The following is a 72,089-nucleotide window of genomic DNA, read 5'->3' as shown; positions in this document are numbered from 1 at the left end:
TCATAGGGGGTTGGAAAGAGGACCTGCCAAAGCGGAAGTCCTCAGATGGTTCAGACCTATTATCCTCAAAAAAGAGCCTAAGATTTAACATCCTACAAAAGTCATGTAAATCCTGTACTATGTGGTATTCTTGACTAAAGAAAGAAGGAATAAAGTTCAAACCTTTATTCAACAGTGCAACCTGCTCATCCGTTAATACAGTCTTAGATAAATTCAACACATTCTGAGTGTTACCAGATGGATCTCCTATTTCAGGAAGTTGTCCAAAAGGCCTTGAAGGGAGACCGGAGTGACCACTTTTTCTGTGCTTTCTGCCCCCCCGGTGTCCCTTACCCCTTCTAAAGGGGAACTTTTGTTAGTTCTCTTCCTATTAGGTGAGATCCTCTCACCTGGACCCTCAAAGTCCGTAAGGGAGGATTCATCACCAGATGTACTATATGAGCTATCCCCCTTATTTTTAAGAATTGAACGTGGTCTCTTTTTGGTGCGACTGAGCCCTGTTTTAGCCTGATTGTTATCCGCAAATCTAACCGATCTGCTAAAATCAAAAGGTTTACCCCGTTGATAGTCAGAAAAATCACGATGAAACTTCTTAATTTTGCGTTCCTTTAAAGTTTTTTCATGCTCCATCAGTTCTGAGGACAGTTTTTTAATGTTGTCCTGATATTTCGTAGAAGATTCAAATTTTTGAGCTTCTGAACATATATTTTTAATTTCAAGTATATTAGAATCTACTGTCCTCTCATAATATTGTAACAGTATGTTCACAAATGTCATGGATCCCGTCTGAAGTGCCTCTTGCCAATCATGATTGAGTTTATCATCTGGCTTCCCAACTAGAGGTTGAGTTCGTATTCGTAGACCTCTGGGAGCCATATTTTGGGCCGAATATGCTTTGAATAACTTGAGATGCCAGATGTTTGATCTAAGGGTCTTAAATGCTTTTGTGATTGAGTGGAAGAACATATCACAATCAACCACAGATGTCTGACCCGAACTGACTGGATCATTGCTTGGCAATTGATCAATGCCAAATACTGCTATATTTATTTATTTATTTATTTATTTTACATTTGTTGACCGGGCTAGTCCAACTGGATACATGTCCATTTTCAGTGGAGGCCCGAGGAGAAAAGCTCCATATGACAAAAAACAACACACAGGAGATAAGAATACAAGGTAATACTTTCAAGGTCACATGAACAATAAAAAGGTTATACAGATAGTTTAAGTAGTTGAAACATTCTTGGGTAGTTGGAGTACTCCAACTACAAATGAAGTCCCGTTGAATTATGGATTGGATAGGTAGTAGCTGGCTGTTTGCTGCTAATCAGGATCTTGCCGATCAGCACATAATCCAGAAAGGATGGTGTTTAGATCCATGTTGTGAGCAATGTTAAGGTATACTACTAATATAAACTGGTGGAGCACCAAAATCGCAAAAAAATATAATTTTGGAGTCAAGAATATGATATGATGATTGAGAAACCCAGTAACATCAAAATAGAGTGGACAATCAAACACCAATCCCTAGTAGGACATCAGAGGGGTGGCAGAAAGCACAAAAGGAAATCAGGAAAAAATCAATACCATATAATCCCTAAAATTAGGTAAAAATTCAAACAAAAAATAACAAATGAAAAAATGTAGCAATATTGGTATAATACTATTGGCTTGTATATAAGATAAAGCAAACCAAACTGATTGGATTACTTTTGGTATTCAATAGTAAAGTCAGAATCCAGTGGGTCATCAAAATCAGCACCAATAGGCCAACCTATCAACTACAAGTCATCACCATGATCCAGCATAACAATCAAATACTATAACACCTTGCTATAAGTGTTACTGAACTGAGGAGACATCCAACCATTATATTTGCTGCAGTCCCATACTCTCAAAACCCAAAAGGTTTTATCTAGATGTATATATCAAATGATCAACTATTATGATAGACAAAATACAGTAAACAAATATGAACCTATTAGAGAAATTTTTGAAAACATCTACTAATGTAATTTTTCTCAAATAACATGCTGCTAATATTACAAATGTGTACTTTACACAGTCACTGGGTGCTCTATTAGAGTTTATAATAATATCTGTACCAACTATGTAGCCAGCGGACACACACAACAAGACTAGGTATATCAAAGTTCAATTTTTAATAGTGGTCAGGGGACCGAGCAGTGGTTCATTTCAAAAACAAAGACAAGAACTGGCAATTGGTACTTGCTAACAATTATGACTACTGTATAACTTATTATAATAGTATAACTGGTATTAACATTAATATCTTAGATATCCTACACGAGTGTTGTAGAGTCAAACAATTAGGATTGTACTATTATAAAGTGTCACAACCACTCTGATCCTGCTAGTGATCAAATGTTCAGGGACAACAATGATGTCTTCATTCGATTAGGTAGTCATAATAAGATATATATAAGTTCCATTCACAAGCTGTTTACTGATAGCAGCATAGGATGAAAAAGCTTTTATGTTCACTACAATAGCGCAAACTATTATATATATATCTCCAGTACCTTAAGACTGTTGTACCTAATCACATAGCATATACCACATAACCATAATGCCATTAGGTATATAGTTTGTAATCCAAAAAGATGTGTTGTCATATGTAGTCCCAAGTTATAATAGTTGGTATATAATCCTTCCCTTAACCAAAGACAACAATTGTATTATTAAAAGTCATTAAGGTTCAGAATCTTCCATAAAGCAACTGGTTATATCAGATTGCTTAACATAGTGATCAAGGTATTAATAATGCCCCCACATATGAGAAAATTACAGTAATTATTTTCCCTGCTCAATGTCTCATTCCCAAATCCCAGTCCTACAGGCCATCCGTTATTATGATCCTCCAATCACAAATGCCTGCATATAGTTGTGCCAAAATATTAAACTGTTATAGAGTCTTAATAGGCCCAACATATGTCACAGGCTAGTTAATAATTCACCACCTAGTGCACCCAAATGTAACAAATATATTATGAGCACTTTCCATAAACACAGGCCTATAGGACCGAACACAGTCGCAAGTACAATGTTCGATCAGTACACTTTTAATACACCTCAATATTTCAATATACTCATGTATCAAAATTGCACACAGCATATGTACCAAAGCTTAATTTCCACACCCATTCTATATGCCCTGCATATTTCCAGTGTCCAATTTAAACTACGACTTCTTTTCCCTAAAACAAAAGAACATAGTTGTGCCAAAATATTAAACTGTTATAGGGTCTTAATAGGCCCAGCATATATCCCAGGCTAGTTTAATAATTCACAACCTAGTGCACCCAAAAGTAAATATATTGTGAGCACTTCCCATAAACACAGGCCTGTAGTACCGAACACCGTCGCAAGTGAAATGGTCGACCAATACACATTTAATACACCTCAATATTTCGATATGCTCATGTGTCGAAAATGCATACAGCATATGTACCAAAACTTAATTTCCACACCTTCTTTGTATGTTCTGCTTGTTTCCACTGTCCAATTTAAACTACAACTTCTTTTACCCCTAAGCAAAGATGTTCGTTTGAAAATATAGACAAAATACATCAGCACACTGAAAAAACAGTTGAAATTCAAATAATGGTTTGGTACGTCCCTATATATAACCCATGATCGTATAACCAGCTAACAGACAAGAATAAGGCTTAGGACCCTATATTGTTAGGTGCTTATTGCTCAACCAGATATTAAAGGTGAATAGGCCAAAATTGCACTAAACAAAGTGATATACACAATAGCATCCTTGTTTCATTAGTCCCAGATGATTATACATATAGGAATCCCAAATATCAAAAAAGCCCCCACAAAATTTTCAAATGGACGACACTATCTATATGCAGAATATTCCAATCCCCAATCACCGTGCCATAATCATCCCCAAGATGTTACACACACATGGTACGGCTTCCGAACCCTATATTGTTATTGTACACTAGATACACAACCACATATTAATAGTGTATAGCAAGCAACGTTACCAAGCCATGTATAAATCACAAAATTTACTGTTGTTGATCTACTTTGTGCTCAATGCTTATTATTTGTGTTGCCCACTACTAATCTCTATATACATACATATATACTATGTTTTAATACTATGTTTGATATGGGTGGTGGCTTGTATTGTTGATCCATTTCTTCATTGTACCCCATGTTTATTACAAGTTATGCATAATAATTGACCTATATTGGTATATATATGTGGGCAGACACACTGTAGCTGTCAAATATATGCTCCGTAAGATATAGCATGTTAAAAAAATTTTTTCAATAACCATAATGGTTATTTACTAGCCATGGGGTTGTCAATTCCAAACTGTTATAAACTTTATCTTGTCTTGGACAGATATATAATAGGTGTAATGTTTATGCTGGACATGTGTGAAAGCCCTTATGTTCAGGCTGCCAGTTCCATTACTGTTGATCTACTTTGTGCTCAATACTTATTATTTGTGTTGCCCACTACTAATCTCTATATATATACATTTTTATGTATACATAACCATATTGGTCCAACATATGTTCCTTTATGACATAGTATGTTTGAGTCCTTTGAGCGTCAGTATTTAATATTTTCATCTATGGTTTTTAACCAAGTACTGTTGAATAGCCTGTGATAGAGGCTCTTCCAGTATGGGATTATACAAACCAACTTCAAGTATGAATATATTGTTGTATGAATTTGTTAGAATATACTAATAACTTGTTTAGTTTTATGTAATTAACTTGGTGGTTATTGTTCCTGTTATGGATGAACCTCACTCGTGTATACATACCAATTCTTATTGTATATCTATATGATTTACCATAAGTGCACCAAAACATGTATTACAAATAACTTTCAAACTTATCAGTATTCATGAGCTCAACCTTTTGATTGGCTCTTGATATGTATTTAAAGGATGATGTAAATGAACTTGATTATACTGTTTTACACTGAAGAAGGCTGTTGGCCGAAACTAGTTTGTTCTACTCATCAGTATATAATAAATATATTGAACTCTGTGCTGCCTTGCTGGTCTATTTGGAGCTCTTTACTTGGTTTGGACCGTGCATCCTCTCGGGCATAGGACTTGGTACATTCTGTTTGCTCACTCTGTGCTGGGGGACCGAGCAGTGGAGTCGTTTATCAGCCTGTTCCTGGCTGAAGAATTTTGGTGGTAACATTTTGTGTTTATCTGCCTTTAGCTCACTTGTTTGTTTTTTACAGTGAGCTGGCAGTACTGTTACAAGTCGAGTTCATTTGTTTTGGGCATGAACTGGTATACACGAGCCTGTTTGAAGCAGCAAGCTACGGCTATCGGGTGAAGTAGCGCCATTTTTGTTAAAGTTTTGCTTGACGGTGCATCTGCAATTGACAACAAGTCTGTTGGACTCTCTCTCATTTGAAATTCAGGAGCGTTGACTGGTAGGAGGGTGTTTATTCATCGTACGGCCACATTGATCATTTAACTTTGAATTTTCTCTTTTTGGATGTGTTGACATATGTTTTCTACGTTGTGGGCCAGGCCAACTAACTAAGGATCTACTAACTTTGGATATTTGAAGACACCGAACTGTTGGTTTACTATTTTGACGAAATTGCAACCTTTTTGTGTTGGGGGCAAGTACGCTTTAGCGCATGTGGATCGGAACTTTTTGTGTAAAGATAGCGACGTCCATTCGGAAGATTTTTGGATTTGGGACTTGGTTATGTGTATAACCAGCAGGGACAAATATATTGTGGACTAATTTTGTGATTTATACATGGCTTGGTAACGTTGCTTGCTATACACTATTAATATGTGGTTGTGTATCTAGTGTACAATAACAATATAGGGTTCGGAAGCCGTACCATGTGTGTGTAACATCTTGGGGATGATTATGGCACGGTGATTGGGGATTGGAATATTCTGCATATAGATAGTGTCGTCCATTTGAAAATTTTGTGGGGGCTTTTTTGATATTTGGGATTCCTATATGTATAATCATCTGGGACTAATGAAACAAGGATGCTATTGTGTATATCACTTTGTTTAGTGCAATTTTGGCCTATTCACCTTTAATATCTGGTTGAGCAATAAGCACCTAACAATATAGGGTCCTAAGCCTTATTCTTGTCTGTTAGCTGGTTATACGATCATGGGTTATATATAGGGACGTACCAAACCATTATTTGAATTTCAACTGTTTTTTCAGTGTGCTGATGTATTTTGTCTATATTTTCAAACGAACATCTTTGCTTAGGGGTAAAAGAAGTTGTAGTTTAAATTGGACAGTGGAAACAAGCAGAACATACAAAGAAGGTGTGGAAATTAAGTTTTGGTACATATGCTGTATGCATTTTCGACACATGAGCATATCGAAATATTGAGGTGTATTAAACGTGTACTGGTCGACCATTTCACTTGCGACGGTGTTCGGTACTATAGGCCGGTGTTTATGGGAAGTGCTCACAATATATTTACTTTTGGGTGCGCTAGGTTGTGAATTATTAAACTAGCCTGGGATATATGCTGGGCCTATTAAGACCCTATAACAGTTTAACATTTTGGTACAACTATATCTCCTTTGCTTTGGGGAAAAGAAGTCATAGTTTAAATTGGACACTGGAAATATGCAGGGCATATAGAATCGGTATGGAAATTAAGTTTTGGTACATATGCTGTGTGCATTTTTGATACATGAGTATATTGAAATATTGAGGTGTATTAAAAGTGTACTGATCGAACATTGTACTTGCGACTGTGTTCGGTCCTATAGGCCTGTGTTTATGGAAAGTGCTCATAATATATTTGTTACATTTGGGTGCACTAGGTGGTGAATTATTAACTAGCCTGTGACATATGTTGGGCCTATTAAGACTCTATAACAGTTTAATATTTTGGCACAACTATATGCAGGCATTTGTGATTGGAGGATCATAATAACGGATGGCCTGTAGGACTGGGATTTGGGAATGAGACATTGAGCAGGGAAAATAATTACTGTAATCTTCTCGTATGTGGGGGCACTATTAATACCATGATCACTATGTTAAGGAATCTGATATAACTAGTTGCTTTATGGAAGATTCTGAACCTTAATGACTTTTAATAATATAACTGTTGTCTTTGGTTAAGGGAAGGACTATATACTAACTATTATAGCTTGGGACTGCATATGATAACACATCCTTTTGGATTACAAACTATATACCTAATGGCAATATGGTTATGTGATATATGCTATGTGATTAGGTACAACAGCCTAAAGGTACTGGAGATATATATATAATAGTTTGCGCTACTGTAGTGAATATAAAAGCTTTTTCATCCTATGCTGCTATTAGTAAACAGCTTGTGAATGGAATTTATATATATCAAAATATGACTACTTAATTGAATGAAGACAGTATTGTTGTCCCTGAATATTTGACCATTAGCAGGATCAGAATGGTTGTGACACTTTATAATAGTACAATCCTAATTGTTTGACCCTACAACACTCGTGTAGGATATCTAAGATATTAATGTTAATACCAGTTATACTATTATAATAAGTTATACAGTAGTCATAATTGTTAGCAAGTACCAATTGCCAGTTCTTGTCTTTGTTTTTGAAATGAACCACTGCTCGGTCCCCTGACCACTATTAAAAATTGAACTTTGATATACCTAGTCTTGTTGTGTGTGTCCACTGGCTACATAGTTGGTACAGATATTATTACAAACTTTAATAGAGTACCCAGTGACCGTGGAAAGGACATAGTTGTAATATTAGCAGCAGGTTATTTGAGATAAATTACATCAGTAGATGTTTTCAAAAATTTCTCCAAAAGGTTCATATTCGTTTGCTGTATTTTGTCTATCATAATTGCTGATCATTTGATATATACATCTATATAAAACCTTTAGGGTTTTGAGAGAATGGGACCACAGCAAATATAATGGTTGGATGTCTCCTCAGTTCAGCAACACTTATAGCAAGGTGTTATAGTATTTGATTGTTATGCTGGATCATGGTGAGGACTTGTAGTTGATAGGTTGGCCTATTGGGGCTGATTTTGATGACCCACTGGATTCTGACTTCACTATTGAATATCAAAAGTAATCAACTCAGGTTGGTTTGATTTATTTTATATACAAGCCAATAGTGTTATACCAATATTGCCACAATTTTCCCATTTTTTATTTTTTGTTTGAATTTTTACCTAATTTTAGGGATTATATGGTATTGATTTTTTCCTGATTTCCTTTTGTGCTTTCTGCCACCCCTCTGATGTCTTACTAGGGATTGGTGTTTGATTGTCCACTCTATTTTGATGTTACTGGGTTTCTCAATCATCATATCATATTCTTGACTCCAAAATTATATTTTTTTGCGATTTTGGTGCTCCACCAGTTTTTACTAGTAGTATACCTTAACATTGCTCACAACATGGATCTAAACACCATCCTTTCTGGATTATGTGCTGATCGGCAAGATATAGCAGTATTTGGCATTGATCAATTGCCAAGCAATGATCCAGTCAGTTCGGGTCAGACATCTGTGGTTGATTGTGATATGTTCTTCCACTCAATCACAAAAGCATTTAAGACCCTTAGATCAAACATCTGGCATCTCAAGTTATTCAAAGCATATTCGGCCCAAAATATGGCTCCCAGAGGTCTACGAATACGAACTCAACCTCTAGTTGGGAAGCCAGATGATAAACTCAATCATGATTGGCAAGAGGCACTTCAGACGGGATCCATGACATTTGTGAACATACTGTTACAATATTATGAGAGGACAGTAGATTCTAATATACTTGAAATTAAAAATATATGTTCAGAAGCTCAAAAGTTTGAATCTTCTACGAAATATCAGGACAACATTAAAAAACTGTCCTCAGAACTGATGGAGCATGAAAAAACTTTAAAGGAACGCAAAATTAAGAAGTTTCATCGTGATTTTTCTGACTATCAACGGGGTAAACCTTTTGATTTTAGCAGATCGGTTAGATTTGCGGATAACAATCAGGCTAAAACAGGGCCCAGTCGCACCAAAAAGAGACCACGTTCAATTCTTAAAAATAAGGGGGATAGCTCATATAGTACATCTGGTGATGAATCCTCCCTTACGGACTTTGAGGGTCCAGGTGAGAGGATCTCACCTAATAGGAAGAGAACTAACAAAAGTTCCCCTTTAGAAGGGGTAAGGGACACCGGGGGGGCAGAAAGCACAGAAAAAGTGGTCACTCCGGTCTCCCTTCAAGGCCTTTTGGACAACTTCCTGAAATAGGAGATCCATCTGGTAACACTCAGAATGTGTTGAATTTATCTAAGACTGTATTAACGGATGAGCAGGTTGCACTGTTGAATAAAGGTTTGAACTTTATTCCTTCTTTCTTTAGTCAAGAATACCACATAGTACAGGATTTACATGACTTTTGTAGGATGTTAAATCTTAGGCTCTTTTTTGAGGATAATAGGTCTGAACCATCTGAGGACTTCCGTTTTGGCAGGTCCTCTTTCCAACCCCCTATGAGTAAACATGTATCCATTTTCATGGACTCCATCTTGAGGGATATTCACTTTGAAAACATGGGACATATCATGCTGGCTAGCAATTTATCGAATGATGACAGGATAGCCTTGAATACCTTGTGTGACAATAAAGATATAGTCATTGTCCCTGCTGATAAGGGAGGTGCAGTTGTGGTTTGGAACACTGCGGACTACATTCATGAAGGGTTAACTCAATTGTCTGACGCCAAGTGCTATATGTACATGTCCATAGATCCCACACCAGTATTTAAGGATGAGATTGACGCCTTTTTGCAATTGGCCTTTGAGGAAGGCATTATAAATAAGAAATGCTTGGACTCACTTAAAGTGTCGGAACCGTCTAAACAGATACTTTATCTTTTACCGAAAATCCACAAGTCCTTGGAAAAACCACCGGCAGACCCATAGTATCGGAATAGGCTCTCTGACTGAACCCCTATCAGCTTTCCTCACCAAATATCTAAAACCTCTGTTGGGACATATTAGATCTAGATTGCAGGACACTACACAATTTCTACAGCTAATTAAAGAAACCCAATTGGAACCTGAGTGGTACTTATGTACCTTGGATGTAAAATCATTATATACAAGCATACCCCATTGGGCGGGTCTCCAATCCTTACAATATTGGCTGGAAAGGGTAAACCTATATTCACCGGGATTTAACACCCTGTTGATATGTATGTCCGAGCATGTGTTAAATAAGAATGTTCTATACTTCCAGGGCCAATGTTATTGGCAGCTTCAAGGAACAGCTATGGGGCATCTTTTGCCCCATATATGCTGACCTGTTCATGGCTTATGTTGAGGAATCTATGATCTATGATACATCACACAACATCTTTCAGGTTGAAATGGATATTTGGAGACGTTATCTGGACGACTGCTGGTTGGTGTGGCGGGCTGATGTAGGATACTTATGGGAATTTGTTGAATATCTCAATGATAATGTCTGGGGAATTGAATTTTCTGTGACATTTGATAAGAAGTCTATCAATTTTTGGATGTCACAGTGTACAGGAACCCAGATAATACTCTGTCTACGAGGGTTTTCCGCAAGTACCCGCAATATAACACCTTGTTACATGCATCAAGTTTACATCCCCGCCACACAATCAGAAGTATTCCAATATCCCAGTTTATACGTATCAAACGTCTCAGTTCCAACATGGAGGAATATCAATTGGCCAGTAGGGATCTCAGTCAGAGGTTTATCAACAGGGGATATGATGGATTTGATATTTGGTCAGCTCAGAGTAGAGCTAATCGTCTTGTGAGGGACGACTTATTACAATATCAGAATAAAAATAAAAATCAATCCTCTTCCAACACAAGTGTTAGGTTTATTACCACTTATAGCAGAAACATTAATATGATTAGAAACATCATTAATAAACATTGGAACATTTTATTGGCCAATGATAAGCTGCGAAGTTTTTTGGGACCTCGTTGTCTTTTCTCGTATAAACGTGGTAAGACCTTAGGCTCCTACTTTTCACATTTCAAACATATGGCAAGTGGGGGGACTATTCACAAACAACTGACACTTCATGGTGATGAACTCATTGGGTCGTTCCCCTGTGGCCACTGTGGTTCCTGTCAATATATGCTGAAATCCAAGGCGTTTACAAGTCGTAATACTAGTAAAGTTTTTGATATTAAGATCTTTGGAAACTGCAGTAGCGACTGGGTGGTGTACTTGGCATCTTGCTACTGTGGGGGATTCTATGTTGGACAAACTTCCAGAGCCCTAAGATTTAGAATGAACGAACATCGCAGTGATATCAAAAACCACAAGGAGACCAGTGCCCTATATCAACATACATTAAAACATTCTCAAGCGAGATTCACTTTTATGGTCATTGACCGCATTTCTGGGGACAGAACAAACAAACAAGGTTGGCATGGGCTACTGGATCGAAAGGAGAAACATTGGATTATTACACTGGGGCTTTATTTCACCCGGGATTAAATGATCACTTATAGAATAGATTGAGTTAGTATTAGCACTTTCGACAATAGGACACTAAGTGGGGAATTTCTTTTGGTCTCCCATTTATATATCCTTAAGATTATGAATGTCAAACATCCTGGTCCAATATTGGACAGGGTGGTAAGATATCAAGTCATATGGACTATGTTTTAATACTATGTTTGATATGGGTGGTGGCTTGTATTGTTGATCCATTTCTTCATTGTACCCCATGTTTATTACAAGTTATGCATAACAATTGACCTATATTGGTATATATATGTGGGCAGACACACCGTAGCTGTCAAATATATGCTCCTTAAGATATAGCATTTTAAAAAAAATTTTTCAATAACCATAATGGTTATTTACTAGCCATGGGGTTGTCAATTCCAAACTGTTATAAACTTTATCTTGTCTTGGACAGATATATAATAGGTGTAATGTTTATGCTGGACATGTGTGAAAGCCCTTATGTTCAGGCTGCCAGTTCCATTACTGTTGATCTACTTTGTGCTCAATGCTTATTATTTGTGTTGCCCACTACTAATCTCTATATACATACATATATACTATGTTTTAATACTATGTTTGATATGGGTGGTGGCTTGTATTGTTGATCCATTTCTTCATTGTACCCCATGTTTATTACAAGTTATGCATAATAATTGACCTATATTGGTATATATATGTGGGCAGACACACTGTAGCTGTCAAATATATGCTCCGTAAGATATAGCATGTTAAAAATTTTTCAATAACCATAATGGTTATTTACTAGCCATGGGGTTGTCAATTCCAAACTGTTATAAACTTTATCTTGTCTTGGACAGATATATAATAGGTGTAATGTTTATGCTGGACATGTGTGAAAGCCCTTATGTTCAGGCTGCCAGTTCCATTACTGTTGATCTACTTTGTGCTCAATACTTATTATTTGTGTTGCCCACTACTAATCTCTATATATATACATTTTTATGTATACATAACCATATTGGTCCAACATATGTTCCTTTATGACATAGTATGTTTGAGTCCTTTGAACGTCAGTATTTAATATTTTCATCTATGGTTTTTAACCAAGTACTGTTGAATAGCCTGTGATAGAGGCTCTTCCAGTATGGGATTATACAAACCAACTTCAAGTATGAATATATTGTTGTATGAATTTGTTAGAATATACTAATAACTTGTTTAGTTTTATGTAATTAACTTGGTGGTTATTGTTCCTGTTATGGATGAACCTCACTCGTGTATACATACCAATTCTTATTGTATATCTATATGATTTACCATAAGTGCACCAAAACATGTATTACAAATAACTTTCAAACTTATCAGTATTCATGAGCTCAACCTTTTGATTGGCTCTTGATATGTATTTAAAGGATGATGTAAATGAACTTGATTATACTGTTTTACACTGAAGAAGGCTGTTGGCCGAAACTAGTTTGTTCTACTCATCAGTATATAATAAATATATTGAACTCTGTGCTGCCTTGCTGGTCTATTTGGAGCTCTTTACTTGGTTTGGACCGTGCATCCTCTCGGGCATAGGACTTGGTACATTCAGGTTATGTTCTATACCATGCTTCATGACCACAGGCCCTGTAACACACAACACAACCAGTTCGGACCACCCCTCCCACATCCAGGATACACACTTTGCTTCCCTGGGAACAGTGCCAAGATATGAAGGTGTTCACATACACCATTCCAGTTGTTAACGTCAGGTACAGGTATATTGTGTGTGGGAACTACTCAGGCCTCTACAACATTACCCTACAGCCACTACAATTTGTGAGTCCATGTGATATGGCAGAACTACTCACCACAGCCACAAGGGGGAATACATATTGCAACTGACCATCTGCAACATGGGTACTCATTGTTCCACACCAGAGGTAGACCACCATTGTTGATATCTGACCATACCCACCTTTCCCTGGACATCCATATCCCATCCCCACCCCCAGGCAAGGTTGTCACTGCAAACAAAGTGTATTTATCAAAAGCAGACTTTACACTTGTGAAGACTGGGGTGGAAGACTTCAAAGGACCCATGCTGGGGGAGTATCTCTGAACAGTACTGGCACAACACTTCAATCCCTCATAATCATCACGACAAAGTGTTGACAGTGAAATTGTCCAGACATTGCAGATAAGGCTCCCCTCAGTCTGTTATTGACGCCCACTTACTGTTAGAGGTCCTCACCAACCCTCTTCCAACACACACCAACAACATGGATGTGGCTTAGCAAATTCAACCCCTGGGATCTCCACTGTGTCCCTGCTTGACAGAGGCACAGCACACTAGCCTCATACGGTGCCTTATGTGACCTACTTTACAGTGGCACAGTAGCCTACTGTACTGGGGAGGCAGACGCTAAGCACACTCTGGCTAAGCTGTCATTCCCTAGGGCAAACAGCCTAGTGTTGACCTCTACACCCATATGTTTAATTGTCAGATGCACAATATTTGTTGCTGATAGACTGTTTGCAGGTCTTTATTGCCATAGCATTCCCTGTTTCTATGAACAACTTGTGTATCTGTGGAAGATGTTTGAATATGAGAGGGATCCACTATATCACTTATGTCTCTGTAGTCATTTAACTGTGTGCACTGGGCAGATTGCTGTAATGTGGTTGGTTCCTGGAATAACACGTACAAATACCAGATATGTGTGGCCAACTGCTAAACTGAGATTTGGCCTAAGTGTGTGAGCATGCCCAGTTCAGGCTTTCCATGGCATGTTGTCTGACATATGTCTCATTTATCAAAGTGTGCAAGCATGCCCAGTGTGAGCTTTCCATATGTTGAACTCTGCAGCCCACCACATTTGTGGATGAGTGTGAACTTTAACAATATCTCACGTTTATGGTTGTGTGTTGTGTGTCATGTTGTGTACTTACTGTCCAACTGCTTTGTGTCTGAACACAACAGGGATTATACTGTGCCTGCAGGGTTTGCATGGGATACTTTGCATACAGTTGTCAACATCCTTTCATACTGACCTAACACTGTAGTACCATATAGTGTACTGGTTCAGTACTTTCACTGTGGTGGACAGTATCCTGGGCTTTAGTCCTATCACTGCTTTACATTTTCATAGTGAGCACAACAGACTGGTTAGGGGCCAGTTGTGCACATCTGACCATGTTGCATTATGTTCAGATAGGAACTACTTAAACCAGGCTTGTCCAACATTGGTAGTGTATTCCACAACATAGGTGTACATTGGCAAACACTAGCGATGTGCCCTAGGCCATTTCTAATGCTAGTCGGAGAGTGTGTTTGTCCTTCGACACACATTGTAACTGGAGTTGGCCATGACATATGTCATGGTTAGTATACTGTGCCTCCGTCTACCCGTGACATAACAGTGATACCCAGGGTAAACCTACCATCTCCCATCCACTCATCAAGATTCCTCTTGAGGAGAATCGATGAGTGACTCTCTGGCTAACCTGTACTGGGAGTTTACTCAAGAGTGGGAGTGGCTTCTGTGTTATGGATCATTCAGTACAGCTTGTCCTATGTATGTCAGTGCTGGGGTTCAGGTCTCTCATGTGCATAGCTCACTGCCATTCAGATTGTACAAGGTGCAGTATGTTCATTGATTCCAGCTTGGACATGGCTTTATACATCAGGCACAGCTTGCCTCTGGGTGGGCAGTATGGCAGTGTGTGGGGCTGCAGTTTGTTTAATCAGGCAACACATGGCATCTGTTCAAGCTCTTTGATACTCCTGGTGAGGTACTTTTGGGGACTTTCCAGTTGATGGAGGTGTCTGCTGAGGTACATCCCACAGGGGCTATTGTAGTCAACTGTAACGCTGATAAAGGATAACTGCAGAGCCACAATGACCTCCCCTGATCTAGATCTGACAACCTTCATAATTAGGTGGGTATATGGTATGTTTCTGTAACCACTACAGCCACATGCTTGTCCAATGCAGGATATCTAGCAACTTGTGTCCCCAGGTCTCCTACTACATGTTAAGTACTTAATGGGTTAACACCTATGTGGTAATTGGTGGGCACTTACTGTATATCCACAGGGGTTGACTATACACTTTTCTGCAATTAGCTTGCTAACATGGCTATGGCACCAGTTGTCTGTTTCTATGTGGCCCTTTTGTGGGATGCTTGTGTCAGCTGGAGGGTCAGATATGGTGGCCAGTTTGTAGTCCTCTGCAAACTTGTTCAGACACAGTCCTTCCATGTTGGCCTGTACCTATGGGGCATATATACCAAACGAGTGAGGTCCCAGGACAAAGCCTTGTGGGATGCCAATTATATCTGGTTTGTAGTCTGACATGGCTGCAGCATTTCTGACCATGTCAGTTCTGGTTGGTCTGGTTTGCAACCCCCTCTACTGACATAGGGGTTTATATTTAAGCTGGTGAGCTTATCTATAATGAACATGTGGGGTATTGTATGGAAGCCTTTGCAAGGTCCAGCTATGCTGTGTGGACCACATTCCCCTCATCAATGACCTTAATGACTGTTTCAAATGAGTCAAACATGTTTAAGGGGCAGGATCTGCACTTAAGAAAGCCACACTGGGTAGGGTCCAGTGTCAGTAGGTCCCCAATATCTTTATGTCTGCGGTACATGCTTATCCTTTCCATAGCTTTGCAGACCAAGCTTGTCAGGATTCTGGGGTGGTAGTTTGCAGTATCCATTCAGGCAACACCTTTGTTGAGAGGGACCACTGTTGTTGTACACTGCTCTTTGGGTACATATCCTGTGGTAAGGCTGACATTGAGCAGTAGTGTTATTTGGCATTCCATTCTTCTTGGAGTCCATGTTGGACTCAGCCCAGGACACCATCTCATACCATTGATGCTGTGTGTTTTGCTTTGTAGATGCTGGCTGTTACCTCAGCATCTGCAATGTCAGGGGGCCAGCACTCTGCTGGGGTAGATATTTTGCATTTTTTGGGGGGGGTTGCACTGCACCTGTCAGGTTGGATGTTGGCAATATGTGTGTGTGTTTGGTATGTTGTTTGTAATATTTGAGTGATTCAGAGCATATCTGTGAATTCCCAACAAGGTTCCTACCATCAGTTAAGAACGCCTTGTGATTATCCTTAGTGTCCTGTACAATTTGTATCTTCATAGGTTCATAGGTTCATACTAGGCTATCCGCCCTAGGGCATTTATAAGCCTAGCCAGAGTGTGTGTGGCTTTTGCCACCCCTTACTATGTGAATATTATGGCCATTTATGATTTACTTTACTGTGCCTCTGTCTGGATGTGACACAGTGAAGACCCCCAGTGTACATCTACGATCATCCATCCACTTGGCAAGATTCCTGTTGAAGAGAGTCAGTGAGGGGCTCTGCCTAACATGGAGTGGGGTTCTGTTCCAGGGTGTAGGGAGACTCTGGGTTATGTATCTGTCCCTCCAGCACATCCTATTTCATTATGTGTTGAGGTTGACATCTCTCACTCTCACATCTCCGATGGATTTGGGTTTTCTGGGATGGAGCATGTCCATTACTCCTGTGTTGGACATGGCCTTGTACAACAGGCATACAACACCTCTGTGTAGGCAGTATGTGACTGCATTCAGCTGGTGTGTTTACAGCCAGGCAGCATATGACATATATTTGAGACCCTTTATCCTCTTGGTGAGGTACCTTTGAGGTCTTTCTAACTGCTGCAGGTGTCGGGTAAGGTACATCCCAAATGAGGCATTGTACTTGATTATGGGTCTGATAAGAGAACAGTATAGGGGCACAATGACCTCTGTTGACGTAGATGTGAATCCTTTCATGATACGGTGTCCAATATAGACAGTCTTCCTAGCCACATTGGCAATGTGAGTGTCACATAACAAGTTACTGTCCACTTGTGTCCCTAGGTCCCTGATTACTCCTTCCATACATAATGGATTACCACCTATGTGGTAATTTGTGAGTACCTTGTTTGGTATTTGGTGAGACATTCATATTGTCCAGTGTCTTCAGGATGGCTGGGTGGGGTTCCTGTGTGTGAGAGTGTGAGCAGTTTTGCCTACGGTTAGTTGCACATGGGTGGTCTCCGATGCTTCGTGCATTGTCAGTTACCTGGATGTGTGGGTGTCTGTGCTGAATATGGATACTCCCCCTCCTTTTATGTTTTGGTCCAGGTTTTGGGGCCATAACGCATGATATGAGGTATAACCTGGTAGTGCTGGTGTGCTGTCAGGAGCCTTGCTGCAGGTTTTTGTCACTGCACAGACATCAATGTTCTCCATACTGGGGCAGGCCTCAGGAGCATGCATATTGAGGTTTACATGTTTGGCATTGGTCAGCATTAGCCTTATGTTTCTTTCCACTTATGTTTTCTAGGGTGGTGGGTTAGTCTTTTCAGCCTTGCCTATGAAAGGCTCTATGGAGGTGGCAAGAGCCTTATCCAATATCCAGATGCCCAGGGGTAACAGGTGCAAGCCATCCCTGGAACAGCAGCGTGGCTTGTCAAGCATGACATCCCAAGCAGACAGACAGTGGATCCCCTTGGAATGACACCAGTAATTGTGCCACTTGTTAAAGCTGATCATTCTGTGTTTGTACTGTGGCATCATTCTTGGTGAGGGTAGGATGCTGCACATGGTCAGTGTCATACCGGCCTGGACTACATAATCGGAGAGCTCATCTATGTCTCTTTTCATGTAGTCCGGGGAGGTACATCTCAGGTCATTCACGCCAGCATGGACAATGACTGCATCATATTTCTACTTGCTTTGGGGTGACCTGTGTACATCTGTTATGTGGCATATTGTAGCAGCCTACAGGCAGCTTACTGTACCCTTTCCCTTGTTCAGTCTGGTGAGCGGGACAGCAGTGTGTCTGACTATGGAGTCACCTATTACAACTGTATCAGGCATGTTGTTTCTCCTTCTGGCCTGTGACTGTTTGGCACACCAGCTTTGTGTACTATGTGTTGCATGTGCTATGTTTGGAGGTAGTGGTTGCTTGGGTGTCTGCTTTGGAGGCCTCTGTTGATGTGGTGTGTTTGTAATTAGGACCTCCGGGAATGTTTTTCTATGTTTATGTCTTTGGTTTGCAGTTGTGATAGGTCTATGTGAGACTGTGTTTGTGGTGTGTGTGGTTACCTTCTCCTCCTGACTAGTTTTGACAGTACTGAGTTGAGAGAGCTCAGCCTCCGGTTTGGAGAATGGTTGCATCTCTCACATATATTTGTATTTCTTGGGGGGAGGTGAGGGGTGTCTGTGTACTTGGGGCAGGTGTAACATTGCCTCAAGATTCACAGATTCAACTTGTTGTAGCTGGCCTTAGTGGATTGTATGTGTGGACATATTTTATTGCCATACTACTGATCAGTGATTACTTCCCTTTTTATGTTTGCTCTTTCATGTAGTAGCTTCCTCATTCTCTTGCATGGTTTGGTAATGGCTGGAGTCCACCATGCCAGATGCCTGCGTGTATGGCGTTGTGTCTTGGTTTTATTTGGGATTGCATAATCCAAGCATTCCTGGCAGTGTTCATGGAATGCCTGTATAACAGGTTCTGAGGTGTCGCCCATATTTTGCACCTGCACAGGGCCTTTAATGGATTCCACATCAGTTTGGAGGAGTGCAATTTTTGCTTTACACATGTTTTTCACTGTGGTTTTCTGGCCAGGGACTGTGGTCAGGATGTGTATATCCGGTGTGATTACTCTATGGTCTGGTCTTACCAGTGAGGGATACACTTCTCATCTTGCCATCCAGTACCCATGTTGCTGATTATCACATCCAGTATGCTTACCCCTCTTGTGGGAGTGGTACGTTGTTCCTGGGCATTTTGGTTTATGGATTCTAGGAACTTTTGTCCTACAGTGTTGGAGCTAGTATAATGCTCCCAGTCTATGTTTGGGTATTTTCAGTCACCCAATATAGTGTGGTTTGGAGGGCTTGATATATTCATGTATTCCAACATAGGCAAAGTGCAGTTCCTGGTGTTAGGACGGTAGTCTGTAGCAGGCTATAAACTGGGAGGCAGTTTTAGCAACTGTTACTTGACCATGGCTAGTCCATGCTGCTTCTTGTTGTGGTACCAACATGGGGGTGTGGTTATCCTTGACAATTATTGCTAGTCACCCTCCTTTTGTAGCTTGTTCCATGTTTTGAGGCTGTACAGCACAGTATGAGGTGTAACCTGGTAGTGTTAGGGTGCTGTTGTGAGCCTTGACCCAGTTTTCTGTTACAGGACAGATATCAACATTCTCCATACTGGGGGAGTTTAGATTGCATGCATCTTGCTGTTTAGACTTCTGGCATTGGGTAGCATTACATCTAGGTTCTTATCCCTTGTGATACCTATGGAGGTGGGTTTGTGTTTTGAGCCTTACCTATTCAAGGCACGCTGTGGGTAACAACAGCCTTTGCCAGTATCCATAAGGCCTGGACTGATAGGTGCACACCACCCCTAGCAGGTGGAGCATCATGTCATGCTCAGCATGTCATCCCAGGCTGGCACACATTGGATCCCCTTTGACTAACTGCAATACTTCAGCCAATTATTGCAATTGATCATCTCATCGTCATACTGTGGCATCATGCTTGGTGAGGGTAGAATGTTAGTCAGGGTCATCAAGTTTGCATATACTACATGGTGTTATATTGCTTAACACATGGCATTCATGCCTCAGGTGGTGCTGCAGGGCTGCCTCTGTCGGATGCATATACTACACTCCCTGTACATGTTTGAGAGCAGGTTATGTCATTTTAGGCATCCCTGTTATTATATGAGTGAGTCAGAGAGGGGTATCATTCCCAGGGCTCCTACTGAGCCAGTGTATGTGCTATGCGTTGCCTCTTTGCCAAGGCCAGGGCATACTGGGCACGCCTCCTTCTGCCTACTGGGGCAGGCTCAGGTTGCTCCTCCTCCGAGTCACGCTGTGCCTGTGATGGCCTTGGCAATGGTGGGGGGCTGTTTGGCCCGGTCCTATGCTGGTCCTGCTGCAGCTGTTTTCGCAAGATCATATTATGTAGCATAGCACATACCATGACAATTTGGGTACATGTAGTTGGTGAGTACTGCAAGCCTCCACCAGATGGGTCCAGACACCGGAACCGTGACTTGAGCAGCCCAAACACACGCTCTATTACATTACGTGTTTGTGCGTGTGCCTCATTATGGCGTTCCTGTTCAGGTGTGTGTGTGTTTCTAATGGGTGTCATCAGCCACGGCTCCAGTGCATAACCTGCATCCCCCACTAGGTGTCCATGTGGGATGTCCCCATTGGCAAATGTCTGGTACAGCTGCGTCAAATGCCAGATATGGGAATCATGGTAGCTCCCAGGGCAGCCAGCACATACATTCATTATTATGCCCTGGGCATCACACACGACCTGGCAGTTGATGGAGGGGAAGCCCTTGCGGTTAATGTAGGCCCTACCCTGCTCACCGACTGGTGCTTTGATGCATATGTGCGTGCAGTCTATTGCACCCACTACCTCAGGGTATTCCGCTATTTGCTGGAAGAGACGCATATTGCTGGCCAATACCTCATGGGCATTGGGGAAATATACATGATCACCGACATGTGCTGACATGGCATCCAGGAACTGGTGCAGTACCCTGGAGGCTGATGCCTGTGATATCCCCATCATATCACCAGTTGGTCTCTGGAAGGTACCTGTTGCTAGTATTCTTAGGCCAACACATACCTTGGTTTCCACTGGGATGGGTTCCCCTCTGTTGGTTCTGTGTGTGAGGCGTGGCCTGCACAGCTCGACAATTTGCTGCAGGAGGTCTCTGTCCACTCTATAGCGCTCCACTATCTCCAGCTCATGTAACCCGTGGTAGGTGACCCTGGGCCTGTACACTCTTCTCCGTCTCCTCACTGTGGGTTGTCTGGCACCATTTGCATTGTCACCACCCTCAGCAAGTAGCCTATGTCTCCTTATGACAGCTATGGCAGCCCCTAGCATTTCTGCTCTGAGTTCAGCTTTTTCAGTTTTCACTTCTAATAGCTTACTCCTGTCTTGCAGTGTCTCTTGAGAGAAACATCCTGCACTGCTGTTTGCAGAGTTTTAAGTGCTTGGCTGGGCTACTATTCTGCCTGTGTAATTGCCTGCTTCTAATTGTTTTCACCTGCTAGCTCCAGCAGTATTCCCTGCTAGTTTCCTACTAATTCTGTTGCTTCCGGTTTCCTTTCTGTTTCCTCAGGGGGGAGCAACGCGCATACCAGCAGAAACACGCTCACAGTGGCTTACACGCGCACACACATGCTTACACGGTTTAGAATCGTCTTATTCGGGTTAAAACGTGCACACACCAGCGGAAACAGTCTTACAAGTCTGCCAACAGGCTCCCACATGCTCAGTCTGCCTTACACACGTGCACACTGTCCTACTCGCGCCTCATGGCGCGCACACATGCACATGCACACCCAGCAAGAAACTTTGGTGTAAGTAACAGTGTACACCTTCCATTTCTTGACTTTCCCATGCTTATCTTGTGGCACTCCTCTTTCCATGATATGTGTCTGACATCTGTCATGTAACACTGACCTCTAATGAACTGCATTTCTTTCTGCCATTCCCCCCTGTGATGTCACCTATCTCCTACTCTATTTCTCCCCCTTATGTATCTCTTACACTACTCAGAATGTGCTCATTTGCTATGTGACAGTGGAATTCAGTATCCTAACACTCATTTACATCAGATTGCCTACTAATGCTTAGTTACATGTCTTAGACTCAGCTTCCCCCCTTAGCAACCACTAAACAGTGGCCATGTTGTTTTTGGTCTGCTGGTCCCTGCATTGTAAATCCATGTATTGCACAAAACCCACATTTCTGGGTTTATAACCTTCATTTTTATGTTTTATATAGCGCAGCCCATTTGCGTGGGGCTGAGCTGCGTTTAAACATCGGCGATCGCCGAAAAAAAAAATATATATTTCTCATATTTGCAACGGGGTACCTTGTCAATGGCCACATATTTGGCCATTGGCATGCTGCCTGACACATATGCACCCTTTATTTGGAGCTGACATGGCTCCATTGTGTTATTTGCAGAAACGTACTCAGTTGTCAACTGAGTACATTTCTGCAGCTAAAACGGCTCTTACACGGGCTGCTTTGGGCTTCCTGGATCACTAATGTACCTCATTTGCATGCCTTTCGGCTGCAAGTGAGGTGATTAGCATATCCACGCCCACTCCGTGTAAGATACGTTTTAGCTGGTCTCTTACACGGAATTTCAGGCTGTTCCTGGATTGCGAGGGCTGCATGGAGTCTTACACTACTCTTAGACTCCGTGCAAGCCTTCGTGAATCCTGCCCTTAGTGTATTATGGATACGTGGCATTATTTCAATAACTATAAATGAAGTTTTTTTTTACTGATGAACAAAATGGTTCTGAAGAAGTCCTAACAGTTTAAGGATGAAAGCACTTAACCAGATTTGTTCCCATTTTTTTGTGTGTGTTTTTTATTTGTTGGTTGCATTTACTAAGTTTTGTATGAAATATTTAAAATTAAAGTGAACATGGTTATAGTTAAGTCTCAGAGTAGTGGTTTCTCAACTTTAGTGAGATATTTTCAATATAGGGGAACACTACATGAGCACTTTACTAGTTTTGTGAACTTAGGATTCTATTAAATGCATCAGGGCTAAAATTAGTGAAGTCACAGTTGAAGTTAGTGTTGTTTAACATGGTGGGTATTGAGTCTGCATATACAGAGAGGTGGTTACTGAGGAAATCAGAAAGAGTGGCACTGGAGACATACTTAGTGGAATCAGACACCAATATCCAATCAAGAACTGAGCTACAGCTTTTGGGATAGTCATAACGTGTGGGGGAGGAAATGAGATGAGTTAAGTTAAATAGGTTGAGACTACTTGGTAGGTATTTTATGGACATAATCTGCCAGTCAAAAATTAATGCTACCTAGGATTATCTTTAAATCAGAAGTCATACATGAGATCCAGTTTAGGATGTTTTCCAGGATTGTTGCATTATTGCCTGGGGAAATATAGAGTACTACTACTATAGTATACAGTTGTTTGTGATTATTTACTTTAAGGTCAGAGATAAGGAGTTTGGCTTTATAAAATTTGGGAATAGGTTTATTATCGGGTAGAACTTCAAGATAGTCAGGGTATAGTAAAGCTACTCCACCATATTTTTTAGTTTTATCAGCCCTGGTGATAAACATGGAGTGGAATTTCAGAGTCAAGTATAAGGGGTTTTAGCCATATTTCAGTTACAGCAAGAATATCTGGTTTATTTCAGGCATGGAGTTCTGAAATGTTATTATTCAGGCTGAAAGTATTTAAGGAAATACATTTAAACTGTTTGGGTGAGTATGAGGTAAGCAAATTGAGTTTTCATAGTTTTGCTGATGGTGGTGTGGTCCATGTTTTGGAAGGAGATGAGAGGGCTGAGTAGGAAGGGGTGTTGGCTTGGGATGAATTTTGGTGGCTGCTAGGGAATCAGTATGGGAGCAGGGCCCAGGGATGGTTCATAGGTTGGTACTAGGCTATCAGCCCTAGGGCCTATACAAGCCTAGCCATAACAATTCCATGACTATTTCTTCCCACACTATTTACTTCCCTGAACCCCTGTCTAGCAGGGCGATGGGGTGAATATCCCCACAGAGTGGTAGGACAGAGAAAGATGGATTAGACTGGTAAGCTTGTTTTGGTTTAACTTTAAGAGTTAATTTTATTTTGGTGCAGTACATGTGAAGGTTTAATAATTTAAATTTGAATTAAAGATAGGGTGAGTCACTATATATACTGGAAGTAATTAACGGTGAAGTGGGGTGATTTGAATGGTTAGAGGTGAATCAAATAGTGGGAGAAATGTGTGTAAGATTAAGTGATTTTATGGTAATTTGTAAGGTGATAAAACAGAAAGAGTAAGGATACAATAATATTTAAGAGAAGCATGGTATGTAAGTTTGTAGAGATTGGTTAGTGAGACAGGAGCTAAAACACCGGGATAATAAATATAGGAGGGGTAGGAGTATATAAATGAGTGGGGTGGTTGGAGTAAGTTGCAGTCATTGGAGTCAGTTAGTAAATATAAGGGAGGAAAGAAAGTTGGAGTGCTTAAATGCAGATTGATGGTTTAGGAGTTATGTGTGTATTATTGTGCCCAGGTTATGTCTATATTTATGTGTATGCCTTTAAGAGGGGTGGGATGCTGGTGATGTTCTCAGTGGAGAATAGCTCTTATAAATATAATGCCATGAGGAGTGGCTGAGCAATTAGGGGTGGGAGAAGAGTGTATCGGGAAGCAGCTCCAACACCTATTATGCTTTCAGTGGGACAATGTTGTGAATAGGAACTGTAGTCTAACACATGCTTTTGAAGCATGAGGGTTATGCTACTTCATTTGACTGCAGTTGCAGTAGAGCTGTATTGAAGGAATAAAGTACCGCAAAACACTATGAATCTACAGGGGAGTTAGCTTCAGAAAACAATTGCTTCACAGCAAACAAGCTGACTGCAGGAAAGTTTGCAGAGAGGAGAGGAAACAATAAATTTGGCCACAAGAGCTGCAGAAAGAGTATAACAGATTACCTGTAGGAAAAATAAGCCAGCCATTCATGTACTATACATTCTGTAATGTTGTAAGCGTGGATTCTGTGGTAGGGCACTGCACTCGCACTACTACTATAAGACAAAGTACAATAGCATGTAGAACAGCAGCCCACTATAAGCCTTAAATGAATAATAACATCAAAACGGTACAGTCTGCAATCCCTGCTGAAACTATAACTGAGTGACAGAGGTAAGAAGTCAGGATGCGTAAGCAGTATTCAGGCTTCTTCTTTTTTTATTTTTTGATTTTGTTAGCAGACAGGAGGGCGTTTCAGAGAGAGACAAAGTCTTGTATTTAGCTGAAAGAGTCAAAAAAGATGGAAATATTATACAAGGAGAATGTAGGATAAGTACATCTACCAATGCAGCATAACTCAGACTGCAGGGCAAACATTATTTCACAACCATTTCTCTAATTTGTACAAAAGCGTTTGAAATATGTTTCTTAGCTGTGACTTTATGAGGACATTCTTAGATACAAAAGTGTTAAACACAGCGCATGTGCAAGCAATAATGCATGCAGCAAATGACCTTAGTTTTGGAAGTAAGCATGCAGTGCCCTGTACCACGTGAATGCTACAAAGGGAAGAAGTACTACTGGATTTGTTTAATCAGATACTAAATTGCAGGGATAACATATAGTTGGTATTCGTAAGGCACAAAAATGTATTACTAATCAAATGAAAGGCACAAAATGCTTTATTGATTAAACAAATTGTTTGAAACCATAATATTAGATAAAACTATTAGAAATATTTATATGGGGCTCCGAATTACCTTCAGTTTGCATAATGAGCATGTCTAAAGTAAAACAGGCACAAGAAAGGTACAGTCAGCATGATAAGAGGTTAAGCCACAAGTGCAAAAATGGAACCACTTTCAAATGTTTAGTAAATCAAGCAAGCCTCATTCAGTTATTAAGAAATATCACTCAAGAAAGCAAGCTGATCATGTAGAAAGCTGCAACCCTACTTTCTACGTAGATGGTATATCAGTGGTCGGTGAAAAGGTTAATGCAGTAGGTTTGTTGGCAAAGAGCAAAGTATTTTGTGCTGTCCTGATCAATGTTAGACCTACAGATCTCAAAGAAGACCCTGGTTCAAAGTGTAATGTAATGTCAGCAGAAACATTTGCTAGAGTGAAAGCTGGTGAGCAACTTAATTTGGCTAATTGTGCAAAGCTTGTTGCTTATGGATGTGAAGAGATTCAAAATGATGGCTCAGTAGTGCTTTCATGCTATTCGGCTGGGGACAGTTACAGCTTGCAATTTTATGTAGTCAGAAGACCTGTGCAGTCATTATTAGGTCTCAGAGACAGTTTAAGAATGAAACTGTTTTCTTTTACCGAAGCAGTCCATCATGTAAGCACATGTTCTAACTCCAGATGCACTGATGTTATTTTCTCAGAGTATGCAGATGTTTTCAACAACAAGTTAAGCAAACTTCCAGTTGTGTACTCCATGAAAGTAAACCCAGTGGTCATTCCAGTAGTCAGACCAGGGAGAAAGTTCCAATAGCTATGCAGGACAAAATCAAGGTCCAGTTAGACAAGATGGTGCAGCAAGGAGTGATTTGTCCACTCACAGAACCAACTGAATGGGTGCCTTCCATAGTAGCTGCTCATAAGAAAAGTTCAGATGACATCAGAATAGGCATTAACCCAAGAGACTTGCACAAGGCATTAAAGAGACCTCATTATCCTATGTGAACAATCGAGGAGGTTCCCATCCTCATGCCAAATGCCACTGTTTTTTTTCTGTCTTGGATGCAAAGAGCTCATTTTGGCAAGTAATGCTTGATCGCAAATCTTCACTACTGATTACATTCAGCACACCATTTGGTACATACAGATTCCTCAGGATGCCTTTTGGAATACATTCTGCCAGTGAAGTCTTTCAGTGTGCAATGGAGCAAATTTTTTCAGGCTATCCGTGTGCTATAATAGTTGAAGATTTATTGGTTGAAGGTAATGATGAAGCAAAGCATGACAGAAACCTCAGGAAAGTTCTGGACAGAGGGGGTGAAATGAACTTGAAGCTTAATCCTCTGAAGTGTAAATTCAGACTGGCAGAAATTACTTATGTAGATCATTTATTTACCAGTACAGGCTTGCGACCAGATCCTTCCAAACAAGCAGACATTTTTAAGATGCCGTCTCCAGACAATGTCCAGTCCCTACAGCTTTTCCTTGGTATGGTTAACTATTTGGTCAAATTTATCCCTGACTTTAATGAGTTATCCATGCCTTTAAGAAAGCTGATGTGCATAAATGTTGCCTGGTCATGGTTAGAACAACACCAGAGAGCATTTGATAAGCTCAAACAACAAATTGCCAACCCATCTACAACGAGATACTATGATGTCCGCAAACCAATAGTTCTTTACAGGGGTGCTTCAAAGTTCGGTTTTGGTGCAGTTATTCTTCAAGGCAGCAGACCTGTTGCCTATGCATCTAGAACTCATACCCAAACTGAGATGCAGTATGCTCAAATTGAGAAGGAACGTTTGGCAATTGTGTTTGCATGTTCGAAGTTCTATGATTATATTTATGGCTGAGCTAGCGAAGTCAAAACTGATCATCAACCTCTAGTCACTATTTTAAAGAAACCTATGTATACCACTCCAGAAAGACTACAAAGAATGATGCTTAGATTGCAAAAGTATAATTTCAAAATGGTCTACACAAAAGGCAAACTTCTTTATCTGGCTGATACCTTATTCAGATCACCCAGAAATACCACAAAACAGCTTGATGCAGAGAATTTTGACTTTGATGTCATGGAAGTGTGTAATTTTTCTACCATGAGACATGATGAGCTAAGAGATCATACAAAGACTGATCCAGTTTTGCAGAAGTTCAACCACTTCATCAATGGTGGATGGCTGTCAAAGCAATCTTGTGTACCCCAGAAGTACAACTTTATTTTCCATACAGAGGTGAGATGCTGATGGAAGTTGGTATCATTTTTAAAGGTCCAAAAGTTGTTGTTCCTACTTCCTTACAGTGTGAATACATTCAGATTTTATGTCATGGCCACCCAGGCTCGGATTCTACCAAAAGAAGGGTGAGAGGACTAGTATTTTTGCTTTCTCTGTCGAAAGACTTTGATAAAGTACTTTCATCTTGTTCAGTATGTAATAGTACTAAACCACATTTGCAAAAAGAGCCACTTCATCTAAGCCAGATTCCTGAACTACCTTCGTCAACAGTAGCCACTGACATATTTCAGTGGAATAATCAGCATTACTTAGTATTGGTCGACTCTTATCTGAACTGGTTTGAGATCAATTTGCTAACTAACCTAACATCCAGTGCTGTTATCACTAAGTTGAAACATCGTTTCTCAGTCCATGGTAGTCCACACAAAGTTATTTCTGACAATGATGTCCAGTTTGCCAGTCAATTGTTTCAGAGGTTTGCAAAAGAGTGGGGCTTTATCCATGTTACTAGTAGTTCTGAATACCCACAGTCAAACAGCCTTGCTGAACGTGCTGTACAGAATGCAAAGCAATTACATGAGAGGTCAAAGTGTGACAATACTGATATCTTCCTGAATTTACTTAATCTCAGAATATACCCCGTGGCAACCTACATGGCTCACCTGCTCAGATACTTCTATTTAGGCAAACCAGCACAACCTTGCCTATCAGTTCTAGTTTGTTGGTGCCTAATGCTAACACCACAGCAATCAAAGCCCAACTCTTTTAGAAGCATTCGTTTCAGAAGTCCAGCTATGATAAAACAAGCAGATTTCTTTGTCCGTTAAAAGAAGGCGAGACAGTGAAGAAGAAAACGGCAAAAGGCTTTGATCGAATTGGTCGTGAGAGGTATATGTACCGAGCTGAGATCCTTCTTAGTGGAATCTGAGGATATAGAATACAGGAGAAACTGCAGGCATCTTCTTCTGGTGTCTGAAACGATATTGCAGCATCATACCTGTGATACAGACTGTAGATCTCAAAGCGATCTTGACAATGTTCATATTGAAGAACATGTCTCAGTATCCATTCCTGTTCTTGATGATGTCCCAGATATCCTCAGAGTTGAACATTACTTGAAGTCAGTCCCTGTTACTAGATCCAATTCTGATTTTTATGTTATATGATCACGTCATATTTCTAGACCTAGTGTGAAATACACAGCGACTGAGACATGAATGTTTTATATGTGTCTAATTTTGTATGACTGCATGTCAAAGAATTAGTTCTGTATAACTGCATGTCAAAGGATCATTTCTGTGTAATTGCATGTCATTGAATACTGTCATTTGATGTATGATCTAGTTCTCAAAGAGGGAGGATGTAGAACAGAGTGTGTGTGTATAACTTTAAGGAGCATTTCCAGATGTAGCACATGCATATAAATAGTAAGCATGTGCAGGCAGCAGTGCCATTTTGAGAGAACAGCCAGTGTTAACATGTATGAGTGCAGTAGTCAGTCTGTTTATAAGTTTATTTAAGTATAAGTTACTAAACCTCAGTCCTGATGCGTTTGTGTGAAATAAAGCTGTTTGAACTGAATCCACAACTGTTCATCTGTTTTATCCTGACTAGACTAGCGACAAATAGTGTCCAGAATGTGTCCTGTTATTGGAATAACATTTTAGAAGGCTTAGAAAATGCCAGGAGTTTTTAATAAATATGTGTACACTTGGCCAGAAATATTTTTAACCCCAAATCAATGCATTTTGCTATAGGTTCAGTTTTAGCACCACCAGTGGCCACAATGAGTTACAAAGTAACAGCATTCTTATATATTGTGAGAATTCCAAAAATACCTAGTGCAGTAAGCTATTCAATTTTCAAAAATGTATGCAGTGTAACATCAAAACAGCATTGCTACAATAAAATATCCACTCAGAAAACAATTTTTTCTCTATGCCACTCCAACATTATTCACATATACACTACTGTAATGGTCGGCATCATTTAAAATGAGTCAACAGTTTACCAGAATACTTGAAGAACTCCATACGCACACCCCTTTCCCCCAATATGGTTTTGCCAACCTTTTTTTTAGTCAACTGAAAAAGGCTAGACCTTCCCCTGTGCTGTAAAGCCCAAGGTGGAACCAGTTGCCTCCTGTCTTCACCTGCTGTTGCTAACCCCCACTAACATATGTCCCATTTTTGTCCACCTTACTCATACGACAGACCACTTAGTAAAGTCTTTGACATGGTTATTGGTAAGCCAAATCTAGTCTGCAACAATGCAAATAGCTGTTGACTCTATATTGACACAACTTAAGCTGTATAGCTCATCTAAATATAATAACAGTTCCTAATCGCTGTAAATTAGTACTAAAATTAAGATGTACACTTCCATACTCGTGATTCTTTTATCCAAGTCCCATGCCTGCATTGTTTTAATTCTTCACCCTTTTGTAAATTTTGCTGTGAACTGCACTAAAATTTCTCCATCTTCCCTATTTCGACGGTATTTGTAAACTGTAATTTGTATAGCTTTATTACTGTTAATATTTTGCTTGACTAGCCTAGGTTGTGCCTGCAACTGGCCCATGGACCAGTCTACTTACCTGCTGAACAAATGTAATGATGAATAAATAATAAATAAATAAAAATAAATGAATCAGTAAATAAATATACTAGATTGCTTGGTCAGGACCGGTGTTCTGAAACTATTTACTCACAGTGAATGGGTCACTTCCATAGTTCTAGTTATGAAGAAAAATGGTTTTGTCAATATCAGTGGAGATTTCAAGGTAATGATTCATCCTGTTCTATGAATGGAACAATATTATTTGTCACTCGCTGAAGATCTAAATGGAATGTTAGCTCCAGGAGAGAAATACAGAAATTTGCTAAACTTAACTTGTGCCAAGCACACCCCCCCCCCCCCCGTCTCTCTCTCTCTCTCTCTCTCTCTCTCTATATATATATATATATATATATATATACATGTTGGCAAACAGTCACAATAGTTATTGACCACTGCAACACTGAAAAGGGCTTCTGTATTGGAGATTATATGGTTTTACATAAGTTCTAATATTGTTTCCGAGAACAACTAACCAAATCATTAGTGATGTGCAAGTGGTACAGTGCTAACTGAATGCTGAATAATGCGTTGTTCATAGCAAAAATGACAAAAAAAATCAACTAAACAGTTAGATTCACCTTACAGAGACTAACAAATATGATTTGTGTTTTTGCAACAACAAATGAGAATTTTTCAAACATTTAGTAGAATATTTAGACCATGTAACTGATTCCTCTGGACTTCGTATTGCCCTATCTAAAGCAGAGTTCATTACGGAGGCCCCAGCTTCTCAAAATGTGACCTAACTTCACTTGTTCTTGGGACCGCTTAACTGCCACAGAAGGTTATTCTGCATATGGCAATAAATCTAAGATCTCTACAATAGTTTTCTTGATAGAAAAAAACCCAAAGTAGAGACAAGAGAGCAAGGTCACAGTTTTGATGTTAGTGAATCCAAAGGACTTAATACTCTTTACTTCTCCCTATAGAGTAGGGAAGCTGTGTCTAATATCATATCATCGGGTGGTGTCTATTAGTTTTGAATCATGTAATTTGAGTGTAACATAAAAGGACTGTGTGCAGGCTGAATATGAATAACTGGAAAATAATTTTAGGATTCAAAAGACCTCAGCCAGTAATTGGATGCAAGATGACACTATTAATATATAATTGTTCTCAAACTCTGAATTTAGGACCATATACTTACATTCCTTCTTTGGCTTCCTTTAAGATTGTCAACTCATACAAACAAAATCACTTACTGAGATTCAGTTTCAGATAAAATACAGATGACCTCTCTTGATGGTTTTACCAACTGTTTCTGATGCTCACCAGTAAGAAATATTTTATTTTGTACAAAAAAATTTGCTTCTCAAAGCAAACCAGGTGAGAAAAGCTGCTACTGCAGAATCCACAGTGTCACAAGTAAAGGAGTTGCTATTTCATGGAAAATCACTGCAGAACTTGCGTCGATACACTACCCTGAAACACTATCTTCCATGAAGTTACACTATGGTCACTGCTGAGTGGTCAATATGAAAGAAATAGCCTACAATTACTTTTGATGGCCTAGCTTCAATAGCTATTACATGGACATGTTCTGCATACCTGAGTGCAAAAAGCATGGTGCAACTCCCACCACTAAATCTGTGCAGCTAGCCTGATCACAATCCACAGGTCATCTATGTGACTTATACACGTCCTTTTAAAGGGCACATGCTGTAAGAGTTAGCCAGTACTCGGTCAAAGAATTCAGAAATTGCAGTCATGTCTTTTTCAACTTTTGACAGTACAGCACAGAAATTGCATGAAATATGTAGTCATATTGGGTTGCCTGAGCATTTAGTAAATGACAATGGATTGCACTTTTTGTCAAGAAATTAACACTCTTTTAAATGAATGGAGTACAGCATAATTTATCAGTTCCATATTATCCAGCAGCAAATGGTTTAGCTGAAAGATTGGTGCAGGCTGTGGAGTAAGCATTGAGAATTACTTAAGGAGCAATTTAAAAACATCTAAAAGTTTTTCTGATACCTTACAAAATATATTTCACACTGTTACCCAGTTGTCTCCTGTTGTTTCCATGATAGAAAGGCAGTTACATACTTGACTTAAATGAAACCTGGAAATAATCTAGTAAATATAACTTTAACAAGGAGTCAAATGTAATCAAATAGTCACCAGGGAAGAAGAAAACTTTAAGGTCTGTTGATCATAACTCAAACCTATGCACCTGAGGATAAGTGATACCCTCGATGGCATTAACAGCAGACTGGTCTTGTTTCTTATATTGTATAGACTGAAAATAATGTTATCTGATGTAGACAGCTATCATCCACCAGCAGTATCTACAGGTTTGATGATAAATACTGAATGCCTGACAGTACAGAAGACTAAGGTTATTAATGGTTAATGAGCTGCCTCCTGTAAATCAAAGTTTGATTCCATCAGCCTCTTATTTGCCTACCGTGTACCTTTCAGCAGTACTCTTGGATCACCACTAGAGGGACACATATGCCCAAGTGGTTTATCCAGTTAGCAAGTAAACAAAATAAAAAAAATATTTCCAGTAATGGTCATACATTGACAAAGACTGCAGCAGTATGTAGAGCCAGCAACCTTCCGTCTCAGTCTTATCCTTGTTTCCCAGATGTTTAGTGAATGATGTGTCTCCAGATGCTTTGGTTATGGGTTCAGAACTCTAACCTATTGGACACTGATGTATCTTCTACAAGCCTAATCCTGAAATAGCCCCTAAAGTAAATCATAATCAATACTGAGAGAGAAGGCTTCTTGAAGTTTTCCATTCTATGAGGCTAGTTTGTCAAAATAATATCCATTTTTTGTCAGTAAATGTTCTTCTTGTGGGCATTTAGATAAGATGGCAGTATAGGTTATGTATTATATATTCTGTGCATACATGAGCGCAAGGATCCTCAGTCTAGTATCTGTACGCATGTGCTTACGTGTGATAGAGAATACAGTAAAGATGTGTGTTTGGAAATGAGTTTCCCTCTTTTATGGTATTTTATCTGTTTAAAACCTAATTCTAAACCTAAGAATATAAGGAAATTATTATTACAGACGTAAATGAACCGCTATTCCTTTCTTATGGCATGATGTCTTGCTTGTGATATTTGACTCTAACACAAACAGTATGAGAGGTCAAAATGTCTGAAAAACTTTTGGCTGCATGAAACAGTAGTATGTTGAATGTGTCATCAGACAGATATTTCTATCACAGTGTGTTATCCTGCTTAGATGAGACAAAATATGTGCTACAAAGGAAATATCCTTACCATGTCACATGCTGTATAGAAAGCATAACAGTGTACCTCATTTTTGCTAGGACGATTTATGTTCTACAAGCACAGTCAGTCATGCTGTTATCATGGTGAAGACTTTCTTTGATATAACACCAGTACTTGGATGCCTGTAACACACCTCAAACATGACCTGTGATAAGCACCATAAGTGACTGTGTACTCCTGTGTGAATGTCAGGTGCTGAACAATGTCATGTCATGATGCTGCCATCCTCTGGTCTGATTGTCACATGATGTTCTCAGCACCCTGACATGGCAAAGTATTGCAGTTCCAGATACATATGTACCACTGAATGTGGCTATGCTAATTTCTCCATTATTTATGGTGGCAATGTAGTTATGATCTCTGGCTTACAGCACCAGGGTCTGGAGTTCAGTCCAGACCCACAGTCACTGTTTATCTGGAGTGTGCATGCTCTCCTCATGCCTGAATGGGTTTTCTTTAGGTACTCTAGTTTTCAACAAACATTTTGGTTGACTGATTACTCTAAGCCATCCATATGTATTGCCTTTATTCTTGGCCTTGTGTCCTAAACTGTGACTGTTATGGGTCTTAAGAGTAGGGGACTTATTCAGTTAGCAAATGTCTACATTAAAAAAAGTGGTGATTCCTAAAATATTACCTTTCTTTTGAACCTTGTTAACCTTCTTGTTTAGGCTTCTGTGATTAAATGTACACTTCACAGCTACTGACATCAAGGAATACTTTTGGGAATCCACAGTCGAGTTTGCACATTCCAGTCTGTTGCTGTTACCAATGATCTCTTATGTGTTATACAAATAATGCCCTTTGCACTGTGACTTTTATAAGATCCTATGTGCATGTATTTCATGTGTAACACACAGAGTCTTTGCACAGAGTATCACATCATATTATTATTTGGAAATATCTGATTAATTAGACTGAAACTGGAAAATCAAGAAATTGCATGTAAATAAAATGGCAGAACTGGGTTGTCATCTTAGGTACAGTACCATGAGGGCAGGGGTAGGCTGTGTAGTTTTAAAAGGATTTATCAATATTATTATACAATTCCAGACTGCTTTAATACAGTAATTGTTGTGAAGAGGAAAAGACCTTTTTTCTAAACTTTTTTTTACTTTGTTCTTATTGCTTTCCAGCTGTGATGACCCGCCACTGGACCAGTAATTAAGGACCTCAGTCCTCACCACTGGCAATAGTGGTGGACGTATGCTGAGAGGATAACAAAGTACACACACAGTATTTCCAGATGCAGGTCTCTGCATCAAGTGCAATTTCCCTTAAGAGCACAGAGAGACCAGAGTCAGTCTAGGACTGGTTTCTCCCTCTTTCTCCAGATCTCCATTAAGACTCCTCTCTGGCACAGCTATAGAGTTGAGATCTCAGCTGAGTGGCCAAGCCTAGACCTCCAGAACCCTCTCTGTCCAACCAGTACTTCATGTCCCCACCCAAGTAGCTGACAAACACACTCTTGGAGGTTTGATTTACACACACACACACACACACACACACACACACACACACACACACACACATGGGAAAGGCTGGCACAGGCTTACTAATTATGCCCCCTTTTGCCCAGACTATAAGGCAGTTATCACTGCCACCAGTCAAATCTTATAACCTACTTTAAGGCCCTTAACAAAGGGCACCCAATCTTACTGTATAATGTTAATATTAATACAGATGGTAGTTTGACCAAGAGCAAGGCTATTAGAAGTGGCCCACAGTGTCATCAAATAAATATGCAAGTACTCTCAAAACTTAAATATGTCTCACAAAGATCAGCTACAAGGAACGGTTTAAATATATTTAATAATATACAATACAAGAACAAGAAAATACTCAGTATATTCGCAGTGACATCAGAGTTCAAAACCACAGGAAATATTTAAAACAACATTGCAGGACAGTCTCAAATAAATAAAGAAGCAATATCTAAACTATGCTTTGCTATATTTCTGACTATATCTAAGAGAATAATACTATTCCCTAGTAACTTACTATTAAAGCAAGGCAGATGTGATGAATGGATCTTGATGTTGTCAGGTCCAAGACAGAATACAGAATGCTATATCTCCCTCAGAGACATCTCAAATTAATATCACAAATATTACTGCTGGGATAGTTTGCAGAATGACATAATTTCTTGTCATCTGACTCTATCCCAGGTGAAACCCTCACTGCTGGAATGTGGCAGTATTTAGCATTTACCTGTGAAAATACATAGACCTCAGATCTATGGCAGATGCTGGAAGTCATCAAACAATTACATACTTTCACATTTCAAGACTAGTAATTATTAATTCTTAAAGAAATCACAGAGACCTCCCTAGTATAGAATTCCTGTCTCTTGCTGCCATAAAGTAATTTAATTTCAGCTATTTTTCTGAAGTTTTGATGAACTGAAGTTAACCTCCGGTGTTCCAGTTTCCACTGTTAAAATATATACATCTAAACAGTTACAATACTGCATAATGTATATTTATGTTCTCTTCCAGTAGGGCATACTGAAGATACATTTCAAGCACTTTGCAAAAACCTTTTCAACGCACATCTGTGCAAACAAGTTTATCACGTAACGTACAATTCTAATACAGTTGCAACACAAGCATCTTATATAAGTCGTGTTGTCATTCACAAATGACATATAATTATTTACAAAATTCCAGCCAGCTATGCTGGCAGTATCCCACCTTGTCACACCAACTATAAAACTTTATCATTTGGCTTATTCAGGTAATGTTTTCCTTGGTTGATCTCAACTGGTTATTAAGGTTTATAGGTTTATTGGTTCATAGGTTCATACTAAGAGTATGGCTGAGGGACCATCAATTAACTTACCCATAACACCCCTTGCTATTGACATTGCATTGGTTATACTTGGTAATACGATAATTTCCACATACATCAGAAATGAATTTATGGTCTGCCATCCAGTTGTCAAGTCTTGCACAGAAAGCAGATGGCTTAGTAGTTTACTTTGTTTGACATGTAAATGGAGTTTATTCCAAAGGAATGGAATGTACCAGGTTAAACATTGGTCATGCTAGTAGGTGCTGTGTAGCTTGTAATGGGGGGTTGAGGTTTTGGCATGAGTATTAGATAGCCTGATGGTTTTGATAAGCTGGTGGAGGTTGAAAATCGTAGAAACTTTCAGTGATACAAAAGCTGAACAGAGGCTGTGACTCATGTAACAGTTTTACTTTGGTTTTCTTTCTTTATTAAAAAGAGACAGTCTATTTAATACTGACAGGAAGACATTGCTGGAGTACTTGACTGCATTATCAAGCCTATAGGAGTGTAATATTTGTCTTAGTTGTTTAAAAAATACAGATTTTTGAAGGCCTTGTATTTCTCAAGCAGTAATGTCTGACAGGGTGGATGTTACAAGGAAATAGTGGACCCCCCTGTGGTGTTCTGAGGCCTAACACCAAAAATGAGTTATCTGTTAAGATGTTAAGTTGCTCTATGTTTGTTTATATTGTTAATATGTATATTTTTATATATTTGTGGTGTAAAATAGGTCTTTAGCATAATTTTTAAAGTTGATGTATGATATTTAATTCTTGCTGGAGGAAGTATTTAACATGCAAAATATAAGTTATATAAGTATTTCATAATGTTTGCAACAGACACAAAGACACAGAAGTGCACAAACACAAAGACACACACACACACACACACACACACACACACACACACACACACACACACACACACACACACATAAATCTACTCATGCAGCCTCAGACATATACATATATAGAAATATAGAAATCACTGAAGACAAACTGCGGTGGTGGTGCTGCGGTAGCGTTGTCGCCTCACAGTTAGATGTTGCCCGTTCGATTCTCAGTTAGAGCGTCTTCTGTGTGGTGACATGCGTGAATGGGCGTTCCTTCATTGAAGGTTGTGCGTTAGGTCTGGCAAGCCAGCATGTAAAACTCTACTGCCAATCATTAGCGGACCGGAGTTCTGCTGTGGTGACCCCTAACTGGGAAAAGCCGAAAGACACATACATACATACTGAAGACAAACAGACACATAGCTGTCAAACACAAACATAAACTCTTTCTGTCACTTAAACACAAATACATACATACTCACAAAAATGTGCCCACCAGTTTCAGCCACTTTATTGCTTGTGTACACCTTAGATTTCTGATTGTGTGCAAATGAATAGATACCAAAATAATGACCATAGTGAGTGGGCTTTCTGTGCACCAGGTACCCATGTTTAATTAGCAGCACAGGCACTGAAGGAACTATAGGATGAAGGATGGGAATTATCAATTAACATTGGAACACCCATCCTGGAAGAGGGAGGCTGCCTAGGCTTGCTGTAATAAGCAGTATTAAGAGCCAAGTGAGCTCACTGCTGCATATGTAGTGCATCATTTAGCCAGGAGGTTGTGCATGCAGAGAAGCATACATGCACTTCCCAAAGGCAATGCTTGTAGAGTTCACAAGACAGCCTTTGTTTGGCAGAAGTTAGGATACACTCCCCAGCAGCAGCATATAAGTATGACACTGTACCAGCTTCCTCAGTCATTTTACTGGCATCAGATATAGGGCAAGTTGAACCCAGGGAGGCTAAAGCAGGTCCAGTAGACCCAGTGTATGAGGAGAGGAGGTGGTGGCAGCTGACAGTCAGCTGAAGGGAAGAAAATAAATAATAACTATAGTAATGTATATTAACTCATTATTGTCAAGATGCATGCACTGCTATTTGTTACAACTCTCTTAGTCATCCACAGAAAGACAAGCACATAGATATAATAACTTTGCTGACTGTGTATAACTTAGATGCCTGACTGTGATCAAATAAATGAATTAATGCATGCATAACAGCCACTTCAATGTATTTCATTTCATTACTGTAAGATGCATACAGTGCAAACCATTATAATCTCACCAACACACACACGCACACACACACACACACACACACACACACACACACACACACACACACACACACACACACACACACACACACACACACACACACACACACACACACACACAAATGAATTCTTGAAACTGCTGCTACTGTTGCAGGTACTTGCATTGATTCTGTTTTTTTTTTCTTCTTTTGTTTGCTACCTGCATCTTTTTGTTTTTTAACAACTGTGAGTAATGAACAATGATTTCAGTAAAGGCACATAGATTTTGTGATATAAGTGAGAAAATTGTGGACTCTTTGACTTCTTGCTGGGTCTAGCATACAAGGATGGGAGTTTGTTACTAAAAGAGTTATTCATAGTACCAAAATGCAAGATATTTTTGGAGCTAGAAGTCAGTGTTCAATGACTCTTGCTCTCTTTTTTGTACTCTTTTCTGTTCTGCTATAGCTGTAATGAGCTGTTCTAGCTGAATAAATACACAGATGACTGGGTGAATTGATTTATGGCATACCAACACTTGGCCCCAAATATAAGAAATGTTGACTTTATACTGACTATCACCCACTGGAGAGTATCATCTATGACTACTTTTGATTTTACAGCATCATTTTTGAAGAACAAAATACAATTCATAGAATTCTAAAAATACTTTTCCATTAAAATCAAGTTTTGGCCCTGCAGAAAATGATTTGTTATGAAGTGTGTCGGTTCCCTTCACATAGGGGTATTCCCTTCTGGAGACCAAGGGATAGCACTAATTTCACAGGTTAGTAATAATGCCATATTTGGCAGAGATCTGTATGAATACACTGTAAGATTCAAGACGTATCTCTCAAATAATGGATACCTAACCCAGGATTTCCTTCTTGTAAGGATCTGTCAACTGGTTTGGTGCCTGTATCGTCTGATAAATATAACCCTTCTTCTTGCTTCCTGATTTCCTTCTACATCTGGAGCCGTAACATTAACTTATACTAAACTTGCAATCTTTATATAACACTTATTCCAGCTTTAATCCTGTGTAACCAGTGTAAGCTAACGGTTACACATATTTTTCAAAGTGGCAGCACATTTTGCATTGTGTTTTTGTGTCTTTAAATCGTGTCAGTACTTCTACACTCTTCTATTACCCTCATATTTGGTATCACATATGCTCATAGGTAGTTGCTAGGAATACAGTCCAGGAGACCGTTAAGGAGCCTAGCTAAAATTCCCAGTTGCCCCAAAGTATGGTCTGGCCGATTGAAATGTTCTCGTTTGCACAGTAGGAAAATGAAGATGGAAAGAATCAAACCCTGTACCCTTGGAACAGGAAGCAGCTCTGTAATAAGTCAGAGCTTTAGTCATCTGTCTTGTCAAATTGATCAATATGCATTATTACAAAGCTGCTCTACAGAGCACAGCAGGAGATGCACGTAGGACTGTCTCTAATTTCATCAGATGTATCAGTACTGCACTTATGTAATTCACTTATACCCTGTATACCACACTTAAAACATGCATAACCAACTTACACACTGTATCAGACTTACACAGTGCATGCACACACTATATCAGACTTACACAGTGCATGCACACAATGTATCAGACTTACACAGTGCATACACACACTGTATCAGACTTACACAGTGCATGCACACAATGTATCAGACTTACACAGTGCATACACACACTGTATCAGACTTACACATTGCATACTGACTTTCTAAATTCCATGCTTTGTTCTCTGAGTTAAGTGCAACATTTTTCTCTGTATGTCACTTAACACAGTATAGCTCTCCATTAGATACAACTTCATCACTCACATCTCCTCTGCATGGACTGTGCACATAGCTGGCCTTGGGCACAGTCCAAATAGGCAGCCGACTAGAGTGCCAGTCTCTCAGAGGTGCTTTTCTAGTAATCTGGATGATATAGGTAGACCAGGATGGGAACACCAGGCGGGGTTGGGAGGGTGCTGTGGAGACCTTTTGCCTAGGGCACCAGCTGACCAAAGGCCGGTTTCTGACTGTGCATTCTGTTATATCCTATTAACTAATTAAGCTTAGACTGTAGCTATTCAAGAAGCATGCTGTATTACCTGTGTGACATATCCCTGCAGGTATTTGTAACTTGTTAGTCTAGTTACTGAAAGTGTTTTGCAAATTGGTTTAAAACTGTTTAAATCAAAACCAAAGATTTGAATGTCCTGCTATTAATTTTTGGATGAACTCAAATCAAATTTTAAAGGAATGAATATATCCTAGCTTCTAATTCCTCTGAGTACATATAACACTTGCATGAAGTTGTTGTGACTTCAAGAGATGTTCTTTAATTAAATGATGATTGTGGAAAGCACGGCCTTTTTTATCCTAAAGTTAACAGTGCAATTTTTGAAACATTGTATTTGCTATTCAGAGTTTGTCAGAGCATAGTTCACAGAACAGTGACACAATTATCTGTGTCGTGATTGTCATGCATTTATGCATTCAAGTACTCTGCTTATTGGACATGAATAAAATGCACCACTGCATTGTTTTCTAGGTTCTTTTTCATTCTATGACTGCCATCCACTGCACATCCTCCAAATGGAGAAAAAACAATTTGTTCTCCACGGCTGAAGATGTTTTTCTCCTTTAGAGCTCATAGGATGAGAGCCATCCAGAGAGATCATCATCCAGGGAAAATTTCTGGGAATTTGTCTCTCTTGCTAGCATCCCAACTATGAAGGCATTTTTTATACGAAAGTCCCAGTCCTGTCCCCTTGAATGGTGGTGTTGATACCCATGTGGCTGTAGGGACAATATATTCCCCTCCCACAATCCTAGTCATGCTCCCACATGCAAAGTCATCATTTGACTGGGCAGCCATGCACACATCATCTCAGCACTAACCCCAGCCTGAAAGAATCTTTACCTGACCTTGAGAAAAAACTGTGCTTGAGAGCGTCAGCTAAGACTAGTCAGCCCACTCCATTTCCCCCATGACGGGCATGCCCGTGCTTCCCTACCAAGCCTTCAGGTATCTCAGACATGAATCAAACTCAGGTCACCTAGGCCACAGTCAGGGTTTTATCCCTCTACACCGCAAGTGCGACTAAATGGCCAGCTGTATTATATCACCATGCATCGACCGTGTAGCACATGGTCAAAATACAGAGGACATCTGCAATGGGTTGGACATTCAGATATACCACTTATTTTTTGTATTACAGTTGTGATATGTATTTATAGCACAGGGGTCTTGCTCTGCATTTTCCCATGCTTATAGCTATCTTCTTTTACATTTGTTAGAATTGTGAGGTACCAGCCCTGTTAGATGTGGGACAGTGCCTGATCGTAACCTAATTGTGCATCATGTACCAGCCCACTGGTACTGTTAAACCAATTGTAGTTTACATACCTAACTTTAGTATATTACGTATGTGCTGATAATTTAGAGGTGAGTACTCTCAAATGCAGCAATGTTATTCATTGTTGAAACATAAAAACTTCCACGTAGAATACTTGTTGCATTACTGATATGCTGCGCCAAGTTACCTTTTCCATGTGAGACCCACGCCAACTGTCTGCAGGTAGAAGTGTTGGAACATGGGGTTTGTTGTCTAAAATAATGTGTTGCAGGTTTTAGCAATGGGAAGCAGTATAATTGCCACCTGCCTCTGTGAACTGCAGGGCTGGAACATAGACCACCTGTATTGGTCATGTCATCCTGCAAATACAAGTCCTTTACCCAGATTACATAGATTATAAAGGATTCTGTAAAGAGGCTGACAGCTATACAATATGTAGCAGCAGCCACAAACCTCACACAGTGCCTTGTAAGATGATTTGTGTTATAGATGCATTTTACACATGACAGATTATCTAATGACCTGTCTTGCACTTGTGAGACCCTAGTACTGTTCTGTATTCAACTATGTATCAAGCCATAAATATTACTGCCACTTTCATCATGCAAGGAGCTGTCCCATGTACACATCCCATCTCTCCAGAAAGTCAATAATGTCTGTAATCACACTCATTGACAACCACAATGCTAACACGGGAGATAGTTGTCTAACTGTGCAAATCATGATACTCATCTTTGCTTTGTACCCTTTAGGTGTAAATAAATAAACAGAAGTATATAATGCAGACTCCTAACTGCAGTAACAAAAGACAAGGTGGCCTCATGTCTGCTAGTGCAACAAGTTGTCTCCTTTATTTATTGATTCTCGGAAGCTCGAGTCAGGCTGGTATCCAGCCTGTGACCCAGACACAAATATACTCATGCTGGCACAGACATATGCATATACATCTAACAAGAAATAGAGTACAAAGGATTAGTCCAGATATAATCACTTTAGCTAGCAGATCTAAGAGACTCTCTGACTCTGATACCCTCCCTGTGAAAAGAATAAAGATGCCTTGTTGAAGTTTCAAGTAGCTTATTCAGTTAAGCAGGTAGATGGACAAGTGTTCTTGTTCTAAATATCAGAGAGAGAGAGAGAGAGAGAGAGAGAGAGAGACTCCTAGATTTGCTAGCTAACGTGATTTTATCTGGACTGATCTTTTGTACTCTGTTTCTTTATTTATTGATTCTTAGAATGCATACTTCTACAATTTAATATATAATGTATATTAACAAAATAAAAACTATGCATAATTACCATGCATCACTTGTTTCTAGTACATATGCTGTTGTAATGTGTGCGTGTGTGTGTGTGTGCGTGTGTGTGTGTGTGTGTGTGTGTGTGTGTGTGTGTGTGTGTGTGTGTGTGTGTGTGTGCACTTATCCTGGAAACTGCAACACTAACAGTAAGTGCTGCCGGTGGCTATTTAGCCTCACACATGGACATCCTGCAGTCAGTTGCAGGTATATATGGCACACTGTGCTGGACTGTGACGTGCCCATGTTTACTGTGCACCTGCTCTGCTGCCTTTTGTGCATTATGTATATGTGTCTGCTTTATGTATGCCAGTCTTAATGTGCACCATGTGACTAACTTTTGTATTGTGGATTTGGACCACCTTCATTAAAAACATATCCAAATCTGGTGCTTCTGGTCTGCAGACAACAAGGCTGATATTTTGTGTAAATCATAGCACCTACAATTTTTATTTTTATTTAATGTTATTGCAGGGGAGCAACAGAAAAATAAAAGCATCGTGCTACAAGGAGTGCCATACAAAACATTAATAAATAACTAACTATAATGTATACAAAGTCACAAGTATCTGTGGCAAAACGATGTGGGGGGCAATGGCTGTGGATGAAACCCACAGCAGTATATGTACAAATGCATTTTTTGCACCTTTAATTAACAAACTACCTTGCCTTTTTTGGCTTTTTAGTTCCTATTCCTTTTATCCTGACAACTTAAGATAGCCATCTATCCATTCCAGCAACCAACTGGATTTGAATCTCATTCTGGAAATGGTGAAGGTGTATTGCAGCAAGCATGTGCTGTGCATGTGCACACAGACACACACACACACACACACACACACACACACACACACACACACACACACACACACACACACACACACACACACACTGTGAATGTAGCTGAGCTAAGAATGCTATTGACATAAAATATTTAATGTGAAGTTTATAACTTATCTGTATATTGTGTTTCCTTGTGAGTGCTGGTTTGCAGGGCTCTTTAACTGTCTATTATGCACACTTTCAGCCACTATCGCTATTACATTTTCTGCATTGCTGGTAGCTGCAGCATGGCTCTGTGATGTAATAAGGATGCTATACAGCAAATGTGCCCTTCGATTTCTCACACACACACACACACACATACACACACACACACACACACACACACACACACACATGCACACACACACACACACACACACACACACACACACACACACACACACGCACACACACGCACACACACACAAACGCACACACACACACACACACACACACACACACACACACACACACACACACACACACACACACACACACACACTCACTCACTCACATACACACACACACACATACACACACATACGTACATGCACACATGCACACACACATATATACACACACACACACACACACACACACACCCACGCGCGTGCACATGTACATTATAAAGAGGATTATATGTATAAAACTCGGCACTAGCTAGGCTTTTCTTGCCATGGAGATGGCAATGCCAAAGAACTGGATCAGTAACCTACAGACAGCTTTGTAAGCTGTAACATACTTGCAGTGCTACACAAACTGCAAACGTGAGTCAGAGCAAAGTGCCAAAGACATTTTAAAGCTAATTTTTGAAAAGGAGTACACTTAGTTTCTAGCCACATTTTTTATGGCAGTGCAGTGTGCATGCCCGTGTGTGTGTGTGTGTGTGTGTGTGTGTGTGTGTGTGTGTGTGTGTGTGTAGGTGTGTGTGTAGATATGTTTGTGTGTAAGTGACAGCTTTTAAAGCTGTTCAACACATCATGTTCCTACTCATTTTTCATTTACTTGTAGGAACATGGGAACGTTGGAACAATCCCAGGTAAATGATCATGGAGACCATAGGATATCTAATCCTATAAATCTTTAAATAGCCACCCTTAAATGTTGTTGCCACCCTTGTCAGGCAATTAATAATATTCATCCCAAATTAAGTACAGCTGTACATGACAACCCCAATATAAGTTTGTTTCTATCCATTCAATCATCAATATCAGCCTTAAATATAGTCAGGGCTGTACTCTGTTTGAAATGTTGTTTAACTTATTTCATAAGCTGGGAATATGTTGAATTAGGAATCTAACCCTCTGGTTAATCTTTTTTATTTGCTGGTGTGCATTTAGATCCCTAGAGTGGGCTTTTCAGAGCCATGTTTTACAAGGTCAGATAGGATTAGGTCTTTCATGGCTCAAAAGCATTACACCTCAGAGTAGCTGTTATGCCACAAAGAATCATGATAGTTGAAGGCTTTAAGGCCTTTACTTTTCTTGGTTAGAACTCTTTGGAGCCTTTTCACTTGATTGATATGATTGGATTTGTACATGCCCAATGGGACATTGCATTCAATGATGCTTCTGTAAAGGGAGGGCAACAGCTGCAAGATGACGTCTTTGAAGCTTGAAGATATTCACTTGGAAACTAACAGAAGGATTGCCTGACTGTGGTGAAAGCATGATGATTGAATGAGGGAGGGAGAGAGGAAGTTGTCAACGTAAGTGCCCAGGTCTCTTATGGCTATATCTATCTGAAGAGGAATACCACTTACAACTTATCAAGTAAGAGCAGCTTTTTTCCTGAAAGCTGCTATGGTGTACTTTTTGCATTTAAGTTCAGACTATTTTATATATATGAGGTATGTGCATATTCCAGCCCTTGCTGGAGTTATTTAGTACCAACAGATGAGTGCCAGGCTCCTATTCGTCAGCAAACATGGTGAGACACCCTTCTGGTATATTGACTTGGATGTCTGAAAAATAAATACCAAACAGGAGAGTACCCAATAGTAATTCTTTTGGTAACCCACTACTTATAATTTTATATTCTGTGAAGGTACCAAATACATTCACAACATGGAAAGAACAAAAAAATGGCAAGCAAATATTGCTTTAAAAGTACTTATGTACTTTGTTTTTATGGTCATCTGACTAATATCATGTGACTGCTTGTTTAAGTGTATATAAGGAATTAACATTCACAGTTCACTTTTGTCTGATGAAGTATTAACATTGTTCTCTATGAAAGCTGAGTTTTTTTTAGTGCGTCTGTGGTTCTTGACATTTTCTGTTCTTTTCAGTAGTTTTTGCATTTGGTTTTCGCTTAGTTAGTACATTCACAACATGGGGTCTGTTAGGTAGCAAGACTAGACAGCATAAGTTTTTATATTATTTTTGTCTAATTAATTAGTAATACCAGCTGAACAGTGTGCGCTGAGTGAGTACTGTACATGTCTCTGTAACCTTTTCTAAAAATATTACTAGGTTCATGAGGCAGGACCTCCATTAAAATAAATGGAATCTACATCAGATAAGATGTCTATTTCTGCATAAAAGAGTTTTGCTATGATACATTTTCTGACTTTGCATATAAGGCTGGTCGGGTTGATTGGCCTATAATTACCTGGATCTGTAGAGGAACTATCCTTATGTCAGGGAGTCATAGTGACAATTCTCTAGGCATCAGGCATAATCCTTGTGGATAGATTGAGGGTAAAACATTTAAATAGAGGCTTGGATAGCGCATCTTTACCATTGATAAGGATGCAGCCTGTTATATTGTCTGGTCCCATGGAAGTATTATTTTTTGTATTTACAGGGATTCTAAGACTTGTTCCAAGGTGATTTCAGTGTTAATAAAATTTTCAGGGACAATGGTGGCAACAATGTGGGTAAGTGGGATAAAATTAGCAGTAATATACTGGCTATATCCTTGGTAACAAAATGTGTGATATTATTATGACTAATATCAGTGTATTGTTAGACATTATTCAGTAATTTCTTAATATAACCAAGGAACTGAAAAAAGATTAGTAGCTTACTTTGGTATCCATAGCAACCCTAAAGTCATACTCCACTTACCATTTCATAACAGTGCTCTAAAATCCCTTGCTGGCATAGTTAATGTTTGGTCTTGAGGTAGGGGTGTGGGAATTTCTCCACAATTCTCCTTTTTTAGATAGGTAGCTTAACAGTATGGGTGTTTAACCAGAGATATTTACCACTGAGTTTACCATTATAGTTGACAATAAGTACTGGCTTTTCTATGAAGCTCTTCTGGTGCTGGTAACAGCTGCAGATGAAGGTGGCAGCCCTCTTACTTGGGTCCACATCTAGGGAATTTTTGGGGGAATTTTGTACAGATCTTCTATAAACTAAATCAGGCTTACCCTGGAGACGTCACTAAAGATGGTCTCATTTAGTAGTGATGTAATCTAACGTGGTTTGACAGAGAAGATGACTGATTTATGGTAGGTTTAACCAGGGATAAGGAGGTGCAGGGAGAAGTGGGTGTTAGACTGACATGGACCGGGTCAAGGATATTGAACCCTGTAGTAGGTAGTTTTCCAGTTTGTTCCAGCACATTGGTATTAACAAAGTTGGGGAAATACTGAGCATATCAATTTAGAGAGGTGTGAGTGTTGCATCTAGTACTTAAATAATTGCAGTCGCATAGCAAGAAGGCATTTGCTTAGATATTTAGCCCTTTAATGGTGTTAAGGTAATTTTCCTGATCTTTTGGAGACATTGAGGAAGTAATGATGCAATATTTGTATCTGTTATGAGTGTTGTAGGGTTATTGGTAAGACGATGTGTGTTAATGGTGTTCCTGACAGACACAGGTAGTTACTCCAAGGCCTTAAGGCCTGATTGGTGCTAAACCTTGGTATTTAAGAAGTACTGTCACTGTACTGACACCACACCTCAGCATTGTGCTAATATGAATCTGTTCAAGCTGCAGGAGGGGTGCACCACATGTTCTGACATATTTCTATTTAGACATCTAGCACTGAGTATTGCTACACTGATGTTCTCTGAATCTGAGTTTGACTTTACTATGTGGGAATGTCCATTAGGTGAACTCTGCCTAAGCACAGGCACCCTAGGGGCAGCAAAAGTTTCAGCCAACATCTGGAATCTCTGTTATGTGAGGTATAAGCCATTCCTGGTGAGACACAGTCTTATCTATCATTTCATCCCAGGCCGACATAAACCAAATCTCCTTAGAATTATACCAACTACTTAGCCAATTGTTAAAGCTTGTCTTGGTATTTAGGCATCATTCTTGGTGAAGGCAAGATGCTATTCAAGGCCAACATCTTACCTCCCTATGAATGTCCCAGTGGGTAGACCACATCAGGTCATTCACTCCCACATGGGCTGGAACTATACCGCAGTCATATTCATGTTTGTCCGATTTATGAGACTTAAGAGCCATTGTGACATCATGGATCATGGCACCAGACAAACAGTTTTCAGTCACTTTGTTTGTGTTCATTCTGGTGAGTGCAGAGTCTGTATGCCTACGTGTAGAGGAACATCTCTTTGTGTAGAAGCAAACATAGCTCAAATTGCCTATATACTAAGAAAAATAATTGTGCTATAAATCATAATCATTTGTTAATAGGTTATCAAAATGGATTAAAGAAATTTACTTTTCGACTATTGATTCCCAGGTGAATTTTTTGAATCCATTTCTTGTACACATTAGCAGCTTGGTTATAATTAGTGACCTGACGATAATCTTTTCTATGTTGCCTAGTATTCGTCTGTGTGACACATGCCTTGACAAGTGTGACACTATACATACTGTGGTTTCATAACCTATGAGATACTCCACCAGCAATGTATCATTCCTGTGCAAAGAAGCACGCTGCACAGCAAGCATTCATATACATTCTCTACATTTGGCAGCTCTACATAGACAAATTTGCTCACATATTAACTTTTCACTGTAATGCTTTCTGTTTCACAACTCTTTGTTTTACCATACATTCTAGACATTTAAGACACTTTTTACAATGATACATTCAAATATGCTGAAAGCTCTCGGTGGTACATATTTTATGTTCAACTAAAATATATTAACGCGTCATGGTTATGTCATACAAAGTCTGTACTCTGTAGTGGTTTCTGTCTGAGATGTATCCATTGTATACTCTGCCACAAATGTATACATCACTTACATCTACCTTGATGTAGCTTGAAGGCACAAGTACGATTCATTTTTGCTTGCTGTCTCATATATGCGAATGTAGCACACATATTTTATGGAACCTATAACAGGAAAGTTGTTCAAAACTATAGTTTAAGATTAGCTTATTCATTTTTTTTATATTTTTGCCAGCTTCATTAACAAGATTGCCAGATTAACAGCACTTGTTATACCACACAGACTGATTTTCAAAAATGTCATTAATTTTGCAAAAGCATTTTAAAACTCAGTTTAAGCACTATTGCAATAATGGTATACTTCAGTAAATCTAATCAACACAGTCTCTTCAGCTCTGCCAAAGTTTTAACATTTACTTAAAGTAAAAAAATTAACTATTCATTTTACAGATTTATAGTCGCAAAGTCATTAAGGAAAGGGTGCCTTTTATTCTTTTTAAGTTAAATAATAATGCAAGTGAACATTTTACAATAAATCCAATACTTGGTAATAAATATGGATTTAAATGCACAGAAATGGCAAATGAACATCTATAGGCAACAGTATAAACAAAGACACGTTTTCACCCAATGTTTAATACCAATTTGCCTTAAAGTGATATAATTTGCAGGGAGGTTAGGAGCAGCTTGTAAGTCACAAATAACTTTCTAAATATAGCTGTCTGGTGATTTTGGGTTATTGTTATCCCCCCCCCCCCCCCACCACCACCACCACAAACATGCCTGGACAGATGCATTACCAGCAATGACTGATGTTTCCTTATTGACAGGGTGTGTAATTCCTGTACTTCATAGCTGCAGATACATTAAGAAAAAAACGTGTTGCATGAGCATCACATTTCAAATGGAAATATGTCTTTGTTGTATTTCCCCAACAGAATGTGCTGAGACTTGCCCACTGATATTCTTGTTTGTAGGTACAGAGAAAAGCACTGTGAAAAACAGGTTAGCAGCTTATTAACAAATATTGCAGGTATCGTAGCACTCCTGTTGGAATACCCCTAATAATTTATAGAAGAACAAAACTTGAACCTGTGTCTAAGGAAGAGATAATACATTAATCCACATTACCACTATTTATTTATAGTATCAAATTATAACACTCAGGAATATTATTGTAAACCAATATTTTTTACGATATTTCAGTGATTATCAGTTTCACTGTATACATATATATATATATATATATATATATATATATATATATATATATATATATATATTATAGTTCAATGGTAGGCATAGATAAGTTTAATAATGTATAGATGTACTGAATATTATTTTTTATGAACATTGTCATTCTGTTTTAATACAAATATACAAAGCATTATTAATTGCCACTGCATTTTGAAATATGGACAATAAAAGTGAAGGATTTTTTACAGCTTTACGTGTTAATATTTTTCCTGCTTAACCACTGCAATATTGTTAAGTTTGCAGCCTTTTCTAACTTCATAGATTTGTCGAGCTAGAGAATAGATAACAGAAAGTACTATTATGATTAATTGTTTTAAAGGAGACTGAAGTACGCCAGATATATCAAACATCTAATGCTGAGAACAATCTCAGTACCAGGCAATCAGTACAGGCTGAAGGAAATTGCAGTTTCATTTTTAACTTTCTATTCTAAAGCATGATGCAAGGTGTAGGAGGAAATTAAAGGATATTCCAAGCTGCTCGTGGCACCAGCTGCTATGACATATGTAGCCTTAAAGGACAATTAGAAATCAAAGGAGTGCACAATTTAGGCAGTGAAACTTAAATCATTTGCTAGACTTAACAAAGAAATGAAAGTTATCCAAGTAGGTTCATAGGTTCATACTAGGCTATCTGCCCGAGGGCATTTACAAGCCTAGCCCATAGTTTTGTGGCTTACGCCACCCCTTTAGTATGGGGAACTATACCCATTATTTTGCTGTGCCTCTGTCGAGCAGTGACACTGAGGTAATCCCTGGGGTATATCTGCGATCTCCCATCCATTGGTCAAGATTTCTCTTGAACAAGGCCAGCGAGGTGCTCTGCCTCACATATACCGGGATTTTATTCCACAGCATAGGGAGTCTTTGGGTGATGAATCTATCCCTCCAGCACGTCCTATTAATAGCCGTGTCGAGGTTTAAGTCTCCCGCCCTTGTGGCTCTGACGGATCTAGATTTTTTGAGGTGAAGCATATTCATCAAATCTGGGTTTGACATGGCCTTGTATGTTAGGCAAAGGTCACCTCTGAGCAAGCGGTAAGTGACTGAATAGAGCTGGAGTTCTTTCAGTCGGGCAGCATAGGACAGATGTTTGAGACCCTTTATCCTTTTGGTGAGGAACTTTTGTGGCCTTGGAGGTTGAGGAAAGTAAGACCTTAGAGCAACATGCTCAACACAGGTTTCAAGGGATTTAAGTGCCAGACATGTTGATAAAATAACCATTGTTGATTAGGTTGAAAGGTGATGATAATATTCATAGTTATCCACTATAATGTAATCTGGGAGGTCTGTATTACGAGGTCTATTTATTTATTTAACATTTGTTTACTGGGAAAGTCTGACTTGGAACAAGGCCAATTTTCAGCGGCGGCCCGAGGAGAAATATACTCACTGAAAATTAGCCTGGGCCAGGGTCTGTATTACTTTAGAAAGGATTTATCTGCCATGCAAATATTGTTACCCTGCTGACCAAAACAATCTAAACTGTTCATGAATCTACAGGTTGTAGTACTTGGTACTATATGTATGGAGGTATGACTCTTCTGCAGTAGGTAGGACTTCATCAGGATGCCCAGTGGCACACTGTGCTGGCATAAATGGCACAAGCTTATAGACCCATAGTCCCTTTGCAATTCTGGGATCATGGTCGTGCTGTATAAATCAAGTACTAAAACAACAGAGGTTGCTAATGATGCAACAGAGGGGCAACAATCTGAATCTAGTCCAGGAAAATGAGTTATTACAGCAGTAGCAAGTAGTCATAACACAGGTTATTTGCTATAGTGAGAGGGCAAGCTAAGTCCCCTGTTATATTAAATAAAAAGAATACCATTTGCATATATCTGTATGTTATCTTGGGATCATCAACAAGTCCATGGGTGAGTCAGTACCACCACCTCAATATATTAGTTGAATAATCAAAGATGCAAGGGAACTCTTGTTTGAGCAGTGTTTCTCATAAAATGTCTCATAAAACCACAGTAAGTGTAGGTTTGACATCAAAGCAGAGGTAAAGCAGTTCCATACAGGTTTATAAGCAAGTACTAGGCAATCAGTCTGCAGATCATTAAGCCTAGACAGTATTCAAAAAGGAATGATGCTTATACAGATTTAGACTGAATACAGAAAGCAAACAGTCGAAGTTAATATGACATAAATTGCGTCATATAAAATAAAGTATAGTGGCATACAAAAGACTGTAGTGGTAATATGACAACTGAGGCCTTTTGAATTGAAATAGTATTTTTCCCAAAACAATAATACCAAGTTGGCATAATTAAATTTATACATTTATATATGGACACATATGCAACTACATATGAAAAGTGATTTTTATATTCACAGGCTAACATACCTCTCAAACTTTTAGTGCAACAAATCTGGACAAAGCCCAACAAAATGAAGGGACAAAGGCCCAAAAATAGGGACATGTTTTAAGTATTGCTCTTATAAACTTAGAAAGTTACTAGAGTAACAGGGTTTGTTTTAAGATACATTTTCTGAAGGATTTGAAGTTTGAAACTCAAATGTATGTCACTATTTAGTGACTTCAGTCCTCAGATCATCCCAGTGATTTGCGAGAAAACCAAACATTTTCTGAGGAACAACCAAAAATATGAGCCAAAAATCTGGACATTGTGTGAAAATCTGGACAGTTGAGAGGTATGCAGGCTAGTAAACATCCATCATTAAAGATGTTAGGTAATGTGCAGTGCAGACTACTGATGCTAAGGCGGTTTGTCAAAGCAGTGTCATTGCATGACATCAAAATAGTCTGTCTAAAGGCTTTTTTTGAAGATACAGTGTTTTGGCTATTCCAAATGTTTGAAGGTAAAAGACTTCTGAACAGCTAGAAAGGCTCTTTACTGTGAAAGGTGGCCACCAGAGGGAAATGGCATGGGAGTCAGAACTGAGTCAAGCAAGAGATGGCAAAAGTTGATACACAGTAGCTTATAAATAGATGCTGAAAACAAAAGAGTCACCCTATGAATGACAGGACTGGGGTACAGTGTTGCCTTCTGGTGTGTGTAAAGTTAATGGAGTGGCATATTTTATTTTAAGTTTGCTAGAAGAGTTTTGTTCATAGGTTCAATTTGAGGTCCATTTTAATCCTAGCTAATTTCCCTTTTTGTACTGGAAATAAACTCTCATTTGGTTATACATTGGTCCTACTCATCCCATGGTCAATAATTACATATCACCCATACTGAGAATAACTGAGAACATAGCATAGATAATTTGAGGCCACTCATGTATGGGATAAACCATTAATAGTAAAGGGGGCAGTCCTGGGGTAAAGTTTCTGTTTTCCATCCATAGCTCTAAGCTGCACTTGAAAATGGACAATAAATCCATCAGTAATGGGTCAGAGGATGTCTTGTATGTCAGACACAGTCACCTCTTAGTAGACTGTAGGATACAGAGTATAGTGAGAGGTCTTTGAGGCAGTCCATGCAGGACATGTTGCTTAGGCTTGTATCCTTGTAGTATGATATCTCTGTGGGTGTTCAAGTTGTTGCATGTGTCCGGACGGATACATGCCAAAGGGGACATTATATTCTATGACTGGCATAATGAGGGGTGAATAAAGGAGGACAATGACATCCCTAGATCTAGACACAACCCCTTTGTTTATAAGGTGTGCAATATAGATAGACTTTCTTACAACAATAGACATATGTTGGTCAAAGGTTATTTCACTTTCCACATCAATTCCTAAATCCTGAACAACAGGGTCAACTCTTAAGGGTGTATTGTCAGTGCGGTAGTTCCCTGGGGTAGATGACTTCCCAAAGGATACAATAATGCATTTTTGGCATTTAGTTTCAGTTCATGCTTTTGGCACCAGTTATTTATTTGGGAAGAATATTCCTACAGGATGGCTAAGCCATTTGGGGATTCAATGACTGCTCCTAGTTTGCACTCATCTGCAAATGTAGTCAGCCAGAGCCTTTTGGTATTGACTTTTACGGTACCTCAGAAAAGTAGATGGCATTCAGGAGAGGTCCCAGCACAGAGCCCTGGGGGACTCCACTGGTGGATGGTCTCTTTGTGGAGGTAATGTCCCATATTTTGATTATCTGTATATTATCTATAAGCCATTTGGCAATCCAGCAAGTGACATAGGGGTTTATTCCCATTTTATTTAGCTTTTCTACTATGCCTGATTAGGGAATTGTGGCAAAAGTTTTGGCCAGGTCAAGGTAGATGGTGTGTAGTGTTTTACCTTCATCCATTGCTTTGGTGACCTCTTCAAAAAAATCTACCCCCCCCCAAAAAAAATATGTTTTTGGAAGAGCCCAGACCAACCAGTAGAAGTCAGTATTCAAATGTGGATAAAATTTATTTATTTATATATATATATATATATATATATATATATATATATATATATATATATATATATATGGGTCTACTATACATGATTGAAATTTCAAAAAGCTGAAAACCATATGGCCGAGACCATATGTTGGACTTTTGATATTTTGAACATGTAAAAAAAGAAATAAAAAAAAAAACTACCTACACGTTGCTAGCACTCAAAGATCGCACTACAGTGCAGAAAATGGAAATTTTCCTGTTCTGTGCTATAGGGAGCTGTCAGTTCAGAATGTTCTAACTTTTAAAAGTTAATCATATGGTCTCAACCATATGAAAGTCGGCATTTTGGAAGTTCAATCATCTGTAGGGGACCTATATATATATATATATATATATATATATATATATATATACATATACAAATTGTATATAAATAACATTTTGTATTTATACATATATATACATTTAAATATTTTTATATTTAGGTAAATAGATGTAGTAGGAAACGTCAAATACACCTATCATCGACATGCAAAACATTGTCATTTTTGTATCATAAATGGCTACATCAACAAGCAACTACACATGCACTAATTAACAGCCTCAGTACATGCAAAATTTAGCAAAAAAAACCCATCATTTTTTGCAGGGGTCAAGACCCCATGTACCCCCAACCCCCTGTGATAATATATTTTAATTCTGAGATTGCTCAAAGATGGGCTAAGGGCATTTTTTCCAATCCTGAGAACTGTGCATTCTGAGACACCAGTTGACCAGCTGCTTAGTCGATTATAAACAGTCGACTAAACAGCTGTCAACCACTCACTCTTTAGGAGGAAACCCATATATATATATATATATATATATATATATATATATATGTATGTATATATATATATATATATATATATATATATATATATATATATATATATATATGGGTCTACTTCTTTTGTTCGAAATTGCACTTGTTTGAACAAGAGAAGATCGAGATCCGGTTTAGCGAAAGTGCACTTACCCGAAAGTGCACTTTCGCAAAACTCACTATACCAATCTCGGACTGCATTCTCTCACTTAGTATATATAAGTAGCAAGGGTCTGGTCCAGCAAATAAACACACCGCTACTTGTATATACTAACTCTGAGAGTGCACTACAGTGGGGAAAAGGTATATTTCCTTGTCGGCACTGTACTGCAGCTCGGTAAATTGAGTTTCGTGAAAATGCACTTTCTGTTAAGTGCACTTTTGCTAAACTGGGTCTCGATCTTCTCTTGTTCGAGCAAGTGTAATTTCAAACAAAAGAAGCAGACCCATATATATATATATATATATATATATATATATATATATATATATATATATTTATATCTATCTCCCTCTCTCTGTCTATATATATATATATTATATATATATATATATATATATATATATATATATATATATATATGTATATACATACACATATATATATATATATATATATATATATATATATATACACACACACACACACACACACACACACACATATATATATATATATATATAGTTATTTATTGTGGAGGGCAAACATTTTAGAGAAAATATGTGGGTAATTCTGCAGGAAAGCTTAAATTGGCGACGGACTTTGTTGGTTATGAATTCTATTCAATCAGCTTAATGTTAACGGAAAATTCCATCCTCTCCTACAGCTTAACTCATCCCTTAGATTGCCTTTCTCCCTACAATACAGTTCAAGTTTTGTATAGGTACCAGACACCTGCTTGTCCTTCATTACACCTTCATTTCCTTGCCTTGGCATCAAATGAAGGGAAAGCCCACTAACTTAACTTCTTACATACTTTAGCAGAGGAATATGTCTACACCTGCATGACATAGAGTGGTCACGGGGAAATATGTTATTCTCACTATTAGGTACTGCCCACAATCTTACATTGAGAATTAGTCCTACTGTTGTCAACAGCTCTCCTTCCTGGGGATTGCCAGTCTCACACATCTAAGAATCAACTGCCCAGTCGGCCATATGATGTCAACTAGACAGCTGTCAACATTACACTCACTCATCATAATCACTGCCACCTATATACATCACAAATTAGAAAGCTGTACAAGACATTCACTTTCTGTTTGCGGAAATCTTTATTTTGCATCACTTAGCACTCTGTAGCAGAAAACAAAAGATCTTAAAACGTGTCTATCCATTTAGTATATAGCAGCACCTCAAGCACAAGCACTGACATCAGCACTCATGAGTTCTGCTTTGTTGACATCATAGTAAGCAGGCACTGTGGTCGACATGCCAATCCATTTGGCTTTGCTGAAGGCTTGGGCTTTCGTTTCTCAAATGACTGGGGAACATCTTTCTTTAGTAAAGCAGTTAGCAGATATGGCACTGTGGACAGATCTGGTACAAACTTGTCCAATAAATTTAGATTGCCTAAGGCTGACATAGCTGATTTACATAAGCTGGACCTTTTTTTTTTCACTACTATGACTTTGACCTTGTTTGAATCCTGTCTGATTCTGACTAAAAATATTCGATCTTGAACTTATCAGTTCTGCTTGTGTCTCAATTTATCTTCAAATCAAAGTTTTTAATGGTTTAAGCTTTTAATGGTTTGAAGCACTGCTTGCAATCCTTTGTCATGTGTGCCTTTCTGAGGGCCAAATACTAGCACAGCATCCATGAAAACATCACCACTTTCATGGCCTTTCAACAGATAGATCTTTTCATAATGAAATATTTCTGGTGCTCAAGCATACCTCTCAACCTCTTAGTGCAAGAATTCTGGACAAAGCCAAAAAAATGGGGTGGCAAAAACCCAAAAATCAGGGACATATTTTATACATGTTGTTATAAAGTTGCTAGAATAGCACGGTTCAGATTAGCAATGAATTTTCTGAAGGTTATGAAGTACGAAACATAAATGTTTGTCATTATTTAGTAACTTCTATCCTCAAAGATTTACCAGAAAGCCACAATTTCTTGTGGAACTGACCAATAAATATGAGGCAAAAATCTGTAGAACCTGCAAAATTCTGGACAGTTAAGAGGTATGTGCTGAAGATGGTCTTTTGAAACAAAAATGAAACAATAAAAGAGGTATTTGACAAAACTTACTTCAGCCAGTACTTCATTTCTGCCTGTTGTCCCTTCTTATACAAAACATTCCTGATTTTGCCACATATTATCATCCTGTCCCTTGTAAAAGTTTTGATTTTCTTATAAATTGCTTAGGATAACAAGTCAGTCAATAATGTCAGACATTAGAGTTTCATATTTATTATTGAAAAATGTATTTTGTTGCAAAACCTGTTTTTCTATTGATGTTGAAACTGAATTAGAATAATATTTAAAAACTGTCCTTGATTTTGATCCTTTGTCCTTCCATTATTGCTAAATTTGTCCAGAATTGAGGAGAATAGAAGTTAAGAGGCATGGGCTATCTTTACTAGCTTTCAAAACTCTGTGCCTCTATTGAAAATAGGTTTCATGCTCAGTTGGAGTTTCCTAGTAAACACATGCAAATTAATAATAAATAAATAAATTATCATCTGCCAAATCCCTTTCCACTGTGGAGTTCAGGACAATATGGAGGCCTAGGCAGGATAAGTTCAGCATTAGTTCCAATGTCTCAAGCTTACTGGATGTCCCTGGTCCACCCTAAATGGCTTTTCAACTACATTTTCATTACTGTGCCTTCTAATGTAGGCAACAACGTCTTGGACTTGTTCTGGGGGAGAGATGCTCACATGTTATCCTGCCACTCCACCTGCTGTACCAGCACTTTTTTTCAGTATCTCAAGCCATACTAGATGGTTGCGCAGTGACAACCCATTGCATGCTAGTCCTGATATTTATACTCCCTGTTCAATGTAAGTATTTTGACTTTAATTAATGTTGCATGCCTAATTTTGCATTAGTGAATATTGCTTTGATGTGTCTGTGTAGGTCACCAAGTTATGACTATGTTCAGCCTGACATGAGTTTGTTCAACAACATGGAAATTTGAGGATTCTGTATATATCATCATCTGTATCCGGTTCGCAGACAGGCTGCAGGTTATTACAGGCTTTGGTTAGTTCATCGTTTTGATTTGGTATGTACTTATATTGCTTGTAGCCTGCTGCCTGACATTTTTCTAATTACGCCATTTAATATTAACACACACTGGTAATTCTGAGATGTGATTTTATCTGTAGACTGCTGTGTCAGGACAGTACTCAGTGAATGGCTGTTAGGCACTTCCTTTGGTGCATGTTTTACAAACATTTGTAAACCCCTTGGCCTTTATGTGTGATAATGTTTGTGAATCATGCTGTTTGATAAGCATCTACCTAAACATCTACATCTGTGCCTTTGCAATCTTTCATACTTCCTTAACATTAAAATTAACTCTCTCTCTCTCTCTCTCTATCTCTCACTATGTCTGCTGCATTTATTCCTTCAGGTAATTTGATTTTCCCTTCATGATGTTCAAACCATGCTTACAGACCTTCATTCTTCACTGCTACTCCTCAGTTCATCAGCAGCAGCATGTTGTTGTCTGTTCTACAATTTTTCCACTCATTTCATCATTCATTAACCCTTCAGCTTTATCATTTATCCCGTACTTAGATCTCCTGCCATAGTCAGACATTATATGACACAATAATCTGGTACCATGCTTTTTTAGCCGCAAGGGAACTCCACATGCAGAGAGTGCTCTTGTCACTTGAAGGTCATCAAGTTACACCCTCTGTATTACTGAATTACAGCTCTCAGTAGCAATTTTGTTGTGGTTGTACACACATACTGTGTGTTGTGCAATATTTTTGCTCTAGTTAGCTACCATTGCTGCTTCACCTGACACATCACGGGTACAGTGTTCACCTATGTCTGTGTTGCTGTGTTGTTTGACGTTCAGACAGCCTACTGTCTCATGGTCTGCAGTTAGCCTTGCATGAGGATGATAGAAATTTGTACATTATTTGAATACTGCACTTACATGTGTGGATTATACTGGGTGTATTGAATATATATGCTGTATTGCTTACTATATATACATTGCTATACTGTATATTATTTTAGGATTTGTACATATAAGCTCACTCAGGAATATTTGCCTTGACATCACCTGCTCACAATGTAAACATTGCAATATTCTCTGCATTACCTTGCACTTTGTGTATTTCCATTAAATGACATAGTAGCTACAGCATTTGACATCTGTTTCTTTTTGTTTCTCAAAAGATAGGAAGCTTGCTAAAAGCAGGACATAGACCAAGCCTGAAGGTAAAAGATTCATCACACATGTGGTGGATAGTTTCATCATTATCACTGTTCTTTAGGTTTATTAATTTCATTTGTTCTTGCTAAAGATTGTTTGTCTCTCTCTCTCTCTGTTTTGTTTAATTTTAGCTGTCATTACTGCTTTGATCAGTGACTATGGAGGTGCTGCTTCTAATGTTTGCATGCACATCCAGCCACAGATGATTTTGATGTAGCTCAGAATTCTGGGTAATCAGTACAGGGGAAGAATACATGGTGGTGGCTGAGTTAGCGGGAATGTCTCTGGCTAGGTTGCTCATCACCCACGGGGTGCTGCAGCGAAATGATCATGCAGGAGGCTGCCTGTCTTGTTAAGGTGGCAGGTAGGTTGCATCAGCATATGAACCGTTGTAGCAGGGTCAGCAAGTGGCCCAGGTGATGCCCAGGCTGTAGGAATACCTGTCTGGGTGCAACAGGCTGATGACTTGCACTTCCAATCCATCTATGGCATGCCGGTGCAACATGTATTAACATAAGAATAGAATGCCTGCAGCATGCCTCACCTGGTTTTGGTGAGCACCTAACATATAAGGGTGATGACCACCATGGGAGAAAGGAGAAGAAAAGGAGTGAAACTCTGAAATGATAAGCACTGCATGTTCATACCTCTCAAATAGAACTGTAGGAAAGCCCAGGAGGAAACAGAGGAAGAAGGAATGAGAATGTGAAATGGCAGCTAAATAAGGAAGAGGGAATGAGATCAAGAAATGATAACTATCACAGACACATACCTCTCACCTATCAATATTTTGCACTGATGTTGGAATTATACATAGGCTATGGTTCATAAAAGTGTGGGGTTTGGGTAAATTGCAGTGATCATTATTGTCACTATATGCATACTGCTTAACCTCTTATTGCAAGACTACTAGACAAAGCCAAAAATAATGGGGGATCAAAAGCCCAAAATCTGGGACATATATTAAATAATTGGTCTTAAAGGCTTAAAAAGTTGATAGTATAACAGGTTTTGCATTAACGTGTATTTTCTAAAGGATATGAAATCTGAAACTCAAATGTCTGTTATTATTGTGTGACAAATCTACAATGATTTGCCAGAAAACCACAAATTTTATGAGGAAAAGACCAAAAATATAAGGCCAAATTCTGGACATCCTGCAAAATTCTGGGCACTAGAGGTATGACTACATTCTGCTATGCAACAGACTTGCACAGCACAAAATGGATGCTTTTTTTATGTTTGTACAATTGTATTCATTCTTGCACATTACTATGCACATACTGATCTTATTTTTATTTGACGATTCTTGATATTATACCTTAATCTATAAATGTTTTGAGGTAATTGCTTTGGAATATGAGCATAACACATATTTATATATACCCATTCGCACACATATCACAAAACTGATAACAGCTCTTGTCACTGCAGCTTTGTACCTGACACTACTGTCCGTTCCATCTCTGATCTCCCTGTCCTTTGCAACCCAATGCACCTTAATGCTTATAGTATTACACCCATCACATACTTAAATGAAAAAGCACTATACCACAGAAACTGCTACCCTACCACCATTCAACATTGAACAGTCCTTCCACTTCACTACTTGTCCAGAAACGTTTTACCTCTTTATGTATTTTACACTCTCTGCCTCCTTCACTGCTATCATTTAACATCCTATATTTTGGCCCTTTCTCTTTGGTCTCCCAATGTTACATTTCCTAGCTTACTTCCTACTGGCATTCTCACATCATCTGTTCAGGTGGCTGCATGTTTGTTGCACTGAATGGTATCATCCTAGTGCAAACAGTGTATATTGTAACACTGTTGCATGCTGAGTTCTATGAATGATAGTCTGGATATGCTGAATTCTACAGAGCATAACCTGGACATGTTCCTAAGCCTTTGAATAGAATTTCTTTCTGGGATGAAGTTCATAGACACTGTATGTAATGATATATTTCAAAATAAATATCATTACCTGCATTGGTTTCAGAGGTACCGTGCATGTCAAGTCCTGCCTAATACAGTTATAGAGACTTTAACAGGTTTTAACAGGTATCCAAGAGTAGACAGGCACATGAAACAGAAGAAAACACTGTGGGTAGGAATAATTAATATGATCTACCTTAAAATAAAAAGTTAGCAATAAAAGAAACAGTAGTAATAATACTCTGTTAAAGTGTTCAGTTTCAACAACTCAGCAATTAGATTTTCTGTTTGAAATCAGTGAAATATTCTTGAAAGCATCTTCCCACTGAAGCCTACAGAAGCAGAAATCATCCATTCGTTATAGGATCATGTGTATGTTAATGAAACTTCCTTGCCATAATCACTTTAACCAAAAACCAAGAAAAAACAGCAAACTAATAAAAATGTTTATAGCACGCCAGTCTACAGAGACGCCGACCAAAAGATTCACAGACAAACCACAAACAATATACATGTATGCAAAACAAAATATAAAACACAGAAAAAAAGTTAAACTTTTAAGCACTTTTATTTTAATATAACAAAACTTCATTGGAATAATTCTGCTGTTATATTAAACCAAAAAGTGCTTAAAAATGTAACTTTTTCCCATTTTTTTGTATTCAGATTTACATACATGTATATTGTTTGTGGTTTGGCTGTGAGTCTTTTGGCCATAATAACTCTAGCAGGTTGACATGGTGTATCATAGGCTTGAAGGCAATGTCACAAAAGACCATTCAGCTTTTAACAAAAAAGGCCCACCTTTGATAAAGCCATACAAATCTTTGGAAAGATTAGCCCACCTTTGAACTTTAATCATATTCATGAATTCAGTGTAAAGTCAAGCACTTTTCCACAATACTTCAGACTATTGTTTGATGATAGCACCAAGGCAGCTTCAGCAATGTTTTTTTTTTTTTTCCATTTATTAATTTATTTATTTCCATTTGTTAACCAGGAAGGCACACTAACATAAGTCTTTTGAGGTGTAACCTGGGCCAAGACGCTAGAACAATAGATAGAAAAGCAGTACACACAATCAAGTATGCAGCTAATATGAAAAGAATATAAAGAACTAGAGGCAGAGTGACAGCAGTCTGGTTTTAAGTTTTGAGTTTAGAGTTTTAGGATTAGGGATTTATGGTTAGGATTAGATTTTAAGGTGAGGGTTACAGTTTTTGAAATGGGGGTAAGGATTTACAGTTAGTTTAGGTTTCTTATGTTGAGCAGTATGTGTTTCCATGAAAATAAAAGTTTGCAAAATGTGATTCCACAAGACAGGCATAGCTCATTTCTTTCATTCTGAAAATGAACATAGGCAAACAAGTTTTGTCCATCTGGTAGGAGTAACCAAAGTTGGCAAGAAATCTCTTTATGTTTGCCATGTTAAAATAATAAAATCACTACATTCATAAATGTGAACTCTTTAAATGTAAACGTTTGATTAGATACATACATTGTTTCTGCAATGGCAGAGAAATCAGACTAAATATGATCCTCTGCAGAAGGTGGTGACTAGCTACTCTATTATTCTTTGTCATGAAAACACCAATGACAAAAGCAGCAAGGTGTAATGAAATCACATTGGGCTTGTGAATGATGCCCTCAAGTCTGAAAGTAGTGAGCATTACTACTGGGGGGGAATGGGGGACACGCACAAGTAATTCTAGAGGTCATGGTGCAGAAAAACTAATGTCAAGAGAACAGTCATCTGCTGAGTCATGCAGAGGTGATATAGATATCCAATGCTGCAAGAATTATGCACCAAAGGAACTCAGAATGTAACAGTGAATGCATGAACAGTGATAAACATGATGTGATCAATGATGTGGTGCTAAGAATAACCACATCTTGGACAGCAGTGAATTAAAATGGGATGAATGAATCATTTTACATCAAACAGATATCATCTTTTCTTCTACGCAGAGAAATCTTGCAGAAGAAATGGAGTAGTGCTTAAGGTTAATAAAAGAGTTTGGAAATCATGATCAGTTGCAACCCAAAAATGATCTCAATCAGACTCCAAGACAAGCCACTCAGCATTACAGTGATACAAGTTTATGCTTCCACAACAGATGCCAAAGAAGAGGAAGTCATTCAGATTCATGACGTTCTCCAGCTTTGTTTGGCTATAACATCAAAAAAGATATTGTATTTATCACAAATGACTAAATTATAAAGACGACCCTTGCCCAGCATGCCCTTTTCTCCACTGTAGTGCAATCCTGGAGTTGGTATATATAGCTAAGGGGGAATGGAGGGTGTAGCCCCTCACTAGGTGGGTTTTATTTACTATGGTGTGTGTTTCATAGGTTCATAGGTTCATAGGTAGGTACTAGGCTTTTGGCCCTAGGGCCTATATAAGCCTATCCAAAAAATGTACCCTGGCTTTCACCACCCAAGAAAATTATTTTCCTGTGCCCCTGTCGAGCAGAGCCACAGAAGTGATCCCTGGGGTGAATTTCCCATTTCCCAACCAATCATCAAGATTTTTCTTGAAGAGTGCTAATGAGGATCTCTGTTTGACATAGATAGGTAGTCTGTTCCAGAGTATGGGAAGTCTCTGGGACAGGTATCTATCCCTCCAGCATGTTCTGTTTATTGTGGTGACAAGGTTTAGGTCCCTAGAGTATGTAGCTCGGAGGGATTGGGATTTCTTTAAGGGGAGCTCATCCAACAGATCTGGGTTTGACATAGCTTTGTATGTTAGGCAGAGATTGCCCCTGAGTAGGCGATATGCGATGGAGTAAAGCTGCAGTTTTTTGAGACGGTCTGCGTAGGGCATCTGTTTGAGGCCAGTAATCCCCTTTGTGAGGTATTTCTGTGGTCTTTCCAGTTGTTGTAGATGTCTTGTGAGGTACATACCAAAAGGGGCGTTGTACTCTATAATGGGTCTAATGAGTGATGAGTAGAGGGGAACAATGACATCCGGGTATTTAAGCTTTTGTGATTTTTGTCAGTCAAAAAATTAATTTCAATTATATGAGCTTTCGAGGTTTAGAAGTAGATCTCTCTATATATATATATATATATATATATATATATATATATATATATATATATAAATATTTATATACATATATATATATATATACATATATATATATATATATATACATACACACACACACACACACACACACACACACACACACACACACACACACACACACACACACACATATATATATATATATAAAATAGCTATTTAAGAAGGACCCTTGTAAGACTTATAGAATGGTATTTTCTCTGATCTATTGCCAGATATCCATCCATGTGAAGCAGAGTTCCTCTCTAACCCAATTCAAGAGCAACCTGGACAATTGGATGGAGAACAGGAAATTCATCCTTGGTTTGGCACCTATGTCGAAAAAAAGGAACAAAAACAAACTCAGAGGGTTCAAGGGGCAATTAATGAAAAGTTATTTAATTACCTCTTTGTCCCTAAGCAAAAAATTCCAGTTCTCTTTGGAATTCCTAAGGTTCACAAAGGGCTTGAGCCCCTGAAATTTAGACCCATTGTGGCTGGGGCGGGCGGAATCACAGAACCTCTCAGTAAATTTGTGGATTACAATTTAAAACACTTTGTTTCCACACTTTCTTTCATTTGTAAGGATTCATGGGAGTTCTTGGCCAGTATCCCTCTAAATGTCTGTACCCCTGATCTACTAATGGTCACCATAGATGTCATTGAATTATTCCCTAGTATCCCACACACTACGGGTATCGATTGGTTTAATGAGACCTTAGTTAGTGAATCTGGGCTGAGCAACAATCTAGTTAATTTACTAGTTGAATTCATGGACATCATTCTACATAACAACTTCATTTTTTTCAACAGGGAATTTTTCAGGCAAAGAAAAGGAGTGGCCATGGGCGCTCCGTGCGCATCTGCATATGCGAACATCGTACTATACAAATGGGAGAAGTTGTATATCCTCTCTACCAAATGGAAAGACTTTATTGTCTTTTACAAGCGTTACTTGGATGATATTTGTCTATTCTGGCAGGGCAATAAAGAAAGTTTTCTTGAGTTTTTTGAATACATTAACTCTACCACGGACTTTCTTTCCTTTACCTAGGATATTAGTGAGGTCTCCTTGCACTATTTGGATGTGCTCTTAACTAAGGACACAGAAAAAACTGATTTCCAAACACAAATTTATAGGAAAAATACTTTTTCAAATGCATTTTTGCATTTTGACAGTTTTCACCCTTTTTACATCAAGAAAGGTAAAGTTAAAGGCCAACTCATAAGAGCATCCAGAATGTGCAGTTCTTCCAGCTTGTTTCTAAAGGAGGCAGAATTTTTGAGTACCCTATTTTTCGAAAGAGGTTATCCTATTCAACTGATTCAGAACACAATTATGGAAATTAACGCGAAAAGAGATTCCGTATATCCCCCTTTGTTAGGTAAAGGTTTGCCCTTGCCTAGATTGTCAGCAGCAAGTTCCTCGAACACACAGAGGAGTTTTGTGTACACATACGCCAATGATTCACAACTGATTGAGAATACTATGCATTCTTTTTGGCCCATATTGACATCACAAGAAGACATTTGTACAGCATTACCTGATAAAATACACTTCATAAGGAAGCAGGACATCAATCTCAAATGCATGTTTGAGCAAACATCTCACACCCAGAGTCACTTTACCACCACTTTTTCATCTAAAAGGGCAGGGTCGTTTAAATGTGGGAGGTGTAATCAATGTCCTTACATTTTAGACGACGATCATGTTCACTTACCATCTAGACACACAACTTTAAGGGCCCAAGCCCATTATTCCTGTACTTCCTTTGGAGTGGTTTATCTTGGGATTTGTCTTACTTGTCATGGTTTTTACGTGGGCAAAACCGAAAGAATGCTAAAAAAGAGAATCTACGAGCATGTTTATGACATTGCTAAGAATAAAGAGACTAACGCCTTTTTCAAACATTCGTTAACCTGTAGTCATATGAACATAAAGTTTTTTATATTAGAACGAGTCACTCAAGACCCCAGAGTTGGTGATTGGGAGACTCGTCTTGCCAACAGGGAATTGACATGGCAGCTTAAGTTAGATGCCACCAAGCTCCCGGGCATGAATGATAGCACTAGTCTTGCTTGTGTTCTCAGGGCAAACAGGGACAAATTATAACATTCTGTTGTGGAGCATTACATTATTTTGATTTCTGTGTCACAAATTCTTTTCCACAAAACATTCATTTTTAGGGCACACATATTTCATATATTTATGTCATCTCCCACTAGTTTTCATATAAGGGTGTTATGTCAAAGTTGTTAAGCCTTGTTTATTGACTTGACTGAGCAGCACACAATTTGTGCACCTTTATTTTTGGCCACAATTGTAACACAACATAACACATTTTTATTAGCTCTTGGGTTTTGTTATGCCTACTATTTTAACATATTGTTACCTCATTGACCATTATTTTGTACACACTTTTGCATAGTTTTAGTTTTGTTTGAGTTGTATCCCCTCTTTTTGGCTCATAGATTTTTCTTGGGGTTTTGACAACAGAACAGCAGGACATGGCTTTAAAGCTTGTAACTACTCTCATTGTTTTTAAGCTAGCATCAGTTAAAAGTTGACAAATCATCAGTTTTCTATATGTATTTGATTTATGGTTCACCATTTTTATCATGTTGTTTAAAGAAATTTCTTTTTTCATTTTAAATTCAAGTTTTAGATAGTCATAATCTGCATTTTTAAGTTTAGTGGAATATTTTAAAGCATTTTGATTAATGCATTAACTAACTGATTTTTATTATTCTAATTTGCGATTTCTAATTGATTAATTGGCTTAACAGTTTAGTATAAATACACTGCACTGCCACAACAGCATTGTAACTTGATAAAGCCTGGGATCGCCAGGTGAAAGCACTTGTTTTATTTTGTATTAAAGTAGACTTCGTTTTTAATACTGTCTCTGGAGTTGGATTTCTGCCAGTTTATTTATTTCTGCACGGAGATTTTTCAGTGGGACTTCCTAATTATTGGTACACTGTTCTGCAACTACCGTTGGTCTTGGAGGTCCTGGTACGCTGACTTCTCGTTGGCACCTATGTCTCTAATGGACACAGACAACCTGCAAATGGTTCATCTCCAGACCCTAGCTTGTAAATGTTTCATCTCTCAAGCCCCTGCTTACACTTATCAAGGGTATCAGAACTTGTCAGAGATTCGAGGTGCATGGCTAGCTTTAAAAAGGTCCTTGTGGTTATTAGCCTAATAAATTCCTATGAACCTATGAATCTATATCCTAGAGAGTTAGGTTAAATAGGCCCCAGAAAACCTTGGTAATAACAAGATTTCAGATAGTGATGGAATTTCAGCTTAATTATGCAAAATACTACAAAATTAAAATAACGCGCTCTCCAAAGCTAAGAATACAGCATCCATGTGACCAGACGACATCCCGGGCTGTGTACTACATGAACTACAAAATTAACTGGAACCTCACCTAAGTGTCATGTTTAATCAGAGCCTCACCTCAGGCTTCGTGCCCACTGAGTGGCACACAGCTACAGTTATCCCACTCCACAAGGTGGGATCCAGTTTGGATCCTGGGAACTACCATCCCATCAGTCTGATGAGCCTGATCTGCAAGGCCATGAAATGTATTATCATAGAACTTATAAACAAAGACATTGGCAACCTTCAAACACTGGACCCCACCCAGACTGGGTTCGTGAAGGGCTGATCATGTATCCTGAACCTGATTGACTTCTTTGAATCAGTCTCCAGAGCCGTGGATGAGGATAAGGCTGTCCACACAGCCTATTTGGACCTTGCCAAGGCCTTCAAAGCCATCCCCCACTCTGGAATCATAGATAAACTTACTAAACTGAGCATAAATCCCTACGTCACTCGATTGGTTGCCAACTGGCTTACTGACAGAACCCACACTGTAAAAGTAGCCGATTCTAAATTCAGCTCCAGACAAGTGACAAGTGGAGTATCTCAGCATTCAGTCCTGGGACTGCTCTTGTTTGGCATCTACTTATCTGAAGTACAGGCCAACACTAAGGGACTCTGGCTAACAAACTTCGCAGATGACTGCAAACTGGGAGCCATTATCGAATCCCCAAATGATGTGGATATTCCATAAAAGGACCTTACAGAAACAGATGATTGGTGCTACAGCCATGGGCTCAAGTTCAATGCCAAGAATTGTATAGTTATCCCCTTTAGGGAAAAACCATGTGCCCATGAATTACCACATAGGTGGCAGTACACTAAACACCGAAAATGTGATAAGAGACTTAGGAACACAGGTGGACAGTGGTCTCACCTTCGATAACCACATCACCACAACAGTCAGGAAATCCTTCTATGTGGCACACCTCATCAATAAGGCCTTTTCATCCAGAAAAAAGGAGGTCATTGTCCCACTGTACTCATCCCTAATTAGACCCATCATAGAGTACAACGCCCATTTGGTATGACCTCACAAGACATTTGCAATAACTATAAAGGCCACAGAAATACCTCACTAAAAGAATCACAGGCCTAAAACAGATGCCCTATGCTGACCCACTAAAATAACACCTGCTATACTCTGTCGCATATCATTTACTCAGAGGCAATCTCTGCTTAATATACAGGCGCATGTCAAACCTAGTGCTGTTGGACATGCTACACTTAAAGAAATCCCAAACCATCAGAGCCACACGTTCCAGGGACCTAAACCTTGTCATCACAATGAACAAAACATGCTGGAGGGATAGGTTTCTGATTCAGAGACTCCCCATACTCGGGAATAGACTGTCCATACATGTCAAGCAGTGCACCTCCTTGGCCCTCTTCAAAAGGAACCTTGATGACTGGATGGGAGATAGGAAATTTACTGCGGGGATCATGTCAATTGCCCTGCTAAACAGGGGTCCAGGGAAGTAAATACTGTGGAAAGAAATAGCTAGGGAATTGTTATGGCTAGGCTTGTATAGGCCCTAGGGCCGATAGCCTAGTATCAACCTATGACCTATTAACCTATGATGTTATATTGTTGCTCAATATTTGGTAGAAAATTTGGAAAACACAACAATGGCCATTGGAATGGAAAAATTCAGCTTATATCCCAGTCACAAAAAGGGCAATGTTAAAAAGTGCTGAAATTGAAAACGGTTACACTTGATTCATAACTATCAACATAATGCTTAATATACTTCAAAATAAACTCTGGGAATAACTAGAACAATAACTTCCAGAAAATATAGAGGTGTCATATGTCAAATTGACAATATTCTATTAATAAATGTGAAAACAATGGAGTCACAGAAAAAAAAACATTTACTTCTGTTTTATTGACTACTATAAATAAACCATTTCAGTGGATGGACCATAGCAAACTCTAATAAGTTCTTAGAAAATTGGGATATCAGGTCACCTTATTTGACTCCTAAGGAATCTGTGATCAAACCAAGAAGCAACAGTTTGAATCTAATATGGAATAATTGACTGGATCACTTCTATGAAAGGCATGTAACAAGGCTACATATTGTCCCCATACCAGCTGAATTTATATACCAAATACATCCAGAGAAGTGCTATATTAGATTGTTCAGTGGTTGGAATAAAATTTTTTAGAAGAAATATGTACAACCTAAGATATGTGGATGACACTGTTTTGATGGATGAGAGTAAGGGGTTGAAGACCCTGCTGAGGAAAGTGAAAGAAGAACATAGAAAATATGGTTTGCTGTCCAACATCAAAAAGTAGCATTATAACATATAATATTCCCAATTCCATGCAAATATATTGAGAAGGGTATCTTCAAGTTCTTTTTTGTGTATATCCCACCCATTCCACAAGAACACACACTTACCTGACCATCAGCTCTCCTTTTGACAAATCACCCCTTTCATTCCTCCAGCCTATTAGTGTACATTCACAGGGTATTTTATGCTATACTTTTCACTTGGCAATGATGGGCACCATACCAAAGTAGATCCTTCAGTTCTGAGTACTTCTCAAATACATATGCAAGCATCTAACATTTTGCACAGATCTTCAGAAACATCAGATCAGTATAAGAGTATTAAACAGTAGCAGTCTCTGCTGAGATACCTTTCTCCTAGAATTCATCCACACTCTCTCTCTCTAATTTGATATATATATATATATATATATATATATATATATATATATATATATATATAGGTTTACTATTAAAATATCGAAGTAAAAAAAAAACGGTACTTAACAGCGAACTATGTCGCCGAAAGTACACATTACCTAATGGCCTTAATGTCAAAGATCAGCTGTTAATGCCGAAAATGTCAAACATGATATTTTATGACACTTAACAGCAATTCCATCCTTGCTGTAACTCCCTAACTAGTACACCTAGCATCCCGTTTATGCAGGGGGGCCAAGCCACCCTGCACCCCCCTGTGGGGGGGGCTGCACCCCTCACCCCCCCAACTATATATTCCAACTCTGAGATCGCACTACAATGAGGAAAAGGATGTATTTCTCTTACTGCACTCTACCGCGATCCCTGTACATAATAAAATGTTCATATTTGCGAATGCACAGTACATTTGTATATGTAACGTTTGATTATGTAGTTTGCACACATATGACCTATTCAAACATCTGTAGTTTGAATACTTCATAGGTGAAAAATGCTATGTCGGCATTGTAATAGTAAACCTATATATATATATATATATATATATATATATATATATATATATATATATGTGACATGCTTTACATTGAAAGATCCTTTTATCAAGTGGAAAAAGATAGTATGTAGGACCAGCTGATCAGTCTTTTTCTGATTTGAGATCACTGAACAGCTGGAATTGTAGAATTTATCCTATTCACACAGTGGTGTTGTCACAGAGTTGGTATGTAAAATTAGCAGGTGGTGTGCGGGTTGCCCTATTCAA

Source organism: Protopterus annectens, chromosome 3.part0, assembly GCF_019279795.1.
Source record: "Protopterus annectens isolate FY-2018-M chromosome 3.part0, PAN1.0, whole genome shotgun sequence".
NCBI classification, from domain to species: domain Eukaryota; kingdom Metazoa; phylum Chordata; order Ceratodontiformes; family Protopteridae; genus Protopterus; species Protopterus annectens.
Note: the sequence above shows the minus strand (reverse complement) of the source record.